A 72,089-nucleotide genomic window follows, 5' to 3' on the forward strand; every position below is an offset into this window, starting at 1 on the left:
GAATATTACCAGAAATGTTGAAAACCACACTATAACTCTTCAATGCCATACTATGAAGTGTTTGGTAATATTCCCAAAACTATTTCTAATCCTACAGAAATGCTTTGAGAACATTACAAAGGGTTTCTGTTGAATAAAAATGTTACCATGCTGAAAAGGGAAAGTTGCGTTTTCCCTTTTCATTTTGCGGTTTGTTAAATGACTTATTATTTCAAAAAGAGGCTACGTTCGCATACAAATGTGAGCACTTTCTGAACAAAAACACTAACATTTATTATTTTTATTATTATTATTATTATTATTATTATTATTATTATTATTATTATAATTAAATGATAACAATAATAATAATAATAATAATTATTATCATTATTATTATTATTATTATTATTATTATTATTATTATTATTATTATTATTGTTTTTATTATTATTATTATTATTATTATTATTATTATTATTATTATTATTATTATTATTATTATTATCATTATCATCATTATCAGTATCATTATGAATATTATTATTACTATTATTATGAAACATTGATAAGACAAATTTAACCGAGTTTTATTACAATAGTTAAAGTAAGACGTCAAAACTCTAAATGTTAAATGAAACTGCACGTGAAATCATTCTTGTGCAACACTAGAAATTGATCGTACATGATACTCCCAATCCAGCAAAAGCTCGTGAATAATGTTTGTGATGAAGTATTGATAAACCACTGAGAGATAAAGTTTGATTTCATTTCATTTCCGTCTCTGATTTAAGTGCTAATAAAGTTCTGTGCAAATGCAAAGTTTGTCTGGTCTCTATCAATGCAATGTATGTAATTAACATTTAACGATAATTAACACAGTCTGGAAGAAAATAATGGATGAGAGGATAGACACTCTATCATTAATTAAAGTCTTACATTAAAATACCTTATCAATAATGGAATTCATAATATGAAAGGATTGGACGATAGACACTGTATCAACTCTTAAATGATATCATTCTTACAACAGATCAATCATGTCTTTCATTATTTAAAAGCATATTATCAATCATGTTTTATCGCTTTTTGTCTTGTGTCAAAACGTTGTCCCGCACTTCCATTTAATGTTGTCATAATTCCCAGTTTTACAGAGACTGAAAACGGTGGTCTTTAGTTCACATAATCGTAGCCTTCTTATGCCTTTCGGCAATTGTTGGCTACTGAGCTTGTTTTCTGTAGACTGTCAAATAAATTTCAAAATTGGAAAAAGGCATCAAAGATTTAACCCGACGTCTGCATGCAATTTAATGAATGGTATAACATTCTACAACGTACAATGCCGTAACGTAATTAGAATCGTTTGGGCAGCGTAAGCAACTGTTATTGCATTGCTACACTTCCAATACAAATAGACAGGTGGCTTGTCGAAGAGAATACTGAAAGTACGCTCTTGAAACGAATTTGTTTTGTACTTTACGATAAATAGGTAATGTGATTGTAATACACTTAGAGTCTTGAAACCTCTTTTAGTTAGTAAAACGTTTATATAAGATCATAAATATCATAAATACGAAAAAAACTAAGAAAGATAATGGACAGGCGGACAGTTGAATAAAGCTGTATCATGTAGCTAAGAGAAAACAAACTGTTCTACTACATAGTATCCATATTAAATGTGTGATCATTTTACAATAAGTGCAACATTTAAGAATAATATTGAAGGTTGTATTAATTCTAATGAAGGTATAAGCATATTTAGGACGCAGAGTGTGTAAAGAGGTAGGATGCCCTGGATCAACTTGTAATAATAAAAACATTAAAAACGAATTGACGACAGCAATATCTTCCATCATATCATTAAAGCAACTCATGAAGGCACATCTTTACTTTACATGTTAACTTAGTTAACAAAACAACAATATAGAATATGCAATCCATACGAAAAGGTATGCTTTGTTTATTTTCTGATTTCTTGTCACACATTTGAAAGTTTCAACTCATTTTCAAAGGGTTTGTTTACCAGTGTACGGTAGCACCCAAATGCTTGCCTAAAAACCGTTGTATTGCATTTTAATGAATAAGGTCATTTAAATTGAAAAAAAGCAACACTCATTGTCACCTGAACGCTATCATCACGGCAATCATTTGAAACTGAAAAAAATAAACAAGAACATAAAGATATTGACAATTTTTCTTTAAAGATTTACCTATCAGTTTAATATAAAACATGCGATAATGATCTTTGCCGACTGTATTCCGATATTGGCATAAATAACACGAAAATAAGTTTTGCTATTTCTTCAAGGGTATTGTTATACAACCTCGATAAGATTTAGCCGTTTTTACATCTTTATATTATTTTCAGCATTGTTTTCTAACAATCTAATTTGAGAGCTTATCAATATAGCTTAGCAATATTGGTTTGTTCAAATGATCAATGTTTCTATTCCTGTTCAGATGTTTTTACATGATGGTTAATTTAAAGTGGATCGGATCCCTAGCGGCATTTGGCTGGAACTCTAAACGTAAATGCATTAAGCCCCTCTTAAAATCCATGCATTAACGTTATAATGTAATTCCTTTATGTCTCATGGCTACAATTAAGTTAAATTTTAAATGACAGATCGGAACAATCTTATTCGCGCTCTTGTTTCCTTTTAAGTGGCTTAACGCAAATAAAACCTGTTCTATTTTACTTTTAAGTGTTAAGGTAGGTAGTAAGGAGTCCACGATTCGCCATTTAGATTACCAAGATGTGAGATAGGTATGATAAAATGTATAATGGGTAGCCAGTTTTGTACAATATTGATACTGTATTGAACCGATATATTTTTGCTTGTTTTTAAATTTGGACCAAAACAAAGAAACAGCCAAACATTTGGTTTTTGGGGTAACATTCTTCAATTATGTGGAAATAATAACTGGATATATTAATCATCTGTTCATGTTTCATCATAATAATCTTCATACAGTTTTGGTTGTCGAGTTTTGCGTTAACCGAACATCTACCATCTACCAGCCAGGCTATGTCAAACTAGAGAATAATTATGCGATAGTCTTGAGTTCCTTAAAATGTTCTCTAAAATGTCCAAAGCAGATACATCACTGACGACCAAGGTGTTATGTAACATTTAGTTTACATATGGGATTAAATTGTTAAAAAGACCCGCAACATTTTGTCTGCAAACATGTGAGTGTGATTTCAGTTCAAATCTTGCATATTAAGCAGCGAGCAATATCTAAGGCTTCTGTATGCTGTGTTATTCATTAAGATTAATTTAAGTTCCAAAGGAATATCGAGCGGAAAGTTAAAAACAATATGCTAGCGACAGAACCCCAAGAAACCATGTGCAATCAGGACATTTTAAAAAATTATGTTTTGCATGTCTAAATAACATAGTGACGGTCAATTTGTTTTAAGCAACACGACGTTTTACTAAACATCATCCTTTATAAATTATATCGATTTAAAACATTTTTCCACTTTTCTGTAACATTGACTTTGGCCTTGACCCAACTAATACCTTACGCTTTCTCAATGTACGTTTATACACTTAGATGCACCACAAAATACCATTCGCAATTCCAACCATTGAGCAGAATCTGATTTTTAACGTTTATCGCAAATATGAACCTTGAATGATCCCAACCTAGGTTCCCATACAAGCTTACCAATTTGATATTTGACTAAATACACATTATTCCTAACTCACGTTTCTGATAATAAAGTAATTTCTTATGTAACATAACATAACAGTGTCTTTGACTCTATCACCAAAAAAAACAACAACTAATGGTATAATTTCTGATTGAACTTACTCAGCCTTGACCCACTGATCACTTATTACAACATTACACGAATGAAAAAACGTCTTTGTAAGTCACACTTAACTTCATCCGAATCTCCAAACGGCTTGCTCAATATTGAGTTTCAAAACTGAAAGTTAGTCCTTACCTTAGTAATTGATACGCATATGAAAAATTATAGAAACAAGCTCAGTAGCAAAAAGTTTAAACATAAACCCCTGTTAATGACACAGTGTAAACGCCAAAGACATAAACCACAAAAACAAAAAGAAATCACCGACAAGAAACATCTAACAATTGCCCAAAACTCCACAAACATTACAGTGCATATATACAATATAAAAAAACCTAGGTATATTCATCAAGGATTGTTAGGAACCGCCTTGGAACGGTCAGTTAAGTGTAAATTTACTGGGGATTTAAACCAGTTTACGTGTACAAATCACTCTTATCCCAACAATCCTGAATAAAGAAAAAAACCTCAATGGTAAATCTTATCAAAGTATGCATTAACTTGAGGAAACTTAATAATAAAACAAATAATAATAAACTACTAGGTAAACCCCATGTACTTCAATGATTAGAGATCCAAACTCTATCTGCAGACGGAGGAATACTATTCAAAGTACCTAATGCATTTTTTTCCAAAGATACGCTGCAGTTATTTTTCATTCCATTGGTGTATTCAAAGCTTCCCACAGATGGAAATCAAGATTGTATTGATATCAAAATTCTACTCTCATCGTCAAAGTATTCAGAATATTTTTATAAACTGATTGAATATGAATAAAATATAATTGAAATTCATTTGATATACTTTTTCACATTTGGGCAGACTATCCCACAACCAGCAGCAACAATAGTATGGGTGTCAGTTAATTGTAGAATTAGCTCTATGAATTTAACTCATATTCAGAGTCACATGAAATCAGGCTGTCAGTTATTCTTAGTGTGCATTTTAGCGGACCTTCCGTCTTCCAATGAAAAAGTTTAAAATGTAATTATAAATATCATACCCTTAAATACAATTATTGAATTATTTTCATGCCGCTTTTGTACATTAATAATTGCATAATAAACAAACATAATATCTTCTACAAATATACAATACAAATATATACGTCAATTTGCCAAATTATTGATTGCGTCCTCTTTTTTTTTTACATCAGATGGCTTTTCAAAACCCGTTCTATTCAAGGCACAGGTATTAAACTTTTGAGGTAATGCTTTTGCATTTAATCGATGTTTAACGTCCGAATCAAACAGTTCATTTTCTTTTTGTCGATTTTGCCGGATGGATAAGTTCTAATTTATCGGATCTTGCGCGACATTCGTCTAGAATTTCAAAAAGTTAAGCATCAATCATTCTCTGAAATGCATTGATTAGGTTCGTTCTGTCATTTGCGTCTGTCGCAAAGTTATTCGTCAAATGAATTCTAACTGTCAAAGAGAACTACTTCAACACTTCACACGTTTCAGTTTTCCTTCCAAAGCCAGAAAGTGTACAAGTTAGTGAAATCAAATGTCTAAAAATCAAAGAAAAGCGTGAAACCACTGGTGACATATGCATATACAGTGAACATGTGTGTTTAAGTTTTGACAACGAAGATAGGTTGTATTTACACAGGCGTAGTTCTTCCATATTAAGCTGGTTTAAAATGTTTGTTTTTAGTCTCATTTGCATTAATTGCCTCTTGCTTGTCTTTTGTTTTAGAATAATTAGAAATATATTTTTCAAGATGATGTTTCAAGCCGTATAACAATATATGATATATCCTATTCATTAATTTTATTGGCTGAAGATACCTTCATTTTGGCCAAAAATTGTGGAATCATTTCAAAAGAAAGTAGACTTATTAAAAGAAAAATCTCACACATAGCGCTGGAACAGTAAAAAAACATATGACTTTGTTTGGTTATTATAAGGTGATAAATCCTCCAATCTGTTTAAGTTGTTTAAGGTAATGTATTTAGTTATCCTGGAAGTTCCTATTCAGAGCATTATAGCTTACGGAAAATATAATAAAACGTGTTTTCATCAAAATAGTGTATACTACTTTTTACAAATGTTTAATTGCATTAGATTCTTTGTAAGTGAATGTACAGTTTGTCCAAAAGGATTGTTATGCTTTAAATGTTGTGATGTAGTGTTAGATATAGGGATTAAGTATACAGAACTCAAAAGGAATGTGTATATTTGAAAAAAAAATATTCATCAAGTTGCGTTTTGGTGTATACCTCTAAAATGTTCATACCTTTAATGTTTAAATGTTTTAAAAACATATTTTAGTTGGTGTTGCCAGAGGCAAAGGTAATAGGGCATGTAAAGTAAAAAATAAATGAATATTCATTGCAGGTTTTACTGATCATAGAAAAATCCAAATATCGTAGTTCACCTAGTGAGTACAGTCAAATAATGTAATGCATTAGTAACTAGGAGTTAAATATTACTTTAAGTGTTTAATATATTGCAATTCGTAAAAATATAAATTGCTTTTTAGATTATCATGTATATATGGAAAACAATTATTTTAATAAGACCAAAAAAGAAAATACTTTAAATCATAGTAATCCCTTTGTCTGCCAGATATCACGTCGTATTCGGGATATATTTTAAGTGATATTGTCAAGTTTGTCCAGCATCGAGCGTCCGTTGGCGCCTACTACTTCCCTTTTGCACTGCTTATAGATAGTATAGACGCAACTGAAACTTAAAAACCAAGCAGGGCTGGTATATGTGCATATAAAAGTGTCGGTTAGAATAATAGGTTCATAGATAACAAATAAATTGACGTAATACAGACAATGTCGAATGTTTTAATATAATTCCGTATCAGTTGAGAGACGAATATTACAATTGTAACAATACCATTTTGTATCGCAATTCATTTTGATTTTCTTTATCAGATCCATGATATTCTACAAAAAAGACTTCTGTTCTGTTGTGGTATGTTTCCATTTTGGATTTTGACTCAGTAAAGGTTAGAACAAGACATAGTCCAATGAGGCTTCGCACATTGGGACGAAAACCCAACATTTCAGTCCCGATTTATATCTTCAATATGCCCATGTAACGACTCAGTGAAGCTTCGAACAATGGGACAAAAACCTAGCATTACAGTTCCATTGTTTTCTCTTGTAGGTGTCGAATCGCAACACAGTTAACGTTAGACACGTTTGCACTTATGAGAATATAATGCATTAGTAGTACAATTTGTAAAATGAATACATTTGATACATATCATATGCATGTTGTATTATTGTATTAGTATACATTATAGTAAAAACACTATATTTCAAACGTCATTACGAAATTATGCATAATTTGAGTTATTTTGCAAGACGTTTATAGTAGTTCTGTTTCGTGATTCCAATGGATATAGTGCATACGTAATGTGTCTTGAATGATATGTTTATCAAATTGTATAGACACTGTTGTTGATAATATGATACAAAATACTATTCCAAAGTTTAGTTCATTTTGTTATTTACGATATGTATATCAAATAAAGGTACAGTTGTTATTTATTTGATACAATTATACTTGTTTATAGTTCACATGTTCGCTATTTGTATTTGTACCGGTAAGCTTTTGTGTTTTAATTAGGGATGGAAACCGGATACCAAATCGGTATCCGGATATTCGTATCAAGTATTCGAATACTATCCGGATACTCGTATCAAATTGTTTTCATAATAAGTAAATTTCCTATTATATGTCACCCACCTTCTGTTATTTGACATAATTGTCCACTTAATTTATAATTCGTCATATGGCAATTTCACTTTTTCATTCATTCTTTCTCAGTCTGAATAATTTATAATGTTATAATCAAAGCTAAACAACTTATTTTACGTCATAAAACTCATGATGAATACCACATAAACACCTCGCGAATTTGATAGTCACTTCCGCCGAGGTGGTTGCTTGGTAACTGCCTCGTGCTTTCGAGTTTGTTATTTATCAGCAGGTTTCATGTTAAATGACGCTTTGATTATTTGATAGTCGATTGTAATTTGATTTCATTACATTGTTTGATTTAATGCAATACCTACAATTTCTGCGGTGTTTTGTAATGAAGGATATAATTGCGGAAAAGATAAGACGACAAAAAGACGATCTGATTTTACTTTATTTACATGCGTGTACTTTTTTATTTATCAATAAACTAAACATGTTTACATATCGTATGAAAAATAAAATACACTACACAAAATAAAACGTGAATAAATACTAAATAGGAAATAAATCATTTATATATTTGATAATTGAATTAAACACTGTACACACACTACTTTCAAGTCCGAAATGTTCGAATACTCACAACAGTTTTCATTCGATGTCGCACTTAATCGAACGCACGACCCTTATCTTGTGATTGGACGATCAATTCCTACGGATTAATGATCAATCCGTTTAATATCAACTAGTGCCAATTAGTGTCAATTAAGTACATCTGAGATCATAAAACAACACTTGTCATTGTAAACAAGGTCATAGAACTTCACAGGGTGCTGCACAAGGACACAATATCACGCCTTGTGCAAACACCCAATTAGTAGACGATTTGTGACACATACCCGCTTCGCGACAGACACAGTTGATAACAAGTTTTATAACAATTGCTATGTCTCTGCTAAGCTATTTCATTGAAATTTTAATTCTTAACGAATATTCATATACCAATTTTGGTATCCGAATACTTGCGTGATATCCGGATATCCGGATACTCGGATATTCGCTTCCATCCCTAGTTTTAATGAATTTGATCGCGGGTCATGTTGGCCTATTTCAAATTTATATTGTGTACAATTTTACATATACATACCAACAGTCTATATAGATAGGAACATGATAAAAAGTAACACTGAAGCACATACAAACCATTTATAAAAGCCTTCAGTAGGTATAAACAATTACCAAAATTAAAAAAAAAACAACAACACTGAAACAGTACTTAAAATATACGGATGTAGTTAAATAACTGCATTGTTCAAACTTTGATTCCCAGACAAATTGACCGGTGGCTTGTTGGTCGGAATACTAAAAGAACCCTCGAGAAACGGATTTGTTTTGTACTTCACGCTACATTTGCAATGTGATTGTAGTATAATTTGAATCTTGAAGCCTCTATGGCATTAGGAAATATATGTTATTACGAGAAAGCAAAGTGTTACATAATGGAGAGCTAGACAGTTGACACTTCATCGTTAAACTAAGAGAAGAAAAAAAATCTGTTCTACATCCACGTCTGTTAAAACAATGTTCATTCCTTTGACAGTTAGATAAAATATGTTTACTATTACTTATTTGTATTAAGCACACAAAAAGCTTTTAAACGGTACCAACGTTATATGTATCATTTAGAAGTTAATTGCTTTCGAGCAAAATAGTATCAATGATAAACAAGGTAATCTTTTCGATCTGAAATCGGACGTAAAATTATCCATGAGCAATCTTTAAAGGCAAAACACATGTTTCTTATGATATTTCGTATGTATTGTTTTTACTTTTGTTAAAAAAATCATTTCAAATTAATATTGAGTAACTAGGTAGCAAAGATTTAGTTTTGTGTGCGTCGGAACCCTGAAGTGTTATAATGTGGCTGTTTTTTCGTAGTCATATTACATTAAGCATATTTTACTCTCTTCCTTCAAGACAGATAATGTATTGTTAACTTGAAAATATACAGTTCATCATTGTTACAATTACACAGGAAAAATGCGAGAGTTCAACTAGCAATAACAAATTAAGGACATAACCTGTCATAAACCTTTCATAAAAAAACTAGGTTTCCTTGTATCGTTAGAAGTTATCGTATTTAGCTAATGTTAGAACCATTTTGCGAATTCATTATATGCATATGTTTTAGTTTTATGTTCAGAACGTGATTGAAGCGACATTATATCGAAGTTGGTTCAACATGATTGTATCGCTTGTTTGTAGGTACAATCGCACTATACTACGCTGCTAGTTAAACTCTAAATACAGCACGTTGAAGAGTAATCCAATCGGTACATTACATCAATTGTACTAGACAATCTTAGGAACAGAAATTAATTTAAAAACTGGTGTAAAGACTTTTTTAGGTCATTCTATATGCCTGGAACTATCATTTGTGAAATGAGATGGCGGTTCCTGTAGCCGGGGGCAAGGTATCGGTTCCCAACCGCTGCAAAATGAAATTCGATTTATGTCTCGTTTCCGGAGGCGGAATGAAATTTCATTAAATAAAATAGAAATACCACAACGGTTTCTCAAAACAGATTTTATGAAATGCACTGAATAATTAATTTAAATTTTTTTATGATTCAATAAGCTGTGAAGCTAACTTACCTTGTAAGATTAAATGAGGTCATTATTTTAGACATTGTTAAGGCGAGCTATGGCTGATGGGTGTCTTTAAAAGACTTTATTTTACCGTTTAAGAGCTAACACTGTTGCTCCGGTTTGATTTTTTCGTTTGCAGGTGATGTTGGTATCATATCGTTTAGTTCTTGAAATTAATTTATCAGTGTGCATATAATAGTTTACGTAATACTTTAATGTTTTTAAGCTGATGCGTGCTCTGATTAGGCTTATATAGTTTTATTTATTTGTAATTGATAAATGATTAAACAATTGGGAGGTAATGGCCACGCTGACTAGTTAAAGCCATCGGTAGACTCGAGTTCCAGTGAACACTTGTTTCACTGCCCGTTCCAAGGTGGTACTCCCATCATTTAACGGTAAAGCAATTTTGACCAGGGTATGGTTTGTTTGTGGTTTTTGTTTTTTGTATGTGGTAGACGTTTTTGATTTTTTTTGTGTGTGTGATGTAAGTAATTTTGTGTATTTTCCTCATTGTCGTTTGGGCCCTTACCTTTTACCGCTGAACATGTATTTTTTTCTTAATTTTAGACGTTTGGGCTTGTCGTTTTCATTGTATTATTGTACGCGTCTTTAATATATAAAGCCGAGGGTAAATGTTTCTCTTTTGAAAAACAATCGCTTATACCTAAATAAAAAATACAACATGACCTTATTACCAAAGATCATTTGTCAGAAGGCCATATATCGGACTTATTTAGATTCTATATCTGAAAACATATAAAGCTGAATGTCTATTTGTCAGTTTGTAATGCTAAATATGGATGCGTATAGCCCCCGTATTATGCGCTGGTCAAATATTTGCAATTTCATTAAAACGGGCAAAATAATGTAGCTCTGTCAAATTATAGCAATAGATACAAATTCTCACTAATTCAGCATTTAACGTGGTAAGTCTGAAATCTAAATGAGTTTTTGGTATCGGTTTAGAACGAAGATCACCGAATGAAAGATGTAAGCACTTTACACACCATTTCTGATACTTAAACATGTTACAAGAAGGACCGTGCTCCAGTAATGCTCTGATCAATGGTAGTAATTTAGTATTTATTGTAATTTAAACGAAAAAGTAATTCAATTAGAGGTTCTCATTGTGTATGTATAAAATAATGGTACTTACACCATTTCTGATACTTTAACTTGTAACAAGACGGACCGTGCTCCAGTAATGCTCTGATCAATGGTAGTAATTTAGTGTTTATTGTAATTTAAACGAAAAAGTAATACAATTAGAGGTTCTCATTGTTTATGTATAAAAAAAATGGTACTTACCTAATGTTTGCTCCATTTGATTCAATTGTCATCACTTTAAACACACATATCAAGTGTGTGTTATGGGCGTATTTTATTATACAGTATAGCCTAAAATCATGAATGCTTAAATATCTACTAAGATATAAAAATGAAACCAAGTCATTTTACATTCAGCACAATGAAACTTGTACAATGTGAAATATAAACATTCAACCGTTGAATGGTCGATTGTAAAATGTAAACAGATGTTATAAACCTGAAATGCAGACATACACGTCTGGTTGTATGGGAACGAATAACCTTCAGACTCGATACCAGCTAAGTGGCTTCAGGTAAGGCTTTAAACAGGTAGTGAATAATAAACCATTGCCGTAGCATACACGCCCAGCAATTAAATTACAGAGAGCGCATTTTCCGCATTCAAAGCTTGATGAAAGAATGCCCGATTGAAAATATATATATTTATTCTGGTTAAATTGCTCTGCATTTACACCAATTCATTCTCAATACCTTATGCAATTTAAAATTATACCTATTATATTCAAATTTCTTTGAGCGGAATCATGCCCAATACCAGGGACCTGAATCGAGCCGGTCGATTAATGTGCAAGCATAGCCAATGCAACGTCAGCTTTTAAAGAACAAAGCTTCTACTTAAATTCTTCTCATGACATTTATTTAAAAAAAGCGAAGGGTCACACACAACATTTACAGTGATTAGTTAATTGTAAAAATAGCTTACTATCTGAAAAACACTTAGTTTTATTTCTAAGGTGTATCTCAATCGATCGATATATGATTTGGTTCCTTTTTTAACATCTACGATGTTTTATTGTTTCATTTTTCTATATTTAAACTTTATACATATATATTGTAATATTGTAATTTAAAACACTATATAATAAATTGGCAACTCTCTTCCGTCTATTAGATATCACTAAAACCAAAGTGATTCGTTTAAAGCCTTGTAAAAAGCAGTAGACTATTTCGTTCATAAACATATTTATATTTGATATGATTGTGGTATATGATTGTAATGTATACAATTAAAAGTTTTCACATGTTATCAAAACCAAATCAAGAGTCCAATGAGCATATATAAGAATTATTTTATCTAGTTTTTGGTATCTGTATGATTTAAAGTAAAAAAAAAATACACTTAAATAATGAAAACTAATACAAAACATTGAGAAATATAAGTCTACTTTGGCAGACTGTATGTCTTCATGATCTAAGTTTAGGTCTAGGCTGACACCTCTACCGTTTCTGTTTGCATTACTGACAGCGTTTTGCAGATAATAAAAGGTTCTGATTTGTCACAAAAGGCAAAGAAGGCTTTCACTTGAATATAACATTAAGACCTCTAATACCTACGTCATCATCAGACACATTTCCGATAGCAAGTGGTTCCATTGGATATCTAGTTGTTAATATGAACACGAGCCTATGGCGAGATATCCGCTCCCAGATTGAATATCCTCTCCACAAGGCCACAGAATATCGAATGAAAAGAATAGATTACCCTGAAAAGGAGCGGAATATACTATATTAAATAAAATACAATAGTGTTGGATATATTCTCATCCTCCTTTATAAAACAATTATCCGAGAGTTATTTCGATAACTAAATAATACAAAATATAACTAATTAGATCATATATAAACTATCGACACTATGTCCTGATAATTTATATGTACTGATTGAAAATCTCTCTTAATGTCTCTGTAATATACCACTTATTCCTAATTACTTATAATAGTATATGACTTTATTTAATACAGCATATAGATAAGTTTACTAATCCCAGAAGACAATAAGAGACGGAAAATGAAAAAAGTCCACTGGTTCTATCAGATCAATTGAATGTAATGGCGATAACTATTGTAATTGACATACAATTAGAAAAGGCCTTGGCTCTGCTTTGGGGTGATTCTTATTTTGAGCTTGACGTGCCTCCAACCATTATTTGCCAAACGTAAAGGAAATGTTCTGATCAAAACTGCGAACTAGATGACGAAATTTTGTCCCCCTCATGCTGCTAAATGTGTTCTATCTGCAGTTTACTTGAGGCAAAATGAATCACCATCGTATAAATTAGCTGCTTCGACTTTTTTTGCTAAATTTGTGTTTTATTACAGAATGAAGGGGCAAATAACGATTAAGTCATCATTATCTCATATACTAGTTTCCATTTCTATTTGCAGATTCCTTGAGACAAAACGATTTTTCAATGTATAAAATAACTTCTACGATCTTTTTTTCAAAATAAGTGTTTTTATACAGAATAATGGGGCAAATAACAATGGCGTCATCATTATCATTGACTGTTATTCATTAATCTTTGAAAGTAACTTGTCGTGTGTTTGACCGTATGATATAAAGTAGTACTTCAACTTCAAAAAATGAATGTACAGTATTTGTCCTAATATCGGATTGCTTTGTCAGAAGGCTATTGCCGAGGGAATGAGAAAAAAGGGGTTACGCAAATATCTAGAAGAGAAGAACGGAAATTTGTTGTGAGGTCTTCTTTGTACGAAGGTTCATTAAGTCGTGATTGGACACCTTCAAGAGATAAAATAGAAATGAAAAGCCTAGTGTTTGTCCAATTGTCAGAAGTGTAACTGACTTGTGATTGGACACTGTCAACAGAAAATAAAAACGCTGAAAACGTTGAAACGATGTAGGTTCGAGAAGCGTGATTTTACTTCATTCAATTTTGTTCAATGATAAAAATAAAAATCGAATACAAAACATTTTTTGAGTGGCCCCAACTGTAGCAGCTAAGTGACTTTCAGAATAGGTAACGCAAACTGATGTTTTTTTTACAATATAGTAAGCTAGTTTCATAAGAGTCATTAAAAAATCCATACATTCTAGGGCATATACACCGCCAGTGTATTGTTAATGTTAAGTAAATATTTGAAACTCGATATTGGCTGAGGACGTTTTGACTTATTGTTGTTGGTAAGGTGAGACAGGGTATTTAAGTCAACACTTTAATATTTTCGGCGTAATTATTTATAATTATCTATTCCTCCTTTTTTTCTTCGGCTTGCTTTCAAGTTCAAATCACTGTCGCAATCTAATAAACGTATTTTAATAATAAGCATATTACCTAAATCGTCGAATAGTTTTACATTTGGAAGAAAAAGGTCACGTTTCCTGTTATGTCCATGGTAATTGTTATTTTCTCGTACTCAAAAGACAATTTTTAAAATCTAATTACACACGCACATGATATTGTATCAATTAAAATACTGGAAAAAGTGAACATCGAATTATATGTTTTAGGCAAAACTCTAATAGCAGAAAATAACAAAACTAACGACACATTCATATATTTAAAAATAGTTACCTTAGTTGTAATAAAGGCAATAATTTCGTTTGTATATTTTCTTTTCTATATATTGACAATAAAAATAATGCATATTTGTAAATTTTTTGATAATTAAACTCATAACAATGAAGAAGATCACACAAAGATCGATACATTTCCAAGGAATATTCATACAAACTCGTAACATGTTTCTTAAACGATCTAAACCCCTATGATGACATTACAAAATTTAATTTTAACGTTGATGTTCTAGTACTGAAACGATCAGGTTATTTAGTAGTACAATGCAATATTTCTTTGCACTGATGGTAATAATACTGTATGTTTATGTCCACATTATACATGTACTCGCATATCATTTCGAAACAATTTGCTGAAAATTATAAAACTTAAGATCTTAATACCTGCGGATAATCACTCTAAAAATATCATTTAAACGCTGTTGTTCAGCATTCGGTGTTAGTTAAAGCATATTGTGTAACGTTAAGTCAGTGTGCCGGTTAGCATGCGCGACGTCTAAGTTTTGTATATTTCCTGAACGTGTGCCCTCTCCAGTTGCCTGTTGTGGTTAACAGACGACAATATGATCCTTACATTTGATAATTTCTTACATGGCGATAACGATAATTATTGTTTTGCCAAATTGTATCAGGTGTCTCTCCTCACATATATGGGAAGCTATATAGGTTATTTATATATTGTCATTTTTTGTTAGCACTCTATTCCAGAAAAAAACAACACATTTATGTTATAAAAGTACAAAACGTATAATATGGTATTATTTTGATCAAAATAAAATGGTATTTTTATAAATAAACTTTACTATGCGCGAAATTCCTTTTTCTACTTTTTATTACTGAGCAGAATAGTGTTTTACCAGATATAGGTTAACATATGTATCAACATTCAAGATGCGAGATTCAAATATATTTAAAATATAACGTTAAGGTATAAAGATGTCTTGTTACATGATTAATTTATTATTATTTTTACGTAATTGGCTATGTCATATGATAAATGATTAATATTTCATTTTGTTAGTAAAAGAGAAAGAAGTAAGTTTTCTCATATTATTGTAATGAACCAACACCGATATAGTAGACAGTATATTTTATTATATTATACCTTACATAAATGCGTCACTTCTTTGTATATATAAAGTCGTTCGGTCCGTATATCACTGTATTTTGATAAAAATCCAGTTTTATGACGTCAGCGGTCCATATTATATATAAACAAAACAACTTTTAAGATTTTTATTAATGTGCATGTCAGAAATGAACGTATATTCATTCCGGAATGAAACGAATAATTAGCGACACGATTCAATCCAATACGTAATATCTAAATAATACAACTATTTTCATTGTAATTTATTTGTGATAGGATAGATAGATAGATAAATAAGGACTCAATAAATTGTTCATCGTTTAAATGCATGACCTCATCGAAATACAAGTTAATATGTAATACCGTTAATTAACTAATTAGCCACACACAGCTGTAATGGTTGTACAATAAACAACAACAAATTATGCAGTTGCACCTACGTCCAACAATTTCGTGGAAAACATCAATCAATTTGGTGTAATTATCCAACCTTGTGGCCAGGAATAAGTATTCCAACAGCCAATAATAAATAAAGGTTATATCATATATGGTAAAACCGCGTTTAACATCATCTAGCATATTTTTTCTAGATATTCTCTCAATAAACAGAAAAGCGGAAGCGACATCAGTATATTGACAAATGAGACTATAAACAAACATAAGGGCCTAACTAAATGTCGGAAGATCAACTTAAGTCTGAAAACAGATATGTCCGTTTGTAAAAGGAAATCAAATTGTACACATGTTTCCTCTGTCATTTCTGTAACGAAATTAGTTTATATAACGCTAGTTTATGATTTTCAACAGATTTACAAACTTGTAAAGCCACTTCTTCTAAGTTGAGAAATGAAAAAAAACAACAGAGAAGAGGTCATATTGGTCAGACCTCAAAGTTAACCATGCAAGAGACGCGAGTGACGAAACGTAGAAAATCGCTGCATTTATTGATGCATAACTGTTAAGACATCTAGACAAAGATGCGCACAATTCGATCAATAAGAACTTATACTTTCGGTGAAAATCAATATCATTATAACGACAGTTTGGCCCGGACGTTAATACTCGATCGATATTGCAAGAACCAATATTGAATACATTGACATGCAAGTGTTAACTATAATATTCATATCTCATGATATAAGCACATTCTAACGTATACCTAAAAATGCTTATTCGTCTGCAATAGATTATTATCAATGTATTCACACACAACCCTTCCTACAATTTGAAGTCAATGTCTGCGATAATGATTTAAGAGCCATTTGGGCTGATTCCGCACTTACAAAGCGTATCAATCGATTGGAGATAAGCTATAATACGTCTAGTAGCATGATGAATGCATATATTGTATGGATAATTTATGTCACGCGTTCTATGCAGCAATAAAGAAAAGATCTATATAAACGCTGATACAAACCAAAACTATAAATAATCTGTTTCATGGCAATAGGTACGAATCTAAATTAACCCGACTAAAAGTCAAGCTGTTGAAGTAGCGAAGCGATAAAGCAACAACGATAGTTTAATATATGTCAACATGTGCAAAAGTTATTTTAATTGAGATTGAGGTTAATGTGTAACCCTGAAAATCTTTGATAGTTGTTTTCATTTTATTTGGGATGTTTTAAAAGCAATCATGATATAGAAAACAGGTAGTTTTCTTTGAGCAAAGCCTACTGTCTGGTGATTTGATTTTCCAGGACTTTAGCCAGATGGAGACGATAGTAAATATGTTACTTGGGAAGATGATGGAGATGATAAGAAAAACAGAAAACGATAGCAAAGTAGCTCACATGTACATCTAGAAATATTGCTACTATAATATTGCTGATATAATGGAGAATAACTTGTTGGAAATAACACATTCGACTTGTCCTCGTATTATCATCTGTACTTCGTAAGGACTTTATTTAATCTTTTTCTCAAAGGGGTCATTGACTATGCTTTACTTGTAATTGTAAAAACAATACAATCAGGCGTTAGGGGGAGTTGGATTTTTCATTAAGGTCAATAATAAATAATGTTCAATCTAACCGAGAATTGGAAAAAATAATCGTGAGAAAAAAAACCACATGACCTAACACCCAATAGGTATATCATTCAACAATTGACTGTCTTCCCATTGACCGGAACATGTCTGAATACTAACGTGTAAATAAATGACAACAAATACATTATACATTAAGTAATTTAACTTTTTAGTTCAAGTTAAATCGACCGTTATATGGACTTCCAGAAAACTATTTTTTTATAATAGTTTCATATATCTTTAACATTTTGTTATTCTTTCATTTCAATATTTTAAAATAATAAAAAAAAACTGGGATCAAAAATTCAAATTTGAGTGGGTCGCATCCATAAAGTGGTATGTAGTAGCTGTTTGTGATATGAAGTGGCTGTTAGTCGTATAAGATGGCTTTTAGGGGTATGAAGGTGCTGTTAGTGGTATGTGTATTGTATTAGTGATAGGAAGTGGCTGTTCGTGGTATGAAGTGGCTTTTAGTGGAATACAGTGCTTGTGATTGGTATGAAGTGGTAAGTAGTGACAGTTATTGGTATGAAATGGCTGTTATTTCTTAGACATCAAAAGTTTGTATTAGCTATTATTATCTGAACAGCTCAAAAACGTTTTATCAAACACGTGTTTGACTTGAATTGTTTATTATAGCTATTAGGTAGTGTTGGTTACATTTTTCAACAAATTGTTGAAGTAATTATAAGAGCCGTTTTTTAATTCCTGTGGGATTGAAATCCAGAAAAAATGAAAATAAATATTTGGTAACAAAACTATGAAAAGGGTGGACTTAAGCTTACACATGTACACATTGCAGTTTTTCTTGACTCCTTAAAAGCTGTTTGGGTTAAAGATACCTGGATGACAGTAATAAAAGTCAATGGAAAAAGAAGATTCACAAAAAAAAAACTTAAAATGTTTGGAAATTATCTTAGACTTGAAAGTGAAATGGATAAGTGTTTTATTAATAACGTGTCAAAAAAAACCACCTCATTTTTGAATGATTTTCTCAAATCATGGAACAAAATAACAGAAATATAGTATTACGACTCTAATAAATTGAATAATGGCTAAAACAGTGATATGGAACAACTAAAATGTTCGTAATACAGGAAACACTAATATGGTATGGAAAGGGATTATTTTGAGCACATTTTTGATTATAGAACCACTAAATTTTACAATTGTAATCAAATTGAATATTTATACGGTATATAAAGCTCCGATTTTATAAGACAATAAACCGTCATCAAATCAATCCCTTTTTAAGTTCAAACTTGTAGATTGTAGATTATGCTCATTTTGCCATTCATGTGTTGAATTCATAGAACATCTATATTTGGAGTGCTATGAAACACAGCAGTTGTTGAACAAATTAGATAATTTTATTGCCTCAACAACAATAAATATCGCAATTAATAATCATAAGGCTTCTCTAATCATAGAATTACTTGGTGTTTACCTATAACTTTATTATTGTTTTATTATAAAGTTTCCTCAAGTTAATGCTAATACATTCATAAGATTTACCTTTTTTTCTTTATTTAGGATTGTTGTGATAAGAGTGAGGTTTGTGCACTTAAACTGGTTTAAACTCCCAGTGAATTTACAATTTACAGACCGCTTCAAGGCAGTACCTAACAATCCTTGATAAACATACCCTTTTTTTATATCTATAGTATGTATGCACTGTGCTGTTTGTGGAGTTTGTGCTTTTCTTCCGTGTTTTTTGTTTGTGATTTTTTTGTTTCTGTGTTCTATGTCTTTGGCGTTTACCCAGTGCCATTAATCCGGGCTTATGTTTTAACATTTTGCATTGAGCTTGTTTCTGTAGTTGTTCACATAAGTATATATTTGGAGTAGTATGTAAAAACAAATACAGCAATATTTGCAATTTCCTTATTGTTTAATAACATTTTATATAAACTAGCCATATGTAATATTAGACATACATCCATTAATGCATATATGATGTATCTTAAATTAAAAATTGAAATAGACGAGCAATATGCTTTAAACAGCGGTAAGTACTTAGCACACATCAACAATATAGTTTAAACTATTTAGTTCTAGAAAAATACAAAAGCAGTCTTGATTTAATTTGAAAAACCCCCAGACCAAACACATACAAACTATGTGTTCGATGGTGAGTTGAGATGAAAAAAATATCAGTCGATATATCTATCCATTGTTATGAACATACATTAGATAAAGTGCTGGCTTCGCTTTTTTTAAAAATCAATACATACATATGTATAACAAACATAAATTTTAAGTGATAATCCTTTAACTACTTAAACATGCATTTATGGAAAATATTGATTACTTGATTACTGTTAGCACGAGTGTAACCGTGTATTTAATAGTTGGACAACTAAAATATTAAATGATTATTGAATGCTAAAAGATTTACCGTGATCTACTAATATCGCATAAGGTAGAAATACCTTCCTTTCTGCAGCTTTACTTTAAATTAAACTCGGAATCCTTCATAAAAAAAATTTTTGTCGACATTTATCCATCCTTTTTGGTATATTAAAACATTTGTATTAGTAATGGTATTTCTTATTTGGGAGTAAGAGTGCATCTTTAACTTTGTGTGTCGTTTCCATTTTCACCTTAGCTTGCACAAATTCAATGTTAATGAAATAAAATAAAATTGTTCCTGTCAAAACTAAGGGCACGCTATTGTTTTCCATTCGATGTAAAATTACGTTTTTATCCCTTGTTTACGGTTTAATTAGTTACTAGGCATCTAAAGTTGTCAAATATCACAACTGATACAGAATAACAGTAAAACATTTAATCCTTACCGACATTGTTAATGTCATAGATACCAGAACTATTTTTGCATTTTAACTCGAAATATTTGCGTCTGCAAACGGGAAGTAGGCGTTGCCAATCGAGGCAAGATTTTTGCCAAACTTGACAACCTTACTTACACTATCACCAACGGGTACAGCAAAAAGACAGGTGTGGAAGGGATTTTTATAATGTTTTAATTTTGTATTTTAATTGTATATCAATGCTGTTTTATATTCCGTCGTTTTTGAAGAATTGGTCATTATAATATGATTAGCTAACTGTTTTTCACAAAAAAATATATTGCAGTGTATTTTAACTAGTGAACACCAACAGTTAAAATTGTAATCGTGGTATTTAATTACTGTTGCTTACTCCGGATAATACTATCATTTTATGACATCTGACATTCGTTGAAATAGTATCCTGACTCTGATTTATTTTTTCATATTAATTCTTCATTTCTTTCATAAAGCAAAGTCATGAAGTGTTTTAATAGATATATTAGGCGCTGAAGCCTATGCAGAGTAAATAACCTAAAAACCGTCGATTTTTCTCCCTATCTGTACTTTGTGTTCATTGAAAGGAAGATAAAATCTAACTTTCTGTTGGTAGCTTTTGATAAAGCAGCTCAATTTAGATATTAAATTATAGTTTGTCTATTTGTTATGGCATTCATGTTGATATATCTGTTCATGATCCATATAAAATCTAACATATCTTGAATTACTTTGGAGTGTATAATTAGCTGTAACTGATAATCATTAAGCCAATTGTGAAACTAGCAAACAGGCAGACTTGTTGCAAACCCAAAATTTAAAGCTAGGGTTTGAGTGCTTTGTACTTTTATATCTAATGACATCTCTCTGAACGTGTTTCGTCTCAATTTACCTACTGTGAAATTTCATACAATATTTGAATCATTGTATTCGGCTACATTCCAATGGCAACGAGTAAATATATAAAACTTTTGCCAGTTAACCTTGCTGAACATTTTTTTTGGCGATCTTTAATAATCATGACATAAGTTTTCTACACATAACCCATGCAGAATACTTGCACTATTTTAGGCGACCTTTTGTAATCAACACCACGGACTAATTCATATGTGTTTCCTGTATAATGTTCATATAGCAATTTGATTTCAATTTTCAACAGCATGTGATAGCATTGAAGTTCAAATGAATACGTTAGAGTCAAACACATTCAACTTAGTATCATATTTAAGATTTTAATAAAATGTAAAATACTATTTAAATATTATTATTGTAATGATATTTATCAATATAATACACAAGGATAATTGTTACACTAAGGTTATGCCTCGAATGTATTACTTTATTTGTTCTACAAAGCAGAACGGAACAAACGATTATATTAACACACATATATATATATATATATATATTCTAGTAAACAATGTAAGGTTTTGTTTTATATGACCACTGGGCTTGGCCCTGTAGTTTTCATGGCATTCTTGTTCCATGATTTATTCAATATTATAATAACCAATATACGTTATTTGGGGTTTAATAAATATCTGTAAAATATGCACGGAAAAAAGTTCTTTTCATAAGAGGCAAAATTACAATGGCGTCTTTTTGCAATATATACTTTATTTTTATATTATCTGTGTACATTTAATAGTTTAAAATCATAAAAGTTACACGCAATTATTCAAAGATATATTTTGATATTCAGCTGATATTAACCTAGCTCATCATTCAAAGATATAACTGTTATACAAGTTCAAGCTTTAAAATGTAACAATGATTTGCAAAAGTCCAAATGTATACTTTCTTTTTTCTTTATTTATTTTAAAGCCCTAAATTTCACTTCAATATTGATACGACACTAACATCACCTAACATCACCTATTTGACAAATTGTACTTTTCTTGGAAAAAATGTTTTGATATTCATTAACAACATGCCTTTAAACCTTTGCCGGCTAAAATACTTTAAACGATTACAAAACTCGAATGCAGTTGAAAACAGTACCTTAGCTATTTAAAATATCAAAAAGAGGGATTATCACCATAAAACTCTGCACCTTAAACCGCGGAAGAAAATTTCCGTCCGAAAAACGTTTTGTTCGATTGTCAAAAGCAATCATTTGTTTTCACTGTTTTTTCGGTAATATTATAAGTTTTTACGTCGGTCTATGCCTTTCAGACAACTGATTTCCCAAACTTGCATAATTCCTGTTTTTATGTGAAGTAAAAAAAAGCGCTTACACTTGTAATAGTCCAATTTGTCAGTTAAAACAGACGTGATGTGTAACCTTGCGAGAGAAGTGAACGACTAAATGTGGTATTCAATGTGTTTTGTTTCCGGAGAATGATTGATGCATTATTTGTTGGAATTCAAGACAAATGTCGCTCAAAATCCAATATATATGCAAAAAGCTACAGAAACATGATCAGTAGCAAAAAGTTTAAACATAAACCCGGTTTAGTGGCAATGGGCAAACGCCAAAGACATAGAACACAAAATCACAAACAAGAAACATAGAACCGCACAAAACTCTACAAACAGCACAGTGTATAAATACTTATCTGTCCGGTAAAAATCAACAAAAAGAAAATGAACAGTTTTATTCGGACGTATCACACTCATTAACCAAAAATAGCATACTTAAGATGCAAGTGCCTTGACCAGACAACATTATCAAAATGACAAACGACGCAGACCTGGTGTATTGTATACTTCTAGATTATATATTAATTTGTACATGACTATTGATGCAGAATAAACGGCATATATGAATCATTGAAATAAAAAAGTACTAGAGTGTGTAAATAGAAATGTATGACAATAAAGATCACTCATGTTTTTTTTACTGAGTATCCTGAAAATCCTTGTTCTGTTATTTCGTTTCCATAACATATTGTGTAGGAACGTGGCAAAGACATCTTTATTACTGGTTTAAAATCTTTAAAAGTAAAGTTACAAATACATATGCTCGTATAAAACTTTATGAGTAGAACATTTATGTTCGAGTTCAAACATATTCAAATTATGTTTTTTAGTTGGTGAATATGGACAGTCGTTATTTAGCTTTCTTTTTTAACTTTTGGCTACTGGTCTTGTTTCTGTAGTTTACATATTAAAATATTGTCATAAGGAACATTAGTAAAATACTTTCTTGGTTTAAAAATCCGGCAATGTTAGTATGCTTATTATCGCAGTAAGCGTAAAATAACAATTAGATAAAATCGTATAGGTCAGGATAGGTATTTAATTTCTATTTTAATAGGATTGATGTAGATTGATGTAGCTGATCGGATAACATGGATTGAATAAGCAGCATAAACAATGATACAGTAAATATACACCGAATGAAGTCTATGATTTACAACCATACAACCAATTTAAGGCGCATAGTGTCTAAAATACTATTGGTCATGGATAAATTTTGTTAAACGAAATGACTGACAAAGTTGTAATTTAAACTATTTTTAAATAAATGAAATGGAAAAACGCTCGGAAATATAGAGTGAGTGTAGTCCTCTTCCTTGTGAATTGTAATCCAGAAACAAACTTTCTACTATCGAGTATTTTATCAACCGCTATTGAACTGTTTGCTTAAATGTATTTCGGACGTCATGGGTCCTGAAGAGTGCTATGACACAAAGCATGTTTATGAAACACGCTTTCAATTGGTTAACAATCAATTGCATACATTAACCATTATGGATGAAATGACGTTTCAAATAGCCTTACAAAAAGTGAATAATGCTTTAACTCAACAGCCTCCTTGATAAACTGCAGGAAGATCCGGATCTGTACTTAATATATATAACGCATTTCAAAGATTTAAGAATCTAAAGACTATTGACAAAGTAAAACTCGTTCAAAGGCTTTAAGATCCGAGAATACGCAGTCGATGGGTCGTAATAGCCACATGTGTTTATTAAAATGTAATATATTCTAAACGAAAATAACGCATTTCGAAATAAAATACAAATGATTTACGTGAAACAAATAATTATAAAAGTATGAACAATCAATGGAATAGTATAAATAAATCGTTTGTTTATAATGATTCATTAACATTAGTAACCTTTACGGAACAGACACACATCTGTATTTCATAAATAACTCTAAAACACGAATGTATACATACACATTTTTATTGCCCCAGTTCTGTACTCCTTCCATTTCTGAGTGTCGTGTTTTGAATGACAGTAGAACGTTTTTTATAAATAATTCTAATAAAAGTTATATTTCAAAGTTGAATATGATCTTATGGTCTAGGTTGTTTTATCAATACAATAATATGTAGTTGTTTGGGGTGTTACAAGAAGTAAAACGTGTATCATCAGTACACACATAACATGAGCATGTTAAAACATATCGTTATTACCGTTACGCAACGGTCATGCATTATATAAACTGTGAATGTTTTAGGACAAGAAACGTTATCAGAATAAAATATTCATAAACAATCTAAACGAACTATAAGCTGCTTACTTAAGGAATCGATCTACATTTTGTGGACCCGGTATAATTTAGTTAGCATGCGAAATGAACTACCGATACTTTAGTTAAGAGTGTAAAGGGGTCAGAACAAATAAATTATTAAATTTATTATCTAACACATTTTATTTTATAAAACTTTCATTATGGTAACGTGTTAAGTACAAACTTTCAAAAATGCATTATTTTGCAGTGATATATGTTTGATTAATATTAGTAGTTGAAAGTTAGTATCATCCGAATATTTGAAATTAGAAATGCCACACCAAAATTGCAAATTGAATTGTGAGAAGTTGTCACGTTAAACAGCAAACTACTCGTACGATATAAGTATAGACTCAAGCATCAATCAGGATGGCTTGCACGTATATTTTAAAAAAACTACACAGAACAAATTATTTTAATGAAGAACAAATTATTTTAATGAAGAATAAATTATTTTAATGAAGAAAACAAATTTAACATGACGTGTTATTATACTAGCCTTAGTGTTCAAGCTGTTAGAAGTTTCGCTTACCGTCACCTTTGCCCAAGGTTAAAGCCTTTATGGATCTATTCTTATAAATATTTGTGGATCCGGCTATTGTTTATTACTCTGAGTAGTGCCCCCAAGTTATGCACCCTTATACATTAAAGCCTGGACCCGCCCTTGCTCTTAAAATGTACCTCCGGTATCCTTAATATGAAACTCTTTTTTTCTCAAAATTTGAGCATTCTAAGTAGGCTAAACTAGGCATGTCCGATATGTTTGTGGTAATTAATGTCTTCTACCTAAGTAAATATAAAAACTCTGTAATATTTAATCTTAATTGTTAAAAAAAAAATGTACACGCACACATACCGCATAAAAGACATTTAACTTGACATTTAAGGAAACACATTTAAAGCCAATTATAATTAATTATGAAGAAGATTACACAATAGCATAACGTAGTACATATTCATCCAAAACATACAAACATACAATGGAAACGACAGGGTTATACGAGCTGACATCAAAATAATGAATTATGCTTTAAGAGGCACAAGGATAAAGCCTAACTTAAAAAAATACACACATTGGTTAAAAATTATTTATAGTACGTGCTAATTTGACAATTAACAAATAGCTGTAATCAAATTTGCTGATATAATTAACATTATATGCATTGTTCATGCGTGTTATGTTTTCTGCAGCAAACTACTCCGACATATGGCTTCCAATTATTCGTCCAATGGAATAGTACTCGTCTGAACGTTTATTTACTAACAAATAAAATAATAATGAAATGTAGACATTCTTACAAAGGTAAATAACATTTCAAATAATGTCCTTATATTTATAGAAACAACCATGTAAAACATCGTATACAACACGCACATTTCTTTTAAGGAATAATATTCACAACAGTTGACCTAGGACAGTATACGGACAATCGACCGTGAACGACTGTACACCTAGGACAGTATACGGACAATCGACCGTGAACTTCTGTAGATCTAGAAAAGAACACGGACACTCGACCGTGAACGTCTGTAGATTTAGGATAGAATACGGACAATCGACCGTGAACGTCTGTTTCCAAGTTTCCATCAGGTTCCACATGCGCCTCTGTTATGTCCTTGTCTGTCAACTCGCTATCATGTCATTATTGACCGTCAAAAAATCACAGGTACTACATTAATTATAAAATACTGTTTCGTGTTTAACACTTTGTGGACGATATATATCCATACAACATATATATTTCACGATGTTGAAATTATCCCATGTAATCGGTAAAAAAAGTAATTGTTTGTATTGAAACAAATTCATGCCGCCATGTGAAGTTTAAGTAACCATTCCTATTCCATAGTAGAAAAGCAGGTCAAAACTAAACGCGATAATGGTGAAATAGATGGTAGAGTGAAAGACTTCAGACTGGCAAACCATGCTATATACAACACAAAAATACATATGAAAAGGACATTATCATTCGGAGTAAGACCATCGGTATCATACGACTGATGAACGTTACCGACCATCGACAGTGAAAGTCTCTTCCAGCTTCTCTTCCTGATCTATGTCCCCCTCTGTGATTCCTTTGGCAGCCAGTTCCTCTTTCAAGGTCTGTACGTATTTATCGTAACCCGAATTGAAAGTCCATCTGAAATGGAAATTAACTAAAACTAGATATGTGTTCAACGTAAGCAAAACTTGATCCGCAACTTAAAAAAGATAGAATGTAAAATATAACTATATAGACACAGTTGATTATTTAAAGAACATAATGAAGTCACCTCATCGTGTCAACCTAATTGAGAAAGGACTCGCGAGTCATATTTGTTGAATAGTTTTATTAATATTATATAAGTACAGGTTACTGATACTCTCAAGATATTACATAAGAATTTAACCTTTGCATCAATGACAACTTTTATAACTCCTTTAAATGTGTCTCAATTTATACAGTATATACAATTCCAACATGAGAGTGTTATTATTATTTAAATCAAACAGTATATCTTGGTGCATACATAATAAGAGTAAAGTGCATATTCACGTCATTTGAAACAATATGTTTAGACCTTTGAACAATAAATTGAATGAGAGCTACGTTGCGGTTAACTAATTTATGACAGGTTTTTGAATTGGATGCTGCAGTGTTCAACAATGATAATTGTCACTGCAATTGCGAAAGGGAAATATGTTTATTACACTTAGATTTACAGAAACGTTCACCTGATACATGCATTAATTCGTCATTGTTTCAATTAAATTCATACATTTATTATTTTCGGACTCGCTCTCAACGTTTCTAAAGCGGCCTAAATTCGTATAATAAAGTTAACTTAACCCTACGTTGACTTAGTGGGGATATATTTGGGAAAAGTTCATGATACTATATCCACTGTATAAATTTCTTTGCGTGAAGGCAAATCCATTATTCAAATGTTGTTTGTGTTTATAGATGCAATTTCCAAATTTTAGCTATTTTCAAAACATGTCTTTATTATTCAGCAGACATTACATAATACCAAAACTTACGGACGGTATACAAGCAATATAATTATTTTACAGGAGTACTGTAATCGGATGCTAAACGCTCGTCCGTTTGTGATCACTGTATCAGAGGGCATAACTCGAACATTATGTGGTGATGGGACATCTAACACAAGTTTATAATGTTTATACGATTATGTGTAAAGATATTTGTGTTCATAATTTATGAGGTTTTGACTAACAATGAAATGTGCCTGTCAAATACTCCTTAATTAATTATGGTACAGGTATAAGGACATTTAGTACAAACATTGATTAAGAAAAAAACAACAGTGTAAAAACTGCATTGCACACAATTAAAACTATTTAGCATTAATCCACACACATGTTTTGTTTGTTTCATATATGAATATAGAATTAAACCAACAGGATTGAAGAAGTGATATGTTTTTGTCAACAGTTGTCCTTTCTTAAAAAAACACTTTCAATGTTTGCACATATCATATACAATCAGATCGTGTACCTGATCCTAGAAAGTAACCCTGATGGAGCTGTCCAATGCAATGTAAACAAAGAAAGCAAAAAGAAGAATTCTTATTTGAACTTCAATAACGAATCATAGAAATCAGGAATTCTCTACTACTTATAAATCATGATTTTTTATGGATTCATTAGGTGTGGAATTTATGGAATTTTACTGTCTGTTTCTGTCACATGTCCCTTAAATACACTGATACCTGTCCGTTTGTATCAACGACGACGAATGGAGAACGGAAATATTCACTCGACTATCTCTTCTATGACAATCCAGCGTTAACGTACGAATTGACCTACTGTAAGTGCAATTTCAACGGAATATAAGACCTCCCGCGAATCACGCCATAAATCGTCATTTATGCAGAAAGATGCATGCTAATTAAGTGATCTCTAGCGTATTCAAGCTTACTAGAAGTGTCATGGAAATGCAATTGTTTTTAACGTTACACTATTTGTATAAATGTGTATTTACTTCCAATTTCAATTCAAACAATTGTCTACATATTTAGGATTTGACTGCAAAATACAATATAATCTATGCCGTCAACTGTATTGCGACATCACTTCCGTGCTTTACGTTCGCCTTTGTATAATATATGATAAAAATGTGAGTTCACTGACTGAGACAATGCATTAAACACAAAAAGATACCGTTTGACGGAATTGGTATGATTTTCTCACTGATTTACGTAAAAAATATGGACTTCATTTTATTCGGGGACAATATTAATGCCCACCCTCATGCACGTCGACGTTGTGCTCCGTACACACTACACATGCTTGTTTCTAAACTATAAATTCCGCTATAAACAATACAACATATGAAATATATTGCAGGAATAATCATAATAAACAGGTAGTCATTACATTAGTTTGTTATCATCCGCATACTTTCCGACAAACACATTCTATGTTTAATGCAAAATTTTACAGGCGAAATCATTCAGTACGACACTTATAATAAGAACCTTAGCTAGTATCATTTTGTGTATTACTAATCTTAATTATTTCTGTAATGAGTAATATGATATCAAGACCTTTGAACGCGGTTTTTTTAGAAGAACTATATTGCCTTTTTCACCACGCTTCGTCGGTGATATGATGGTCTGCGATAAGTGAGTTACACTGTTAGCAGCTGGGGGGGGGGGGGGCGGGGTATGTGATATACACCCCTAGTGGTTTCATACCATGCGAGAGCGAAGCGAGAGCGTGGAATGAACTAGCCATAACTAGCTAAGGTTCTTACTACAAGTGTCGTACTGAATGACTTCGTCTGTAAAATTCTGCATTACTAACAGTGTAACGAATATATCTCACCGAGTACTTTTAATAATAAGATTATATTAAGATATAATGTTTTTTGTTATGAAAATATTCAGTGACGCTTAACTATCGTCTCAAAATTATATTTTAAGAAAAACAAAATGTTTATGTTATCAAGTTTATTTGGAAACAATACAATAACAATGTTAATAAAGTAATACATTTTTAACAGCATATTTATTTTCTCAGTAAGGTTACATTAGATTAAAACTGTATTAGAAAGCAGTATCACAGTCAATAAATGTATTAATAAGAAAAACAACAACAGTTTAACAAATTACTATTCATAACACTTAATTTTTAACAATTTCTTTAAGGTAGCTCCTCAGCACATTTGCAGATTTCTTGTTGCATCGAAGCGTCTCTTCTGAATTTAGTTTTAACCTTTTTTCGACAGATTGTCACTTGTTGTGCTTGTAAACCGTTTTTAGTCGCCATTTGCCATTTTGTAACAAATGCCTCATGTTAAGAGTCGGTTACACACAACAGATTGCTTGAATAAAATGAATATTCAATAACGTACATGAGTTAGCTCCCCTACAGAGAAAAGATAAGCCGAGCGAGAAGTTAAAAAAAAATTCGGCCGCCATTTTGTTACGTCTTTTGCGGAGTATGAAAGTTACAGGGGTGGAATGAAACATACTGGAAATTACAGGGGGGGGGGGAGTTGGATTATACAAGTCGTGCACGTGACCGCCGTAGGCCAATCGGATAGCGTCATTCATATAGGAGGTGAGATATTTTAGTTTATCATTCTATTAGTTTATTTCTAGGAAAATATTTATTGAAACATCGTTATGATCAATAATTATTTGTCATAATCTACAGGTTCAAAAGTGCCGTTTTCATTTTGGGTTAAGGGGACGTTAATACATTTGCTTTCAAAGTAGTTCTTAAAGTTGATATTTACACTCCTAAGTTTAAAGTTTTATTTCAAATTTTTATTTTAGCTGCTATTGGTTTACTGATTAAACTCCTTATCTTACTGAAACAAATAATATAAACAATCATACGCTGCTTTAGTTATACGTCATGTAAACCTAACTAATTTTACCTAAAATGAACCCCACCACTGGCCTATGAAAACGGTATATGGTTTCAAAAATGGCTTACCCTGACTACCACGTATAACATGCTTTATACATGTGATGCATATAATTACTGTACATAAAAAGAAATACCTGCATAAAACGTTCATATATGACCCTTAAGTAAACGGCATTCAGAACATATTATTTTACTTTACAACAGTTAACTCTAATCCACTCCTGAACGTCCTAAGCTGACTCTTATTATACATATACGATTATTCTTACCCGAAAGCAAGCACTGAATCAATATACAATGAGACGCCATCCAGGACAACTTTTCCATCCTTTCCCAAGATAAACATCACCCCTCTCCTGAACGCCGCCTTTAACATCCTACACAGCAACTCGCCTTGATCGTCGCGAAGCAAACTTCCTATAAACCTGTCCCCTTTAATCTGTTTTCCCGGGAACGGACTGTGCGTCTACATGTAGGGAAGAAAACTGTTGTGCTAGACGTAATTGAATGTATATAACTACTGAGTTCCAGTATACCATACATTATAATGGACAGGTGAATTGAATGGACAGGCGAATTGACTGTCAGATACAATAGAACAATTTTAATTTTAGCATCCATGATATTTCTGTTCTGAAAGTATGCTTTTCGGCATATGATAATTCCTAGTCTGTACAATATAGGTGGGAGGATAAAGGAAAAACATACATGATTTAAGTAAAAAAACAAACATTAAAAGCGAAAGCACCGGTCTTGTTAGGTACATTGAAATAGGTTTTGCGAATATGGAATAAATTGCGATGTCTACAAATGAAAGTGTTTTAAGAAAATGTTCATGCAAATATGAGCTACTGCATAAGATACTGCATAGCGGTAACATTGGTTAAATTCAATATTACCGCAAACGAAGAAAAATTGACATTATGCATTACAGTTTATAGAAGCTTATATGATACATTCGTATAATAAAATCCCCCATTGTCTGAACGTAGCTTATGAATTAGTCCTAAAGATAAACGTGATTATCAATTCCCGATTTTATAATATATTTTAAACACAGTTGAAATCATATAACTTCGTTGATTTAATAAGTATGCTGGTGAGTTATTTCTTTTATACTATAATAGACCATATATCAAGTTACATTTATAGAACAATATATTGAACTGTGCTACATGATGATGCATTAGAAAGAGATGTATGTTGTATATATACAACCCTTCGTGCATGATGATATATACGTTTATATCAATAAAATCATGATTGCCATCTAATATTTTGAAATGATCATAATGCAATCGCGGAATCCATATAGGTTTCTTTATTTAAGCACGGAATGTAATGTATACTTTACATAAACTTTTATATAAACATCGTTAATATAGCGAAGACATTTGTTGTAAATTTCGACCTTTTTCTACAGCAAAGGATTATTAATTGATGAGTTTGTTTAATTCCGATTTTACTGTTGTTATATTCATGGAAGTTTGTTTCAAAGTTAAGAAATTAAAAGTTGAGGTTTATGGCTTGTTAAGTTTTAGGAATGTAAATATATATGCAAAAAGCTACAGAAACTTTTAAACTATCATGCATTATAAGGCATTATTACGAACTTCTTCACAGTATATGCAAGTAAAATATGACAGTTTAAATTTCCATAATCAGTAGAATGTTTTGAAAAAATATATTATAAGGAAAGCTATAATATATCTGAACGACATCAATTGAATTAATTTTATTACATTATTTGTATATTTTATATATCATATGTTTATAGTATTTCTATTAAAGTCAATATTTTTTTTTTAAATTCAAGAATTTTTTTCAACTAAAAGCACATGATCACGCATAAAACAAAGATTCCATTTTTCTACACCTATATCCAAAGGTTTAACTTAATAAGCATCTTGTCATTTATTTAGTTTGTGAATCATAGTTAGTGCAAACCTAGCATGTCATTTCGAGTGACATTACAATTAGTTTATTCTATCCTATATAAAAAGACTATCTAAACGCGAATTTCATTTTGTTGAAATTTCCAGTGGCAAAAATAGTCGTATTGCATGTCAAATTATCAATGTATATCCCCCTCCCAAAAAAAAAATAAATAAATAAAAAAATAAACAACAAATAAAACAACACACACTTAAAAACATTTTTAAATGCATATCAATATAATATAGGCATGCATGATGATATCAACGAATTTTGCGTACGGTGCAAAGTGTTATATATGTGACATATACTATTGTCAGTGTTTTGTGTCCTCAAGTGTCTTCTGAGTGTAATCGACCATATTTTTTCTAAATATCTTGATTTATGACAATTTAATCAAAATTAGTTAATTGTAACACAATGTTTCCCTTCATGCTTTCAATCTAAACATTTACTCCATTTATTATTAATACTTATGGAAATTTCTGTATACCATAACAATACACTTACATAGAAATTTGTTTAAGGATCATAATGAATGTTTACATTCATAATTCCCCTTTTCTTATAAAATTCTATTTTCGGAGGGTTCCGGTTCTCGACAGACAGCACTTTAAGCTTGTGTTTGACAAAAACATTTTAAAATAATTTACGATGTATAATGTTTGTGTGTCATCACATTAAAATAAAGACTATACAAGCTTATGATTTAAAACAATTTCTGTATGTGTAGCCATTAAAATACGTTATTTTGCGCTCAGTGCAGGTGTAAATGCACTAAATGATTTGAATGGAAGAAATAAAAAAAGTTTTATATCTTCATTGCCAATAAGTTATATAATATTCTACGTTTGAATAAAACGAATTAGAAGAAAACAGTTTCCATTATTTATACTGGAATAACCACCAGGTTATTAAATTTGAGGTCGTACCGGGCAGTAGGCAGAAGTCTGTGTTTACTGAAGTGACCGGACAAAGCATGGTTTTAATTTTATTGAAAATAGGTGTATTTTATTTGTTTTAAATGACAAATACATGTACCATTATGATGACTCAAAATATGCTGTGCAAAAAATGGCATATGTAGAAATTATGAGGCCATTCAGTTCATACATTAAGTGAAACCAGTGAGAAAATGTTTCTTTTGTTTTAAAAGGCATCAATAAATGAGTGTTAAAGGAAGTTATTTTCGCCACTTTTATATTACGTGCTTCTAGTTTTACTTGATTGAAAGTGATTGTTTCGTTGAAATACTATTGAAGAATATAAAGGTGACATGTTTTACTTTGGTTTGCGAGAAAGACGTAGGAGTACATTGACAAACAATGAGGTCGGGGCTACAAGGTTTCTACGGTTCTACCAAGTGGCTGTAAACACATGAGCTGTAGCTTCTCATGGCAGCTGTTCTTCGTTGACATCATTTCCAGTTCAAGTGCCGCGCAACGATGGTGTTCTCTCACCTATTATGGTTTTCTGTGCTAATAATTCCTGTCAGCGTCAGCTGTAGTTGTGACCATATAGTCAACATATAAAGATAAGTATTATAATTGAAATTAAATCGTCTCTGAACTGAACGAGAAAGATTTGAAGCAATGCTGAATAATTCTGGATATTTTGGTTTAGAAGGATTAAAATTCAGATTGAGGGCATTAAAATAAGTATTTTTAAATAATACTAATTTAATTATATCATCAGTGGAGTTGTTAAAACTGGGATATAAGTAAGAATGATTTATGTACGTCTCAGTGATTTGATCTGTATTTGCTGATTTTTTTTTAATTGAACAAGTACATTTGGCCTGGTTTTCATTATAATTGCTAGACGGATGAATTAACTGTCTTGGCTGACAAGCCATTATAATATGTGTTCCTTAGAAAAAAAGGGATTTGTGGATTTGTTTTAGTTCTCAAAAAGTGTGAATGCATCTGATCATTTCTTAGGATATTTCCATTCATTGGCTGTGAATGTAAATGATTGGTTTGATTTGCCAACAGTGATTTCTTTACACACCTTGCGGAAATAAATCTGGATTATTTGGTTTAAAAAATTTAAAATTCAGAATGTTAGAATTAAAATTAGTACTTTAACGAAAATTAATTTAATTATATCGCATAAGTAGAGTTGCTAATAAATTATGAGATAAGTAAAATTAGTTTATGTAAGATTCAGTGATTTGTGCGTTTTTTGCTTATAAATACAGATATTTTCCTTTTCATAATTGAACATTTGGCTCGGCTGCCATTATTATTGCTAGACAGATTAGATACCTGACTTGGCTGACAAGCCATTATTATATGAACTCATTAGAAACAAATGATATGTATGGATTAGTTTAGTTCTAAAACAGTTTGAATGCATCTAATCATTTCTTATTTCATTGTAATTGATTTGATTCAATTACCAACAGTGAAATATTTGTATACACCTTGCCGAAATAATTCTGGATTTTTTACTCGTAGAAGATTTAAAACTCAGAAAGTATTTTTAAAGAATACTAATTTATCAATAGCATATAAGCCATTATAATTGCTACACAAATGAGTTGCCTGTCTTGGAAGACAATCCATTATACTATACGTCCCTAAGAAAAAGTTTGGATTTGTGGATTGTGTTTAGTTCTTTTACAATTTGACTGCATCTGATCATTTCTAATGATATTGTAAGGATGTGTTTTTGACAGATTGTTGTACACAATTATTATACGCTTACTGTTACTACACTATAGAATGATTGCATTATTAAGGAAGATAATCTGATGATCATATGAGCGGCATCGCTGATTCAAGGCGGAAACGCCAGAGATGAACAAGTTATTCTACATATTGATGATATGAGATTGATAACCTAGTGTCAATAATGCAGGGAGTGGTTTTTGAATGAGTGGCCGAAAGCGGTCGTTTGAACACGCGCGAAAGTCGAAATTCAGCACCTAATGATTACTTATCAGCAGTTTTGTTTGATGAAATTAAAGGCTGTATTCTAATTAAAGAATTCAGTGGCTTCACCAGTTACGGTACTAGTAAATATGCAAATATTGTTATCAAGTTATGAAAATCGGCATCGATGATTCATGGCGGAATCGCCAGAGGCGAATCATATTGTACACTGTTCACGGTGGAATCACCTGTGCTAGTTTATATGTAAAAAAGTGTTGTGAAGTGAAGGTATAAAAAGCGGCATCGATGATTTACGGCGTAATCGCCAGAGATGAATCGTTAAAGTTTACGATGTTTTTACTTATTGAAGTGTTAAAACGATACATCTTACATTAAATATGTACATCGATACGTTTACAAATCGTGAATGGGAATTTAAGTAGATAATTTGAAGTAGATTTTTAGCTATACTTGGACAAAACGTATATACTGTCCGAGATGAGTAATTATAGATAAATAAAAAGATCGGTTCAAATGTTTCTTTTTGCACAGACTGTGATATATGTGGAAATATAAAAGTTATAACATGATTTGAACAATACTGTAACTTTGACTTGTATAGCTAAGCTTGGACTATGCCTCGTAAGATTTAACACCAGTCGTGTTGGTGGATTTGTTCTCACTGCCCGCCATTTTGAATTAGTTCTAGCCTTTGGCACATATTGTTTTTCTAACAAAATAACGCTTTCCTAAGTCTAAGACAACTATTAAAATATTTTAAAAAAAACATGTTTTGCGTAGATAATTAATCTGATAACGTCAGTTTTTTGCCACAACGTATGTCAATGAGCACACGTATACGATAAACTATTTTAAAATGTATTTAACTATTATTTGCAAATACTTGTTAGCTTCAAACACGCGATTTTAAATATAAAAATGTACACAAAGCAATTACCGTCTGGATGCTATCTGGGAATGTAAAAACCAAGTTGATGTTACCCCAACCTCTTTCAATGCCGGTATTGATTTCAACAGTTCCAGCTGGTTGAGTCCCTTAGAAACAAACGTATATTAAAAGAATGTCAGCTCCATAACGGATTTGATCACATTTAACCTTTATGAAAATAATTTGTTAGTATTAACACAGTTATTTCAGCAATTCATCTCGGGTGGTTATTTGAACAACATCTTATATTGTTTTAAACATTGATAACCTTAATTGCATAAAGAACGAAACATTCCAGTTTACAGTTAACAAAATCATCGCAACAAATTAACACCAAAACAAAGCAATGAATACTACATAACAATGTAATTAATACCATTTTGAAATAATTACTATAAATAGATTACTATACATTGTCAATGTATTAATAAAGGCACCTGTACATTACGTAGTTATTGAAAGATAACTTACATTTAATGTTGTCTTTAACCTGTGAAAACTGTGCCTTGACTACTGCTCCCTCCTTAAAAGGGACAAACTATGGATGACTGTATCCGTGTGGTTATCGAAAAACAGTCATTGATTACAATATTTGGGACAGCTTATTAACGTCGAAAATGTATTGTTATGGTTAGAGGACCGGCTAGAAATATTTAGGGTTTTTTTATGGTATCAGGCTCGGTATTTAATAAAATATAGACAATGAATAAGAACGGATATGCAGACTTTTAATCGTTCCGCGTGAATGTTTCGGAATCAATACACGGACACGTTATTAGTCATGAAATTAACTTAAAATGCATTTCAAAATGACCATTATAATGTCGCAGATTTTGCTTTAAGCCCTTACATGGGCTACATAAGACAACTAAGGTTTGAAAAGTCAATTAGCTTTTGCAGGACAGATTGCCCTTTGATTATGATTGTCAGCTTTTGTTAGCATTCGTTGCCTATGCGTTTGTAATGGATTTGCAATCTGTTGGATTGCTAATTCATCTGTATTTATCTATTTATATATTTGTCTCACGTATTTTCTTTACATGTGCACATGTTGTAATAGAATGCAAATGATAATTCTACGCTGCCTTTCTTAAGTCTATTTCAATTACTAACAAGTTTCGGTTTAGTTTACAGTTGATAATCGACATGGAAATAATACAGACACCGTGAGAGATTTTAATGTTTTGTTTGTTTTGAGTGTTCAATTTCATACATTGGTAAGATCAATTTTGATGTGATATTAGTGTTATGTGCTTGGCTGTTTGTGATATTTGTCAAATATGAATATACGGTGTATTTATTATATTATATTATATTATACCTTACATAAATGTGTCCCTTCTTTGTGTATATAAAGTTGATCGGTCCGTATATCAATGTATTTTAATAAAAATCCAGTTTTTATGACGACAGCGGTCCTTATCATGTTTTTGGCCGGTCCGGACCTCGTCAAAAATATAATATGGACCGCTGACGTCATATAATATGGACCGCTGACGTCATAAAACTGGTGAGTGCTGCTTGCAATTTTCACAACGACATTTTTTCCCAAGTAATTATTATTAGATTTGTTCAATAAAAAACATCAAAGGCGCTTTAAATAATTAAATGGTAAAAAAAGTTTTCGGTATAATATAAGAAATATAGCACACCACTTGGAGCCATATGGCATTATAAGGACCGGCCAGTCAGCCCCCAAAGGTGAATGGACGTCAGCTAACGCCTCGGTCCATATACACCATCGTGGGCTGACTGGCCGTTCCGTTTTATGGCATATGACCCTCAGTGGTATGTAGTTTTTCTTAATTGTTTTGTTTTATAAGTTTTAGCCATTTAATTTTTTAATTTTATCTGCCATTGCACTCGCTTAACACGTAATTGGAGACTGTTAATGACTGTTACGATATGGAAACAGTTTAACTCACGTTAATGTACTATATAAGTACATATGCTTAAAAGTATTGACATATATGTATATATACCAGAACGTTTAGCTCGTTTTATGAGATTTTTGGCGATTTACGAGTATGAACTCAATAGCGATAATAGCTAAACACCATTGTGTTGTTTACTCGTGGTATGTATAACTGCAGAGATGAACGGAACCTCGGACAAGATTAGTAACCTATCCTGAACTTAAGATGATCCTACTATTAAACCCATGATGTATGCCACATATAAACGAACATATAGTTACATTATTAATGTGTATTATTTGTTGCTCTCCCTTGAACCCGCAATAAGATAAGACAAAGAAGACAATGCGCTAGCTATAAAGACATTGCGATCAAACTTATTGGAAAAGTATTAAAACTATATACTATTAATCAGAAAAGAATGTTATCGAAATGTTCATTCATAGCTTTTAAGCATATATAATTTATTTTACAATGCAATCTGAATATTTATTGATACTCATAACTATTGCAGATTCACTGTAGGGATCACCATGTCTTAACCCTCATTGCATTGCAATCTATGAGATCAATCCTTAATAAACATGTTTACACACACATACCTCCCCTTTTCCGAATTATGAAGGCCTTCTTTCATGTATTGCAGCTAATGGCAAATTACACTTATTTAAATAAAAAAAAATCGTTCGTGTTTTTTTTTTTAAATTGAATTTAATGAAAACAATTCATACATTTACTTTTTGACATGACTATTGTCAGTGATTTACTGCAAGTACTCTTCCTGTCTAATATTTGATTAATAAAACATGATTGTGAAGCTTTCATCTTTTAAAGTTCATATAGGTCATGTTTTGTCTTGTTCCAGCTCATCACATAGCATGTTCCTTGTCTCAACTAGTGTTAAAATGTTCTTACACATCTGACTTGTATAAGATACGCCTTCTATTATAGTCTTTATAACTTACACAAACCATTTGAATAGCATGAATTTGAGGTTTTTTGCCCGTTCATCTTAGGTTTCTTCATTGTCATATCTTTATGCATCTATTTGAAAAAAACAACAGCAACACTTGTATTGGTATCTTACCTTTTCATATTTCTCTAGGCACTGTTTCGCCTTCAGTAACTCTTGTTTAAACCACTTCCTTGTCTGAAAGCATAAGCGAATTCTATAAAAATGACTAATCCATTTCTTGTCTTGCAACAGATAATTCATATAAATGGTTCAGTAATTTTGCCTTCCCTTTCAATCTTTAAAACACTTGATTATTAAAGGATACACCTTCTCTGAATTATATATGTCGTGTTTCACTCGTTTCAGCTTATCACACAGTTCCTTCTGAATCTGTAATCGTGTAAGGATAATGTGACGTGAGATATGGATAATGATAACTATTGTATTGTATACAATTAAAGCTAAATACATGGGGCCAGGTTCACGACAAAACTAAGACGTGAACATATTTAAACGTCTGTTATTAAATATTCCAATTTTACAGTTTTAACACAAGTCCAATCAGGTGGCCAAAGAGACATTTCCTTAGTTTTAGTTAAAAAGTATAACAAGGCCAGCTAGGTTGAAGTTAATTTTTTAACAATCTACTATGGTCCTACTAGCGTGTCTTATATTTGTAGATGAAGAAGTATAAAATACAAACTGCACAGTGGCAACGAAAAATCCACCGAGTAAGCTAAAGTATGTATACATGTATACTCTCACGAAAAATTATTTTGTTTCATCAAAAAGTATTTAATACATTGGTGGGCAATGCAGCAGCTCATAGAATGTTAATGGTTTTTACTAAGGATATGATTTTCGTCACACAATCAGTTATAATCGGTATATTGAATATGGAAATTAATATAGGAAAGCAATGATTTGTATATTATATTAATATTAGTAAACACCTTTGTTAAAGCAATTTTTAGTTAAATAACAAAACGATTGTTCCATCATATTGTCTACATGCTCGATTAAATGGCGACATACGATTCCACACACAGTTACACAAATTACAATATGTGTAACAATTGATACTACTGTGTCATGCTTTCAATTGAAAAATGATATAATACCGCGTTCGAACGACCAATGACACCCTAACAAGTGTGTGCTTTTCGTTTTTTTTTTACCTGAACGTGTAACTCACGGACCGTTCTAAGGCGATGATCCCATATGGTATTGATTAATAGTGTTTAAAACACTATCATTTGTGCGTTATGTGTCACTCGCTTAATGCATTGTAGGCCTAAGCACTGTGCTTTTAACATATAATTTATTTCATTGTTGTCTGGCTGTTGCTATGTGTATGTTAGTCCTCATAACTGTGCCTTTAAACAGAGAATTTATTTGTATTTTATTCACTCTTTTACTTAGTGTACGTATTGCAGACCTTAGCGTTTTGCCTTTTACCGGGGCCCTTGTGCCTCTCGCTTAGTGTATGTAAGGCATAGGTAGTGTGTCTTTTAACAAGGGCCTTGTGTGTTTTTCTCTCGCTTAATGTATGGAATGCCTAGGTATTGTGCATTTTAACAGTGTCCTTGTTTGTACATTATGCGTCTCTCGCTTAATGTATGGAACGCCTAGGTATTGTGCCTTTTAACAAGGGTCTTGTGTGTATGTTATGTGTCTCTCGCTTAATGTATGGAATGCCTAGGTATTGTGCCTTTTAACAGTGTCTTTTAACAGTGTCCTTGTTTGTACATTATGTGTATCTCCCTTAATGTATGGAATGCCTAGGTATTTTGCCTTTTAACACTGTCCTTGTTTGTACATTATGTGTCCCTCGCTTAATGTATGGAATGCCTAGGTATTGTGCCTTTTAACAGTGTCCTTGTTTGTACATTATGTGTCTCTCGCTTAATGTATGGAATGCCTAGGTATTGTGCATTTTAACAGTGTCCTTGTTTGTACATTATGTGTCTCTCGCTTAATGTATGGTACGCCTAGGTGTTGTGCCTTTTCACAAGGGCCTTGTGTGTATGTTATGTGTCTCTCGCTTAATGTATGGAATGCCTAGGTATTGTGCATTTTAACAGTGTCCTTGTTTGTACGTTGTTTGTCTCTCGCTTAATGTATGAAACGCCTAGGTATTGTCCCTTTTAACAAGGGCCTTGTGTGTATGTTATCTGTCTCTCGCTTAATGTATGGAACGCCTAGGTATTGTGCCTTTTAACAAGGGCCTTGTGTGTATGTTATGTGTCTCTCGCTTAATGTATGGTAGGCCTAGATATTGTGCCTTTTAACAGTGTCCTTGTTTGTGCATTATGTGTCTCTCGCTTAATGTATGGAATGCCTAGGTATTGTGCCTTTTAACAGTGTCCTTGTTTGTACATTATGCGTCTCTCGCTTTATGTATGGAACGCCTAGGTATTGTGCCTTTTAACAAGGGTCTTGTGTGTATGTTATGTGTCTCTCGCTTATTGTATGGAATGCCTAGGTATTGTGCCTTTTAACAGTGTCCTTGTTTGTACGTTGTGTGTCTCTCGCTTAATGTATGGAACGCCTAGGTATTGTGCCTTTTAACAAGGGCCTTGTGTGTATGTTATGTGTATCTCGCTTAATGTATGGAATGCCTAGGTATTGTGTCTTTTAACAAGGGCCTTGTGTGTATGTTATGTGTCTCTCGCTTATTGTATGGAATGCCTAGGTATTGTGTCTTTTAACAGTGTCCTTGTTTGTACGTTGTGTGTCTCTCGCTTAATGTATGGAACGCCTAGGTATTGTGCCTTTTAACAAGGGCCTTGTGTGTATGTTATGTGTCTCTCGCTTAATGTATGGAATGCCTAGGTATTGTGCCTTTTAACAGTGTCCTTGTTTGTAAGTTCTGTGTCTCTCGCTTAATGTATGGAGCGCCTAAATATTGTGCCTTTTAACAGTGTCCTTGTTTTTACGTTGTGTGTCTCTCGCTTAGTGTATGGAACGCCTAGGTATTGTGCCTTTTAACAGGGCCCTTGTTTGTACATTATTTGTCTCTCGCTTAGTGTATGGTAGGCCTAGGTATTGTGCCTTTTAACAGTGTCCTTGTTTGTACGTTGTGTCTCTTGCTTAGTGCATAGTAGGCCTAGGTATTGTGTCTTTTAACAGTGACCTTGTTTGTACGTTATGTGTCTCTCGCTTAGTGCATAGTTGGCCTAGGTATTGTGTCTTTTAACAGTGTCCTTGTTTGTACGTTGTGTGTCTCTCGCTAAGTGCATAGTAGGCCTAGGTATTGTGTCTTTTAACAGTGACCTTGTTTGTACATTATGTGTCTCTCGCTTATTGCATAGTTGGCCTAGGTATTGTGTCTTTTAACAGTGTCCTTGTTTGTACGTTGTGTGTCTCTCGCTAAGTGCATAGTAGGCCTAGGTATTGTGTCTTTTAACAGTGACCTTGTTTGTACATTATGTGTCTCTCGCTTAATGCATAGTAGGCCAAGGCATTGTGCCTTTTAACAGTGTCCTTGTTTGTACGTTGTGTCTCTCGCTTAGTGCATAGTACGCCTAGGCATTGTGCCTTTTAACAGTGTCCTTGTTTGTACGTTGTGTGTCTCTCGTTAAGTGCATAGAATGCCTAGGTATTGTGTATTTTAACAGTGTCCTTGTTTGTACGTTATGTGTCTCTCGCTAAGTGCATAGTACGCCTAGGTATTGTGTATTTTAACAGTGTCCTTGTGTGTACGTTATTTGTCTCTCGCTAAGTGTATGGTACGCCTAGGTATTGTGTATTTTAACAGGGTCCTTGTTTGTATGTTATGTGTCTCTCGCTAAGTGCATAGTACGTCTAGGTATTGTGTATTTTAACAGTGTCCTTGTTTGTACGTTATGTGTCTCTCGCTGAGTGCATAGTAGGCCTAGGTATTGTGCCTTTTAACAGGGTCCTTGTCTGTACGTTATTTGTCTCTCGCTTAGTGTATGGTAGGCCTAGGTATTGTGCCTTTTAACAGGGTCCTTGTTTGTATGTTATGTGTCTCTCGCTTAGTGTATGGTAGGCCTAGGTATTTTGTCTTTTAACAGGGCCCTTGTTTGTAAGTTTTATGTCTCTCTCTTAATGTATGGAATACCTATATGTTATCTTTTTTACCAAAATATGATTTAAAGGTTAAACATTCTCAAAAAATGTTAATCTATTAAACAAATATACTAGAAAGCATCATTTATGAGTAAGTTAATGAAAATCCTTCCTAAATAGATAAACATGTAGGCAAGCATATTATAATTGATATAATTGAGATAAAGTAGTTAGCAAAGCATTTAATGAATGACGCTCATACAATCATTAATTCTAGTTCTTCATTAACACTATCTTGGTTATGTTTTACATGTTTCACTTCACCACATAGTTCTTTTTTCGTCTGTTTACTTGTTCGAATATTCTTGCATATGTACTAGTTACAAGTTTGGTTTACCAAAATGTTCTTCACGATTTAATAGACATTGGAATATGTTGGAGTGAGTAAATATTGCCCGTTCTGCTCAGGTACTTGAGCGTCATAAAGCGTCACCAATAACTTCTATTTGTCAAAAATCTTACTTATAGGTTTATAGGTTTCTGTAAAATGTTTATCTTACCTTTTCAGATTTCTTTATGTCCTGTTTCGCTTTCAGTAATTCTTGTTCGAGTATCTTTTTTTTCTGAAATCATAAGGTTGAAGTATTAAGATAGTGGTTTGGGTTATATTATCAGTACACATATACTATTACTTTAATTGCGAATTCATATAATTGAACTAAGCATAATGTATCCAATAATTTCGTTTCATCGCAAGGAATAATAAACACGGTTGACTATAGGTGCTATCCCTGAATATATATGTACGCTCAGATTATAATTATGTTCATTTAATATCAGTTTATTTGTTGAAACGTAACACTGACGTATTAGTTTCAGGTTAACATAAACTATAACTCGATATCTTACAAACTACACCTCGCTATATGTATAAGCTACCAAACCTGATAATTTACGGGGCGGAGTAATAATTAAGAATGACGGTATTTTAACAAAATACGATTAAATATATTTGAAACACTTTTGTAATTGAATATAAAAGTTACACCCTATGACACTGGCAAAAATGATTTTACTTTAAAACGTTTTATTCAGGTCGTATGAACCTCTGAAATAATTGGATAAAGCAAAATTATACATTAAATCTGCGCAATGATGATTATAAAAGTATTATAAGTATCATATACATATAACCTCTGAAAACAAACTCTTTATCTAGCTAAAACTAAATTAAACGTGTTAACTTCAATTGCAGCACATCCAACAATTTAGTGAATATTTTTGGCTTTTATTAGTGTCTTGTATGAACTTCTTTTATTCTATTGACTTTCCTCAACAGAGTGCCACACAATCAATTACATGTGGTACAATGAATTAGAATAAAAAGTAGCGTGTATTGCCTTCTGTTTACGAAGGTGTTTTTTGGACCAAGACTTACTATTATATTGTAATGACAAATAGCAAATTATTTGACCAAGAATTTAACTTTTGTAATTATTTACATTAATGATTTAGTTGTCATAAAGCATTGCTCTTACTTTAAAGTATTCTTCCAAGCCCTGCTACAATTTATTTTCGAAAATCTTTCTTGCCTATGACTTAAGAGGCAACATTGGAAACATATAAACATGGCGCCCTTAACAAAGATCATTTAATTGATTTTCATTCAATAAAGACGTTGATTTTAAAACAGACACCTACACAGGCAGACTAACATAACTGATACCCATGTACTTAAAGCAACACATGCAAAACCCAGCTTAATATATGTTTACATACATTCTTATTGACCTTTGGTTTTTATATTAAACATAATCATAAAAAAGAAAGTAACTAACAACTGGAACAGCATTTCAAAAGCTAAACGAGTTCAGGTGTTTTAATCATATTCCAGTAAAGAGGATTAAATAATTTGGACACTGGTATTCGGTGATATCCAATAGCCTAAATAAAAATAAAAACTTTGACACAATTTGACAAATACTATGTAGATAAAAAAGTATATGAAGAATCACACTTCGAAATGCGATAGGAAACGCGCGTTGATGTAACAACCCATATCACATATTAAGAAAAAACTGAGCATGCATTTATTTATCTTATATATTGTGTGTTTAGGAAAATATGCTTAAGTACAATGGCGGGTTAAACTTGTACAAACCTTTTCTGATTGATATAATTCTTGCTTGACTTGACTTAAGAGTGCAGTGAGCTCTCGCCGAGTCTGAAATCAAACATTCAAATATAGAACAGTATATGGGCTTTAAAATGATGCACGTTTTACAATTATTTTCCAATCGGACAGACTGCGTGGGATTATGATACTATTTAAAAATGTTATGCAGTCTTATTTAACTCGACCGATAGAAATCATAGTTGAAATGTATGTTTACAATAAACATTTAGTGCAAAGAAATTGATATTTAAACAGTTAGTAAAAACTGCTGTTGATGGACAACGTGCATTTTTGATAAAAAGTGACATGTGGCCGGTAAGAAATATTAAAGTTTATAGCACTTAAGCAACATACATCATACTCTATACCTTGTTTATTTTTGTGGCGGATGCGACAACATCTTTGGCATTTCCATCGTCGCTCCCGGTCACTTCTTCTTGTTGTTCACAAACATCCTCCAAATCCTCAAACAGGCATTGTAGTATAACATTGTTTTCTTTGAAGCCAAACCTTTTAAAAGTATGTTTGTGTTTGATTTCTTTAAGGTGGGATCTGGCGTCCGAAACTTTTTTTTCAATATATCTGCTCATTAGGTACAAGTGTCCAGCCATATTATTGTCAACAAAACTATCAATTTTACTATCTACATCGTGACACCACTTGGTTTTCTCATCACACATTTTAGTAATATGGGAATGAGTGGTCAAGTTTTCGTTATGTTTCTTCGATATTCCGTTTCTTATGTCACTTGTCAATTTATCTACACGTTGTTTAATTTTATTTCCTAATCCCATACATTCTTGCACACATTTATCAGCGTTTTTCTTGTAATTCATCTTACTGTGTTCTGTTTCATTTTTCAAAAGCAGAATCTCATCTTTTATTTCCAACAATAATGACTTCATTGTGTTGACTTTCTCGCAGTCAATGTTAACTACTTCTTGCAACAAGTCAACGACTTCTTCTCCGCAAGGACGATGTCCCGAATGAAGACATCGGCCACAAATCGTGGAATCATGAATTTTACAAAGAAATATCGCCTTTTCAGTCGGATGTTGCTTACATCTTTCTTCTGTGATGTCCCGCAATATGACATTTGGATTTTCTGTACCATCCTCATGCATTTTAACAGCCTCATGCATACTGACATTATGTGTTTGAAAAACATTTACTGTCTTGTGAATATCTACACAAGTTTCACCAAGGTATCCGCAGCTTTTGCAATATCCAATTGCATTTTCATTACCGCACATTTCACACTGAATCTGCTTGGATGCCATGTTATGTGATCATGCAGATTCAATATATAATGAGTTAAACCAAACCTTTCTTTAATGCGAAAGTTTAATTTGAGTTATGGTTATTGGTCGATCTGTTGTTTCATAGTCATCACTACATCTTCATTTAAGTACATGTATCACTGAAAATAAGAATATTGAAATGATACTCAAGATCATGAAAATACCAATTATTATAACGAGTTCGCGACAAAGCTGACTGAAAGCTACGTTATCTGTGAACACAATTATAATTAAAAGGGCTATACACCGTATGATTATTATTAAGACCTTAACGCCGTGCCAATCATTGTATCCATCGCGAATCATAAAGGCTAAATGTGCGTTCCTGCCTTTCAAATAGTGCACTGTGTAACGAACGAATAATGTTTTTGTTATTTTCATGTAAAGTTACAACCATGGTTTAGATATTTGAATGATAATATGGCATGACGGAAGAGTATCGGTTATAGTCTGATTCGATCAGTACAACTATGATTTAAACTGTATCTTGTCCCTAATACGTATCGCTTAAACCATATACGCATCCTATTCGTAGCAAGTTGATTGTATGTCAACGTCCCTAACAAATATTGTAAATACGTAAACATATTATTTACAGCAAGCTGGTTGTATGCCAACGCCATTAGATCAAGGAACGGAGAATCCATAACAGGATAGTAACAAAATTCACAAAAAGCAACGGTAAACATACCTTAACTTATATATTTAAGCTCGATAACGTCATTTCCAATCGCGTTTATGACCGAATGAAAACGTTTATTGTGTGTTATTTCGAAATGAATGTCAAATATGTTTTTTTTGACGCAGATATCTTACCGTTCCGTTTGGATTAATGCACATCTGTTGCGTCAAATAAATAATGCGTCTGTGTTTATTTAAAAGAACAAAAGCAAAAAAATGGCATGTCAGTTTGAATTGTTCGGGTTTCAGAGGTGTTCAAGTCGATGCTTTCGAAGTGTGCGGTTATAAGTATGCCTATGTGCGAATTTTATGAATGAAATGTAAATACTATAAGAAAACCTGCATAATGTGTGTGTATATGTGTTGTTGATCAAGACCAACGCTAGTTTACGGCAATTCGCAATTTTTACATAAATATATTACATTTATACAGACTAAAATAAAAAAAGTATCCGATGGATGTAAATGCCTCCTTTTGCACGAGTCAATGCAGTAATAGTTAAGTAAAACAACTAATAACTAGATGTATAATACAAACATGAATTTGAGAAAACAATTGCTCCCGATTATATAATTATACACATACTTATTATTTAATCTCCAGTTTATTGAACTGTGCTGAGAGATTATCGGTACAGCTGAATACACTGGCAAACAGGTAATATCTATATCATCATGAGTAAATGAATACCTCTGGCTGGCGAGACCCCATGCCAGCTCAATCGATTAGTCAATAATATACATGCAACGACCTGGTTGTTATCATAATTATTCGGGTTTGTCATTAAGTATCAAGTATCGACATTTCAAGCCTTCTGCGTCGGTCGTATTAATTATAACCATTACATTACTTACATGCAAACGTTAGCACAAGTCAGTTCAGTCGTCAGAGATTAGTGAATCCTATTTTAATGACTGGATCAAAAATGTTTAAAAATTAAACAATCGAATGAATAACGTTGATTTCAAATCGCCATTCCCTATGCTCTCTGAAGACAGGGGAAACGAACACGCATTGTATTCAGCAAGTAAATAACTTCCTTGTTTAGATAAGATCGCCCTTTCAGCTTTGTTCAGCTTTGTTACACTTGAAACACTCTTTTTGTCAGCATCTAAAACATATTTATTCACTTAATTAACACGCTCCAAAATGTTGTCTTTTTAAAACATAATATGTTTAAGACGACGCCTGTAGAAAGGGGTACAAAGTGGGCAATATCAATATCGAGAATAACGTGTTTAATGTTGTGTTAATTTATTTCACTGACTTAAATTATTATAAGTCACCATTTCTTTGTTAGATTTATTAAATTTAACGTAAAACAAATGTTTAAATCACATCCATAAAATATCCTTATCTCCGACAACGATGTTACCGATAGCGACGAGATATAATAACAACCTAGTTATCTCCCTTCAGCATATACGTAATTTCGGGTAGGTAATTGACAAACGAGGATTTTGAAACAATAACATTCTTTGTCTACATTTACCGCTTTTCGAGGATGCTTATGTCGAGTTTTGACAAGTAAATATCATTGTAGTAGTATACACCCGGAAGTAAACAAAGAAATTGAACTGGGCTTTTATTTAATTGCCATACAATATTTTCCATAATAATGAATGAATTTTTATATTTATATAACTTTCTCATCATATCGAGTCATTTGTTTTTTGTAGTCAGGGGAGTACAGTGTTCCCGATGGACTTGTCAACGACACTGATGACATTTTCATCAGGATTTGTGTAACTTATGAATGACCTTCATTTACTAGAAACACTCAACCTGACCATGACAACACTGCCAGTCTTCTTCCCCCATCATGCCCTACCGACTGGTCAAATATTGTTCAAAACTTGATGGAAATACGGTGTCATCGTAGATTGGAGTATGTGCAGAGCACTCAGGTACATTTTAGATAATTACAACTTAAGTTCACAAATTAATAAACGATTTTTAATTGACAGTTTTTTTCCAAGCAAGGAGAAGAGTTGTGGCTGCAAACATGACAACCTTGTGATACGTAATCAGAAGACATATTGTGTAATACCGAATAATTAACTGGGTTCCATAAATTTATTTTGAAATCATGCAAAATTTAAGATTAACAAAATAGCATGTATAAAATAAAGATGTGTATCAAATTTTGCAGGACAACAAGCAGTTTATTTTTGTTTGATGAGACTGAATTGCCGGGGAAGGGAGCAGACACTGTTGTGAGCATGATAATCACTGCTTCAAGTACCATGGTTTGGAGAAGAAAAGCCGAAATTGGCACTTTGGTCTATGGAAAAGCAGGTGGATAATACCTTTTTCACATTAATACCTATAGTAGAATACTTTAATTTTGAAAATACTTACCTAACAGAATTGGGTCCTTAGCCCCTAGATTTTCAAGAGTATTCACTGAAGTGTTAGCCTTTTAATTGTTGTCAGTTACATGTAAAAAAATAACCTTGACCATAACTCAATAACTTTTGAAATTGATAAAATACAACTTTGCATACCTATTGCCAGAGGAAGAATGTTTGTGTGAACTTTCATAGGTATGTTATTTCTATATTACATTTCAAATGTTCAACAATGTTAAACAAACATAAACGCTGTTTTAACTAGTCAAGTAACTCCGCACATTGTCAAAACACTGGTATGATATCTTGATTTTTATATAAGCTTTTTTTGTGTGTGTTTTTTGTGATGTCAAAATATGACTGAACTAGACATAATTTCTATTAATCCATACTTTCAGCAAACAGGGTCTGGCTTTGTGCAGCTGTGCTGTATCGGTGATGGTGTAGTTTACCTTGATGAAAACCAGAGCAGTTGTGTAACCTGAAATTCTTTTCAAAATCTGCATCAAGGGGATGGATCTTGAATGGCAGTATTCACATGACAGGATCAGAGAATACAGCAGATTTGACATCTAAAAAGACAGTGTGCCCTAGACAGTCTCAACCAAAGCATTGAACAAACTGTACAACCTGTTAATTAACTTTTTTAGAGCTGTTTGTTTGGGCTAGTTTTTGCCATTCAGAAATAAGTATTTACATCATTTCTCAGTATAAGAAAACTATAGGAATTAGAAACTGATATTTACTGTAGGGAGCCACAGAAAAGAGACAGGTTTCCTTGTGTCAATAGGACACCCTTCATTTAACTGTGAAGAATTGTAACATTTGTTTAATGTTACAGAAAATGTTAGGAACATTGTATAATGTTTAATTGAAGTACTATTAGGTTTCAAGTGCCAAATATGTAACGCCTGTGTGTATTTATAATCATGTTAATATAAAGTTGTTATCAAAACAAAATCAATATTTGACTGTCTTAAGCTTTTGATTTTATGAAGGCAGGAGGTTGCCAATCTTGCTCTTCATGACGGGTGCTTCCAAAAATGAACAGGGTGCAGCAACATTCCATAGCTCTTTAGCTAGAACCCATATATCCTTTTTTCATCAAATAACAGGAACATTGACAATTAACAAATTATGCAGTGATAATTTTCTTATGCTTATATCATTAATTTTTATTGTCATCAAGTTTTCTTCTAGAATTGATATGTACATGTAATGTATTGAAAATGGATACTTGGAAACTTATAATATTTTAAGAAATAATGATTCAAACAAATGTACAGAGACAATATATACACTAGTTTGAATTTTTGTTGTGTATAATAAGCGTAGCTACAAAATGCATAGATACATGAAAATAACTATTTATTGATGTACATTTTCTGCATATATCGGTAAAAGAATAGTTTTTGTACACTGATACCCCTTGGACTTACATCACCGTAGCAACGAAAGTCTTAATCATTTTGAATATTTTATACTTAGGTTATTTGGGTACTTTTTAAGAGCTGCATGTGTGATTCCTTTTATGTTTGATATTGAATTGCATTGTAGTAACATTTTGCTTGCCATTTAAACCATAATGTGAATTTTGTCACCAGTTCAATAATATGTTATTTTGTGTATGAAATATAACTACAAATTATATAAAGTCATAAAAAACATGTGTTGTTTTATTTCTATATCTAAAAAATATGCCACTTTTTTGACACTTTCATCGATAAATTGATCGACTCCTGTGCTTCTTTAAATAGTCATAACAACAAGAGAATATAAGATTTTGACCTCAAATTTTCGCCCAAATGTTTCTAATGATGTACTCTATATATAACTATCAAAATCTGCAAATATTATTTTTGCACCTACGTACCCCTTTTTACAGGCATTGACACATATTGATTATAATTAAAACGCTAAGATACGAGGAAGCAAAACCAAATTGACAAAAATAGTAAGTCAAAGCTTAAACTTACCTGTCGATCTTATTTAAAGTAACATCTCTTTTACAAAAATACCAACGTTAACACAATTAACTTTAGCCAGCAATTGTTTGTAAATATATTTTAAAGTATGCATCTGATACTTTCAGATATTGTGTTCATTAAAGGAATGGTGTGACTTTCAAAATCGTAAACATGAGTATTGAAAACTGAGGTCAACCAACCTCCATTGTATTCAGAAGCAAATTACTTCCTTGTTTAAGTTTAATCTCCTTTTCTTCTTCTGTACCGCTAAAACATTTATTTGTCATCATTTAAAACACATTTATCCAAATATTGAACACACTCAAAGATGACAGCTTATTAAAAATCTGTCTTAAATTCTTATCAGGGATAAACACAAGCAAGCATATCAATGTAAACAACTGACGTTAGTGACTACCGGAGCAGTCAACAGTTTTGTTTAGAGTCGCTATTCAGTGCTTGCTAGATATTTAAGGAATACTTTAAGAAAAAAAAATACTTACGACAATAATTTTTTTTTTTAAAGAAAGAGCTGTGTTATGGTAATGTGTATTCATTGTCCATTTAATAAAGAGACGCACGCATAAGTCGAATAATAAGAGAGACAATGTTTAACGAAGACCCTGCATAATATAAAGCCTGTAAAACGAAGATCCAGTATAAGGACGATACATTTAAATGAAGACCTTCTATACCGGAGACCAAGTATAACGCCAGTTTTGTATTACGAAGACCGTGTATTCCGAAGATCCTGTATAATGAAGACCCTGTATTACGGGAACCAATAAAGCGAAGATCCTGTATTACTTAAACTGAAATTCACACAAATAGTTTTTTTATAGTGTTTTGTTTCTGTTCAAAATTGTTAAAAACATACCTAATTTCATTAATGAAACCCTGACAGATATTCTTTCTCAACGATAATGTTGTTAAAAGACTCGACCTTAACTGGCAACAGACAATCAAATTACATCAAAATAAAGCGGAAAAATCAAATAACTCAAAATCACTTTGAAAAAAATTGAAACGCTAGTGACAACACTTAGTTTATCATAAAATTACACTTCACACCCTGTTGATTAAATGCAAGTTGAGGCGTAAATATATAACGAAGACCATGTATACTTAAGACTCTGTATACTTAATACCCTGTATAACGACTATTCTGTATAACTACGATCCCTTTTCATGAATAACCTGTATAATGTATACGCTGTTTAACGAAGACCCTTTATAACGAAAGTCCAGTATAACGACGATCCTGAATGACGAAGACCGTGTCAGACGAAAAACTTGCATACCCTATATAACGTATACCCAGTATAACCACAATCCTGTTCTACGCGGCCCCTGTATAAAGACGATTCTGTATAACTAAGACCCTGTACAACAACGAATAAGTTTGATCGTGCTCTTTGGTTTGGGTGAGAAGTAAATATAGTTTTGTTATATACAAATCGGTAAGTAATTTCACTTTAACTTTTCCTGTTTAGATATATATTTTAAGGACATGTGCGTCAATGTCAAGCTTACTTTGGCAAAACATTTTTTGTATGTTAACAGACATTGATCAGTTACAAATTATCCAACATTGAAAAAAGCATTCCGGTATTTTTCAACGTTATTAAATGCCTGCCCACTCTCACGCCAATGGCAAACGATGGTGCGCCCAGGAATGGGATATAGTTTCAACAAATTATTAAGAAACACTAATCAACAATTTAACACAGCTTTCATACAACAGTTAAAGTAAAAAAAAAACACACATTAAAACTTCAGTAAAATGAAACTGCACATGGAATCATTATTGTGCAACTCTATAAATTGATCGTACAAGCTACTTCCATTCATGCAAAATCTCATGAAGAATTTCGTGATAAAAGACTCATAAAACACTGAGAGATATGTATAGTGTATTGCCATCTCTGATTACAGTGCGAATAAAGTTAAGTGCAAATGCAAAGTTTATCTGTTCTCTATAATTTCAATGCATGTCAATAATATTTAACTGTTATTAACACAGTCTGGTTGAAAATAATTGATATGAGGATAGACACTCTATCATCAATAAAAGTCTTATATTTAAACATCATATCAATAGCGAAATTCATAACTTGAAAACAAATGCATGATTATATTATTGTTACCATTCCGACATATTTTGTGTTCCCTTTGAAGGGACCTTTGGCAATTTTGTATGATCTCTGAATTCATCGAGGGATGCAGTTTTTATTGCTTGTATTTACACATTTTCAAACAAATTAGAATTAAGTCACAAAACAACAAAATCATGTCACTCATTATTTGAAAACATATCATCAATCATGTTTTTTTTTCTTTTTTAGTCTTGTTCTCTGCCGACTACGAAATTGTAAAAGGTAATCACATATTTAGCCCGACCTCTGCACGATATTGAATGGATGATTTAACATTTTCCATCGTACAAAGAAGCACGAAATAGGAATCATTTTGGCATCGTGAGCAACAAAAATTACATTGTGCAAACTTTCTCGCTCGTCGACGAGATCACTTAAAGTACGTTCGTGAACGAATTTGTTTGTACTTTATGCTACATTGGCAATGTTATTGTAACATAATTGGAGTCGTGAAACATTTTTCACAATGGCATAACGTTTATACCAGAATATATATCATAACGGAAATAAAAATGATACATAATAGACAGCTAGACTGTCGAATGTTATAATTTTAGGTAGCTAAAACAGCAAAAATGAAAAACTAACAAACAACTGTCTTTAACCTCAGCATCCACGTGTGTTAAAAAAGCAGTTTTCACTCATTTTACAACTAGAGAAAAATAACAACAAATAGTATGTGTGTGCGAATAAAAGTAAGTACTATATTCCCATCATAAATCCACATGCAATACATACAGGAAATACGATAGACTGTATTTATAAAACAAAGTCGTGGGTCATTAAAACGTCATTTACAATCAAAACATTGTCTCTTTAGTGGTTTAACCAGTAAATGTTTATAATAAAAGGTTTATAAGTATTCGTTTTGTTGTTGTTCCATGTTTCTTGTTTATGATTTTTTGTTTTTGTGTTCCATGTCTTCCCAGTGCCATTAAACGGGGAGTATGTTTATTTTGTACTACGTATACTGAGCTTGTGTCTGTAGTTTTTTACGAAATGTCGTTTCCGACTCTCGTGTTTTTTTTTGCAGTGTTGCCAACGCAGATTGTTTTGGTTCATTAAGTAATAATCATGTTTTACTCACAGAATAAAGCTTTCGCCACACAGACTGTTTATATAGGTGGGTTGCCACCTTCTTGCCTCAAGACGAGAACAACATTGAGCAAATGCTAACTGTAACGACATTGACAAAATAGTTTAGCTCAACAATATCTGCCATCATATGATTATACAAAACTAGTTGATTTGTTAATGTTAATTACTTTTAATTTTTATGTTTATTTCCTTTACACCTTTGAAAGTTAGTACGCATGTTTAATGTTTTATTCACTAGTGTACTTGGAAATCTCATTTCGACAGCACCCAAATGCTGGCCTAAAAACCGTTTAATTTCATTGTTATGAATTAGCTCATAATAATTGAAATAAGACAATCATAGTTGCATTTGCAATGACACGTTAGAACTAGCACTAAGGCTATAACTTAAAACTAAAAAAGTTATATGAATTAAAAAAAAAATACCTTAAATAATTTGCATTTCAGTTCCATATAAATATTTATGCGAAAAGCTACAGAAACAAGCTCAGTAGCAAACATAAACCCGGTTTAATGGCACAGGGTAGATGCCAAAGACATAGAACAGAAAATCACAAACAAGAAACATGGTATCACAAAACTCCACAAACAGCACAGTGCATACATACTATATATAAAAAACTAGGTATGTTTATCAAGAATTGTTAGGTACCGCCTTGGAACGGTCGGTAAAATGTAAATTTACCGGGGGTTTAAACCAGTTTATGTGCACAAACCTCACTCTTATCCCAACACTCCTGAATAAAGATAAAACGCAAAAGGTATATCTTATCAAAGTATGCATAAACTTGAGGAAACTTAACAATAAAACGAATAATAATAAACTTAACCCCAAGCACTTCTATGATAAGAGATCCCAACTCTAACTGCAGACGGAGGAATACAATTCAGAGCACCTAATGTAAAAACTTTTCAAAGATAAGATGCAGCCATTGTTTGAAACTATAAACATCACAAACAGTCTGCCTTATAAAAGGTTTAAAACTGTTTGATCATAGAATTTCATAATAAAAAGTATCATTGTACTAAAACTCGCAAAAATGGCTTCGCCGACCTAGTTCGCCCGCATTAATATGAAGACAAAAATAGCAGAAAACCTTCTTTAGCCGTATTTGAAATATGTGATCAATTTCAAGGCCAGTTTTTAGCATAATAAAAGCAAAATACATTACATAATGTATTTTAAGTTAATAACATCGCATATTCTTACAACAACGTTTGTACAAACGCCTTAAGTTTTGCCTTTTTTCCAAGGGTATCGTGATTTACATAAATTTTCATATTTTATTATTTATTCCGCGCCCTAAACAAGGACTTTCCTTTTTCTGGTCTTTTAAACAGGATGATTAATTTAAAATGGATCGGATCTCTTGCGACATTTGTCTAAAACTCTTACTAGTTATGCATTAAGCATCTCTTCAAATCCATTCATTAACGTCATTTTGTCATTCATTTCTCTCACAAGGTTTACACTTCAAGTTTATTTTAATTGACAAATCGTAATAGTTTTGTTCACGCTGGTTTCCTTTTAAGTGGCTAAGCACAAAATAAACAGATTCCCTCCTATTGTGGGATATTGTTATTATATCTTCTACAATAAGCCGTTCTTATAATCTAAATGTATGCGGCCAAATAGACAAAATAGTACTTGCTGCATGTTAAAGGAGTCCGCCCGTCTGTCCGTCGCCAAATGGAAAGCTAAAACGTTAAACTGGTGTAACAACTTTTCAGTTTCACCTTTTACTAATTTTGACACAGCCAAAGCATTAAACAACATTGTGCAATTGGCTGCTGGTCTGTAGAAGCATTTGAAAGGGATACGCTTTTTCAATGATGATATGAAAAAAAAACATGAGCAACTTTTCCTCTTGTCCAAAAGGCTAGCTTAGTATATGCTGTACTAAGCTGTCATTTGGACATGGGAACAGTTTGTAACGATGTATATTCCAGACCTAGACGTTGATGTGTCTATGTGTCCCGTTTGGTAACGCTTTATATTTGTCATTGAAGGTTCAGCAGATGATAAAAACTGATTTCCCTATGTTTCCTGTTTGTAACAAACTGCTATGTGTCCCTATGTTTCCTGTTTGTAACAATCTATTATGTCTATTGCAGACTGACCAACTGATCTCCTTATGTTTCCTGTTTGTAACAACCTATTATATCTATTGCAGACTGACCAAATGATTTCCCTATAATTCCTCATTGTAACAACCTATAATGTCTTTTCTAGACTGACCAACTGATTTCCCTATGTTTCCCGTTTGTTACAACCTATTATATCTGTTCAAGTCTGGCTTGCGGATTGCCCTACGTATCGTTCCTGCTAAAGACTATAATTTATAAGCTAGTTTGAGCAGCTGAGGATTATAAACTTCTTTTTCCTATAGTTTAAAATGTCTATTTCAGTCTGATCAGCTTACGTTCCTATGTTTTCTTCTTAAACCATCTATTATCTTTATTCTAGTCTGAGAAGCTGAGGTTCCTATGTATACTTTTATTCGTCAATTCGTTATATATTTTCAGTGTCAGATTCTGAGATTCATTCGTATCCTTTTTTCTACAATCTTAAATGTATTTTCAAAACAGTTATTAATCCTATGTAATTTGTGTGTTACTATTTTATATCATGTATTTCAGATACATGTATCATGTTAGTAACGATGTATTGTCTTTTCTAGACTGAGCAGGTATTGTTTCTATGTACCCTGTTTGTAATGATATACTATGTCCATTTCAGACTGTGCAACTTATGACTGTATCATGTATGTAATATATTTGTCATAACCTTTAATGTCTATATCAGTTTGAACAACTAATGTAACAATGCGTCTTATTGTAAGGCTTCTTGGAGTCCTGAGGTAAGTAACCGTTATCTTATACGCAATTATTGTTGAAATTAACTAGGATGGTAGATTTCATAAATATACATTAAAATTTTCAGACGTAGTAACATATGAAGCTGTAGATCGTGGGTATACGATCTATCGTCTATTCAACACGGAATCATGATGTTTCTATGTATACCGTTTATAATGAACTAAAACATATTGTTTTTCCAGACGTAGCAACTTATTTTACTTCGTATCTTGTTTTATATATGTCATTGACGTAAACCGAACAACTGACAAAACGTTTTCTCAGGCTCGCCGCTATAGTTAAGCGACAAGTCGCCGTTAATTATACTCCTGTATCCGTTGTGACCTCTTTGTATCGACGTTGTTAACACCCCTCTCTATGGTTAACTACATTTCTCGTTGCTTTGAAGTTCATCTACCTCTTAGTTTCAAGTGCTTTGCCGAATAATCATCTCTTGTTTATGTTCTTGTTGCTGCTAAAATTATTTTCATTATTACTGCTCAATCGATAGTGTATCACTGTCTCAAAACTTTAAATTGATAATTTCTATTGACTGTTTCTTATCAGAAACTTTTTTTCAAATATTACAGTATTAATTTAGAGCAATTTGTTGAAGATTCATGTTATCATTGTAATAAAACAAATATCCGTACGTTAACAATCCGCATTAGAAATTCTTAATATTCTTGATTCAGTTCTTTACTTGCATACATTTGCACAAGGCTAGATAATTATCATTAATAGCAGGCTTTTCTCATGCATCTCATTGGTTTGTTTATGATGACGTAGAATAGGAATATATCATGTGAGCATAAATAAAGAAAAAAAATGTTTCGCTAACTTATAATATCATCATATAAACAATTCACCATTTTTTTATATCATAAAACAGACATAAAAATCATTCCGAGTTTTATATTTGTCATATGAAGTGTGTTGTTTGTGGTTTAAAATGTTGTTTTCCCACGTTTCTGGTTTGTGATTGTCTGCATTTGATGATGTAATGGCGTTAACCCTGTGAAATTGAATGTATATTCTTTCGAATATTGGTTTTGTTTGTGCAGATACAAATATTATAAAGAAACATACAGATATTATACATGCGCATACACATATTATAAACGAGCATACACATATAATAAACGAACATTATAGGATACTCGTTTGATATACGAACTTCCTGACGATCTTAAAACAATACAATTTTTCAATATTTATTTTTAATGTTAATATTATCCGACAATTTGATTGAGTGATTTTTGAAAAGAAAGGTTATATTGAAACAGGTGGAAATGGGCAAAGGCAGTGTTGTTTTCATCTCTTCTATTTATAATAAGTTCAATCGAATCAACCCTTCTTTATTTACGAGTTTGGTTGATTCCAGTAGTTTTAAATCGAAGACTATATTTTCTAAACAATATTCATCAATGATAACAGACAAAAGTAAATGTCATTGTCTTTTATAAAACAGTATCTCAAATCCTAAATGACTTCAAGGTCTATAAAACAAACTTTTTTTCTGCAGACGGCTCATTTTCCTTTTATGTAAACAGAATATTAGCATTTGAAACCTTTCAAAACACAGTCGAAATATATTGTTCAGACCTAAACCTCAACACTAATAAATCTATAATACTTAGAGTTCGATCATTAAACAAATAAAATACACACTTAAAACAAAATTAATTTTATGGAAATATGACAGCGCGACTACATAAGGCTTACAGACACTTACATATACAAAATAATTTAATTCTGAATCGTCTGTGACCATTGGCAGCATTGAAATCTCAGGGAAACATTGCATACATTAAAAGATTTTCACTTACAAAGTTTATAGCCTGTGTACTTACCATTTAAAGTGAACAAAATTTTGCAGTTTTTAAAGGGCACTAAACCGGATACGAGTAAAAGAAAAATATTATGTCAAAGCGATGAATATGGAATTGTTCAATTTACCGATATAGGACATTTGATGTGCTCACTGTGATCCTTATGAATAAAACGATATCTAGACCCATATACTAATGGGGATTGTAAAGTGTTTATGCACTGGAAAAAAAAGACTATGCAAAAAATCTTAATTCGAGGTCAACATGGCTTAAAATGATATACAACACATTGCTGTTGAAAACCCTCTTTTAAAACGACGTCTTGATGGCATGGATACAAAATGACCATGATTAAAATAATGTTACTATTAGTAAAATGGTTACATAAAATAGCACATTATGTAAAGCAAAATACAACTTATAATATGAGGAATGGTACCGGAAAGGTTATAGTTGTTTGAACACAGTTATTTAAAATATTAAATTTCTTAAATAGTAAAACATGTAATATAAAGCACACTAAAATTGATTTGAAAAAGAAATTAAAAGACAACAACAATTTTTAAGGAATCTGATAACATCTTAAAGGGGCTTGTTCACGTTGTAAGGGTCGGATATGTAAACGATCTAATGTGTGTTAGTTGTGAACACTATTCCAATGATAAAACATCAAAAAGGGCTTAAATAACAGATATTTCCCTTATAATTATTTATTTAAAACGCGACAGAAAATGTTATATGTACTCAGTTTTAACAGTGGTATCTAAGGTCTTATAATCAACCCGCCCAGCACCAGACTGACTAGGGAACACGTCTGCTCTAAGAAGTACAACTCGCACGAACACAAGTTCCCAACGCTCTAAAGTGAATTATAAAAAATGCAAACAATGTCATATTATCAGTGCATGTTTTATATATATTCAAAGTTTCATTATGAAGTTCGTCTTCATTCATGTTTTAAATCTTTCCAGGTAAGAATTAGGTTATGACACCAGGTACAAGATGGTAAACTTGTGATCAGGTTTGTACGACCCCGTTGGTGCCCTTGTCTTTAATGGATTTTAATAATAATCTTAAATCTATAAAAAGTCAAAAATTTATTTAAGGAATGACTATTTGTTTAATTCTCATCTGTAAGTATTTGAACACTAAGATAGTGTAATATATGACAGCACATCGATTAATTTCGTTTATTGGAACTGTCCCCTGAAACTCCCGAAACTGATCCGAGGAGATTGTTCCAATATTTTCAATGCCCTAACTGATAGAACGAATAAGAGGCTAATTAAACACTCACAACTGATGAAGAATGTTAAATTCCATTTATATCAAGGAATAAAAAATAAGGTATTAGCTGTTTCTCTATTTTTTGATGCTTCACATAAATTTAATCCCAAAGGAAAAAGCCAAATGAAGAGGTAACATAATTAAAGCGTTGGAAAAACTGATTGCATTCCTGTCATTAGCATTAAGTGGAAATCAACATAATCTGAGAGACAAAGGACTGAAGAATATATACTCTGTCACCGATATAATTATAACGTTCAAACATTTGATTATTCAAGTCGTATCCGTCTTCATAGTTTTTCTGCCGACAATGAAATGAGGAAAAGGCATCACAGCGACTTAGCTGACCGATGCACACAACAAATTGGATGATTAAACATTGATGAAATTACAAGGCTCTACCGTAATAGGAATCATTTGGGCATCGTTAACAACCATTATTGCTTTGTATAGCATTTGTTCCCATGAAGGATTTTATAGTTGCTTCAAATGAAATAGTAAATGTACGTTGTTATAAAGAGTTGCTGTACCTCATGTTATCTCTGATAAAAAAATGTATAGCATATATGTCAGTGTGATTATGTACTTATGGCCAATTTATAATCTTTACCCCTCGTTGTGTCTCAGGACATGAGTATGACCCACTGTAAGACATCAAGAAACGAGCGTTTTTTTCAAAGGTTTGAATTGACTGTGTATTTCTTTGCTAACGATAAGGCAACGGTTTGATCCAATTATGTGGTGTTAGTATTTGTGTATGTGGTGTTTAAATGTTAAGTTGCGTCTCTAGTTCATTGTCGTTCGGGCCCTTGCCTTGTCCCTCTAAACAGGGTATATGTTTGACTTTTCTACAACTGTACTTGAATAATGACTTGAGTGAAGAATATATAATTGAATAGTGTTTGAAAAGAACAATGACAAATATATAAAATACCCCATGTTTAGGAGCACACGGCAAGGGCCGAAACAACAATGAACTATTATAAACAAAACCATGTTAACATCACATACACACATACAAACACCGAAGTCAAACTTACAGAACTTACATAATTACAAACACCACAAACATACCATAGCACTTTTAAAATTGCTTTACAGTTTGACTTGAAAGCTTATATGTTTACTTTAATTATCAAATTATGTAAAAAAACAGATATGTTAGCTTACGCTTAACTGTAAGTGCTAAATGATGATTTTTTATGTATCAGTCCACATTTTATAAATATTGTCGTTAAAGCTAAAAGCAATAAGTTTCGTGTGTATAGTGCTTTCAGTTAATGTTTGTGTTGCTTTTATTATTGTAAACGTTTTGTCGTTGTCTCATGCCGATATGAGAAGGGGAAAACAAGATAACTATGAAGAAGATGGCAAAAACGCATCATTTGATATTGTTAAACAAATTGGTAATGAACTATATCAATTACCGATAATATTGCAATTTTGAACTTTACCACATGACCCCTCTCTCCTTACTTTGTCAAGGCATGCTTAAGGTCTATAAATACACAAGAAATAATCCATTTTAGACTAAGACAAATATTTTGTAATCAGACTTGTTTTGGGCAGTCCTCTTAATATGCCAACGCTTGGAATGTCATTAAATTCCAAGCAGGATATTGGTATTCATAATTAAAAGAACACATAGGTAAGCCAGTTGTCATAACATTACTGTGCTTGGGCACTCTGAAATTACAGAAGCGATGTTAAGTAGCAAAGCATCATTCTCTTCTATGTTGTAATTATTTTGTGTTGTATATACACGTATATCCTGTGTCTACTGTTCATGTATTATTACGATAGTTAAGACTTTGATTGTTTCATTTGTTTGCAATATGTTGATTTTAAAAACGATATCCTGAAATAATTATTCTTTAAAACAATCAGCATTGTAGTGTATGTGTTGTATCATGCAGAATTATAAATAGTGTGTTCATAATAAGGCGCGAAATTGCTTAATATCCAAGGTTGCCATGTGATTAACTTGATCATGTTCGGCCTTTTATTATTTAAGTTCTCTTGTTTTATTCAAATATTTGGTTCCATACTAAATGCAATGCCGTGGAGCAATAAAGGCTCTTTAAAATCGTCCATATTTTACGTCCAAATCAGACTGTTCATTTTCTGTCTTTTAAACAGGATAATATAATAATTTTATTTGTTTGCAATATGTTGAATTTCAAACGATATGCTGAAATAATTTTTCTTTAAACCAATCTTACATTGTAGTGTATGTGATGTATCGTGCAGAATGATTGCTTATGTTTTTCATAATAAGGCGCCACATTGCTTAATATATTGCCGTGAATCCAAGGTTGCCATATCATTTAACTTGATTATTTTCGGCCGTATTCACATAGCGTTTATTATTTTTAGTTCTCCTTAAAAAGTTTTTTTTATTCCAAGTATTTAGTTGCTTACTAAACGAAATGCCGGGTAGCAATAATGGCTTTTTAAAATCGTCCATATTTTACGTCCAAATCAGACTCTTCCATTTCTGTCTTTTAAACATGATAATTTATTCTGATTGATCGAATCGTGCGCCTCATTTGTTTAGAATTCAAGCCAGTAATGCATCAAGCATCACTGTAAAGGGATAAATGTACGTAATTGTTTCATTTCTTACTCCCACAGTTTACATTTTAAGTCAATTTTAATTGACAAGTCTGTACAATTTGGTATATACTATTCTTACGTACTTGGGCTAATATGTATCAAACCCAAACTCCTTATATAAGGCATTGTGTTTTTTTTCTAGTATTTTAATGAATCTCTTGTCCTAAATAATTCATAATAGATGATTGTTTTATGTTAAAGTCAGTATTACAATATATTTTCCATACAAAGACTCCAAATCGCTTAGTATCTTGCCGTAAACCCAACATTGCAATGTGATTTAACTTGATTTTTGTCGGTCAATTTTAATTGTTTTTATTATTTTTAGTTCCCTTTTAAAGCGTTTTATTCGAAGTAGTTAGTTTCATGCGAAACAAAAGGCCGGGAGCCATAATGGCTCTTTCAAAAATCGTCCATATTTTATGTCCAAATCCGTTTTTTAAGACTTTTAAACAGGAAAATTTATTTTGACTGATAGGCTCGTGCGTAACTTTTATCCAGAATTCCATCCAGTTATGCATCAAGCATCACTTTTAAGGGATTTATTTACGTTATTGTATCATTCCTTACTCCCACAATTCTACTTTTAAAATCAATTTTAACTGACAAGTCTGTACAATTTGGAATATACTGTTCTTACTATGTTGGGCCCATATGTATCAAACCAACATTTATGCGAAAAGCTAAAGAAACAAGCTCAGTAGCAGAACGTTTAAACATAAACCCGGATAAGATTTACCTTTTACGTTTTATCTTTATTAAGGAGTGTTGGAATAAGAGTGAGGTTTGTGCACACAAACTGGTTTAAACCCCCAGTAAATTAACATTTTACTGACCTTTCCAAGGCGGTACCTAACAATTCTTGATAAATATACCTATTTTTTATATATAGTATGTATGCACTGTGCTGTTTGTGGAGTTTTGTGCTGTTCTTCCATGTTTCTTGTTTGTGATTTTATGTTCTATGTCTTTGGCGTCTACCCAGTGCCATTAAACCGGGTTTATATTTAAACTTTTTGCTACTGAGCTTGTTTCTGTAGCTTTTCGCATAAATTTTGATAAGATGTATTCCCTTCAAATTGGCAGGCATAATTTCACTTCCCTGGGGGGAGTCTGATGCCAGCATTTAAAGACTCATAGTCATGTGAACTTCAAGACCAGAGTAATCATACGCATACATAGCATAGACACTTACAAAGCAGTTTGATGGTTATAATGGTCTTGTGGTCTTCGTCTCCAACTAAAAGCTGTCAAACGGGACTCTCTCTTCTGGCCTCTGTATTGATTTCTCTTCAGGTGATTTCTATCAACCGAAAGGTGTCTTTACAACCTAAAATGAATCTGAACTAGTAATTATTGTAGAGTTTATCCTTGCCTTTGATAGATGTTTGTTCGATAAATGTGTGGCAGTGTAATTGCATTACTTGAAACGCGAATCTGCTAAAAAAACAACAGTTAAGATATTTTAATAATTTAGAATTATAGCAACGCATTAAAACAGTTGGAAAATATTGTCATATGTTCAAAGTTCATCTGTTCCTTCATTAACCATTTTTATTTGTATACAAAAACTCCCTTTTTATTTTTTAAAAATATTACCATAGAGCGTAAGCAATATGTTTTACTGGAGTTTTTAAAACCTGAAATATAATTATTCTTATTTCAGCTTAAAAACTCTGACTTGAAGAGTAAGATTGCAATGTATTTCATTTCTCGAACGACAAAAATAAAAATTTCGCTTGTTGCTAATGTATAATATATTGCGATCTAACGGTAAGCAATTGAGTCAAACGTTTAAATGTAGCTATTTAAGTGAAAAGATAAGTAACTGAAAGGACACAAAGTATTTCCACAAAGGTACAAAACGCTGTGAAGTACAATTGGGATCGGTCGGTATATCAAACGCAAATAACTGTTCTACGCATTGGATTCTGTATGCATAAAACAATGTTCCCTCATTTTACCGTAAGTGAAAACAAAACGATACTTTATATCGATCCTACATGCATTAAAGCAATCATGCATTTAACCGTGAGTGACAACAAACCAACAAACGTTATATGCATCCTACATAAATTAAAACATCACTCCTTTTACCGGTAGTAAAACAAACATCATATGCATCCATAGTAGAAATATGTACTTTTAAGGATAAAAGTTGGTATAAGTACTGTTTCCTAAGCATATCATATATCGTTTTGATGAAATTTTATCACTCAGAGTACGCACAGACATTTCGTCTCACTGATAGGCAGAAGTAGGTTGACACCTTAATGTACTAAGAGAAGAAATGCTTGAAATTTCACGTGAGTACAATCCCTTTATGCTTAAAATCTGGACAAAACAAAATTGAAACAATAAACCATTAACAATTTACTCTTTAATTCAAATTATAAATGGCAATTGTTTTTCCAGTATTTAATCAGATTCTACGTTTCTGCAGTATCTATCAGCATACAGATAAGAAAACACATAAATCATCGTATTCCGTACCAAAATACCTAACAATCCAATTCCAATGGTGTGATTAACCAGTTTGAAAACCGTTCAACAATACATTAAATAGACTGTCTTATCTCCATGATTACATGTCAAAAGGTCTGAGATCTATTTCAGATTGCGACCAATAATTAGGATTTAGGATGAAAAGTTCAAATTTGCACGTGGCCTTCTTTTCAGTATTACATCGATCAAGATCAATTCAATACCTAGCGGTATATCGGTAAACTGAATTACATATACACACAGGTTAACCTTGATAGTTCATTCATTGACAATTCCGTCACAGCTAATCAACTTTTGGATGGCCGATGCTAACGTGTCACAATGTAACCTTCCACTCAGTGCTGTATCAGGGTTATCGTCAGGTTAGCAATAAACAATTACTACAGTCGAAACTCGTTGACTCGGTATCTTATGGCCCGATATTCTCGTTGGCTCGAACCAGATTAAAAGGACCGATTTTTTTACTCCATGTTCATATAAAATTCAATCGGATGGCTCGATATCTTGAGGGTTCTGGTAAGAATCTAACACCTTGATTTGTTCGCTTGGCTTCATTTAGCACAAGGCGCTAATCGATAAAAATCGCTTGATTTTATCATAATTATTATCAAATTTAAATGGTTTAACTGTTTGAATAAACATGCCATCAATTTTAGATATGTCTCGAATTGTTATCCATGTATAAATTTCAATGCATTTTGATATAAGGTATACGTTATGTTTGTGTTACTCACTGTTCAAAATTGCTTGTTTGTTGTTTACGCATAAATGTATTTTCATAATAAATAAAAAAATGATATTTTCTAAGTATCGAATAAGTCATGTTACGAACTGTACGATGTGTAACTATGTCCAATAAATACTCTTCTCTTGCGGATATAGCGTAGCCAATAACAAACATGGTACATAATACTTTTTGTAACAAATAAAAAAAAAATCTGTAAGCAATCCCGCTTGGCTCGATATTCTCGAGGCCCGAAGTATTTTGGCCGGTCCCTAGAATATCGAGCCATCGAGTTTCGACTGTTGTATCACAATGCGGTCCTGCATATGCACGTGATCATAATCTTAGGGAAATACCTAGGCTACGAAGGTAGCTAGAAAAGATCTCATGAACTGACGTAGTTTGAATGTTGAGGTGAGGACTGATCGCCCTGAGTCGGTCGGGCTCTTGCTTCTAAGCTAGGAAGTCTGGTTTTTACTCTCGAGCTGGAGAGTAGTAGTTATTCCACAGATAGTTGATGACGTTTAAAAAAATTGTAGAACTTTGAGGACTTGTTAAAAACATAAGGTGACACTGGACCATTGTGTCACACTGTATGTGATAAAATAGTTCCAGACTTGTGGGGATTGATTTATTGTCTTTTAATGGTTCATCAAAGAATGGATTACCAACCAAAACCTTTAAGCTGACAGTTTACGGGCATTAATATGATGTTGGTACCATTATACACAGTGTTACATCCGCGATATTAAATATCAAAACTTCCTGCTATATTATGTCGTAACTAATTGGTTTTTATCATTCACCACTTGTCAGCGGTTAAGGCTCTTTAACAATAATGCATACTTTGATTAGGTTATTTTTTGAATATTTTGATTTTGAATGCGATGTGTTGAAATAATTGTTCTTTAAACCAATCTACGCTGTATTGTAAACTAATCTACACTGTATTTTAAACCAGTCTACACTGTATTGTAAACCAATCTACACTGTATTGTAAACCGAACTACACTTTATTGTTAACCAAACTACACTGTATTGTAAATCAAACTACACTGTATTGTATGTCTGTCATTGTGTGATATTGTGAACTTTATATTTATCATGCCGTATTCCAACTATGAAATCAAGGGTATAATGTAACTAGTATACTTGAATTTGTTTTGGCCGTACTATAAACATATATGTTATTAATGTCAGTTTCCTTTGTAATTTTATTTCTAATTGGGGGCAATACTAACTCGTTATCCATGTTCCGAAAAAAACTAATAATAATAATGAAGTATAATTATGTTGAATTTGAAAATGATATGTTTCCATGACTATTGTTTCAACCAATGAGTCTTGTCATACATTTTTGCGATTGTGTGGTTCTAAGTGTTTAACATGTTGTGTGTGTTTTTCATTAAAAAATTGTCAAAATGATTTAATTTGTTGCCAGTTTTCCAAAGGTGAACTGTGATGCTATTAAGATTAGATTAGGCAATATTTCAGCACTTTAATTGTTTCAGTTTCCTACTTTAAAGGTTTTGTTTAAAATAATGAGTTGGTGGCCAAAACTATTTTGAGAAGGCTCTCTCAAGTGATCCAGGTTTCACGTCGGAGTTCATGTTCTGTTTTGTTTTAAAAGGATGCTTAATTTCAGATCGATTTAATCTTGCACGACGTTTTTCCATAATTCATTCTGTTATGCATCAAGCATTTCTGTTAATGCATTTAATACCGTTATTTAGTCATTCCTTTCTCTCGCGAGCCTACAGGTAAAGTCAATTTGAACTGACAAATCCAAACAATCCAATAACTCGGGCTACATGCTCCTCTGAAGTGCCTGAGAAGAACAAAATTATCTAAGAAGCTGGTTTTGGAAATCAGAATTTTTAAAGTCATAAGATAACGTAAAATAGGTTATTTTAAATAGGACAATGAACGGTTTAAACAGCAAGATCGTATTATGAGCTACATTTGTACTCCCTGTTGGCAATGAGTGGCAATCCTTTCGCAATGTTAAAACAAGTAATTTCTTTGATTATAAAAAGTAACTATCTGGTTTCTAGTAGTTTTATAACGGGACTGCCTTTCGTTAATATAATTTGAAAAGTAAATGAGTAGCTATCCCTCTTGGCCAAGTTTGTTTGATAAATGCTATGCGTTGCAACTCTTGTTGTTATGTATCTTCTATCTAACGATTTGTGTTTAATACTACATAATATATGTACATATGTATCCTATTTACTTCCAAATTCTCTTCCAGATGAACTAATCAAGTATCCTGTTTGTACGCAGTCCTGTTTGTATTGATATATTGACTATTCCTTACTAAGAATTTGATGTTTCTCTATCATACGTGACGAAACGGGCGCCGGACTCCCTGAGAGGATTATTTAACAATGTAATCGACGTCTGATGCAGGCTCGACGCAGACAAACGCTTAAAGTGCTGCCTTTCATTCTTCACCAAATGTCAGGGTCAATCTAGATTTAATTAAGAGCGTTTTTTTCCACAGCAAGCTTGCTTCAGCATCTTGTTTTTATATATAGACAACAGCCGGTGGGTCTTATTTCCGTCTTTGGCATCAGAATTGAACGTTAAGTCACATAGGGGAAGTAAAAGAGTCAGGCAATAATGCAACCTTATAAGCGCGAAGAGACTTTAATAAACAAGAAAAGAAGTGTTGATTACGCTTTGGTATGACACGTGGCCTCTAGAGTGTTAACAAGGCATTTGAAATGTTTGACCTATTGACACACCTTTTTAACTGATATTTCTCATATGTTCAAAACAGACCTATCATTTATAGAGACACACACATTCCGTCCGACGCATTTGACAATTGGGGTGAACGCAATAGCAGCTAGAGTATTAAAAAATCCGTACGACATTCGTCGAATATATGTATACAACAAACATTAAATTTGGCAACCGTTGTTTTTGTTCAAATATGAACATCACATAATTGTTACTGATCTACAAAAGAACGATTTATAGATTAAGCTGCACTTTGGGATTGATCGTTTTGACAACTTTGATTTTTTTGTCTTCAAATAAGCGATTTGTGCGTGAATGTCTGGAAACCTGTGATATATGAATGCTGACTAAAGACAAAATTGCAGGTTTTCATACGAATGATCTAATAATTGATGTTTTCAGGCTAAAAACGATATAACGCATTTAGAAAATTGAATTATTCGGCGGTTTTTCGAACAATTCCGGTCTGTTTTATTGTGACTTATGTGAAGGCATGCCAACATAGGCTGATTCTGAGGCAAAAAAGATACAAGAAAAATAATGTCAAAATTGTCAATCTGCGAGAGTTAAAAAGATGACAGTTGTATCTCTAAGACCGATACGTATGTGAATTTCCAATAAAAATTATATTATCTTCAATTTATATGACTAGTCACAATCAAACCGCAACTGCTTTATCTATATAATTAGTACATAGCAAAAATACATCTTCTGTTGTGTATTTATAAGTAAAAGTCAGTTTTACCAGATAAAAGTTATGAATAATCAATCCTGGTCATACAAATTGATATCAATTTCCTGTAAATCAACGTGCGAAGATAAAAAAGGCGACAAGAAATGTGATTTGTTAAATAATTATTTCGTGGACAATAGTTAATCGCTCACTAATTGAATATTCTGTACGCGTCCTACATTCATTTATCAGTAAGAGATTGCGTTATGCATCTCAATGTATTTGTATATCCGTACCGCCCATTGTCACTGCACACATGTCTATGTAAACATGTAATGTCACTTTGCACACTGCACGAGACTAATTACATAAGTGTGTTACGTAGATCATACACTTGTGCTCCAGAATAATTATAATGCGATACGAGTTACATTCAGTAGGTAGTTGACTCTAAGACACGTGACAAACAAATCGAGCACACATACAGATACATATATTCAGCAATGTGTATGCAGTATGTGTATGCGTATGGCCCTGTTAATGTAATGATATTGGAATTGTTTAAAGTGATACTTGTATTTAAAATCAATGTATAAACATGCATAAAAACGTAAAATAGAGTGACAAAGCTTTAAATACTTAGAAACAATACATTAAAAACAACGAATTCATGATGAAAAATGCAATATTGCTCTTGGCTCTATTTTGAATATGCGATCAATTCCCAGGTCAATTCGTAGCATGATATTGGTTTAACACATTATAGATATGCACACGCTAACAATGACGAATCATTTATTTCCAAAACTTTCATGGCCAATCAAGAATAATATGGCAGTAATATAACATCGCATATCAATACGCCAAAATTTGTAAAAATGCCTTTAAGGTTGCCACATATCAAAGGGTATTGTGATTTAACTTTGACTTCGACAGTTTCTTTATAAAAAAAATTCAGCGCACTTTTGTAACGATGCATTATAGTATTCTAATTCATAAGCTTCCTGGAGAATAATATGCTAATAAGCAATATTTGTTTTTTTCAAATGATCAATATTTCGCATCAAAATAAAGCTCTATTTTGTAACATGATTATTTGTTTAAAATTAGTCTCCTACGACATTTTCTGGAACTCCGACAAGTAATGCATTAAGCATATCGTCAAATCCTTTCATTAACGTCATTTTGTCATTTCTTTCTCCCTCATGGCTACACTTAAAGTCAATTTAAATGAGAAATCGGAACAATGTAATTCGCGTTTTTTCACATTTTAATGTTCTAAGCGCAATAAACAGCTTCGCTCCTAGTGTGGGAAATCATGTTTTAAATTTATTAAAATGTTAATGAGTTAATATAACTTTTAAAACAAACCGTTCTTATAATTAGATTGTATTCATTCAAAATGATGAATTTGTACTCTTTGA

General features: G+C 32.2%; 1 protein-coding gene across 5 annotated transcripts; it reads right to left on the minus strand.

Annotated features, from left to right (window-relative positions):
• Positions 1-12,339: 12,339 nt before the first annotated feature.
• On the minus strand, positions 12,340-52,570 carry LOC128241830 (uncharacterized). Of its 5 annotated transcripts, XM_052958923.1 has the most exons (10): positions 52,180-52,570; positions 46,238-47,289; positions 45,855-45,917; positions 44,254-44,316; positions 39,791-39,853; positions 37,259-37,310; positions 36,797-36,894; positions 31,297-31,493; positions 27,160-27,284; positions 12,340-12,936 (listed from the first exon to the last, which is right to left on the minus strand). In XM_052958923.1, exons 2-10 carry the CDS (start codon positions 47,147-47,149, stop codon positions 12,932-12,934), a joined length of 1,578 nt encoding a protein of 525 aa, XP_052814883.1. In that variant the 5' UTR covers positions 47,150-47,289; positions 52,180-52,570; the 3' UTR covers positions 12,340-12,931. The 5 variants fall into 5 exon arrangements, with proteins under 5 accessions (XP_052814883.1, XP_052814881.1, XP_052814880.1 ...); XM_052958921.1 differs by lacking the exon at positions 12,340-12,936 and having other exon boundaries at positions 24,797-27,284; positions 52,371-52,570; XM_052958920.1 differs by lacking the exon at positions 12,340-12,936 and having other exon boundaries at positions 24,797-27,284.
• Positions 52,571-72,089: the final 19,519 nt, after the last annotated feature.

The sequence above is a fragment of the Mya arenaria genome, chromosome 7 (assembly GCF_026914265.1).
Source record: "Mya arenaria isolate MELC-2E11 chromosome 7, ASM2691426v1".
Lineage (NCBI taxonomy): Eukaryota > Metazoa > Mollusca > Bivalvia > Myida > Myidae > Mya > Mya arenaria.

Excerpts from the sequence above, each read along its gene's own strand:
- LOC128241830 (XM_052958921.1), bottom strand. The coding sequence starts at position 47,149 with ATGGCATCCAAGCAGATTCAGTGTGAAATGTGCGGTAATGAAAATGCA. Across the intron at positions 39,854-44,253 it reads ACATAAAGAAATCTGAAAAG|ACAAGGAAGTGGTTTAAACA; the intron begins GTAAGATAAACA and ends TTATGCTTTCAG. Across the intron at positions 37,311-39,790 it reads GCCTAGAGAAATATGAAAAG|GAGGGAGCAGTAGTCAAGGC; the intron begins GTAAGATACCAA and ends GTCCCTTTTAAG.